This window comes from Chinchilla lanigera, unplaced genomic scaffold, assembly GCF_000276665.1.
Source record: "Chinchilla lanigera isolate Chin_1 unplaced genomic scaffold, ChiLan1.0 scaffold00016, whole genome shotgun sequence".
Lineage (NCBI taxonomy): Eukaryota > Metazoa > Chordata > Mammalia > Rodentia > Chinchillidae > Chinchilla > Chinchilla lanigera.
The window spans coordinates 3076672-3131375 of NW_004955417.1; the positions used below are offsets into that span (position 1 = coordinate 3076672).

The 54704-nt window shown below is 34.9% G+C and overlaps 2 protein-coding genes across 6 annotated transcripts in view; both read left to right on the forward strand.

The window, feature by feature from the left end:
* The first annotated feature begins 6149 nt into the window (after positions 1-6149).
* Lrrcc1 (leucine rich repeat and coiled-coil centrosomal protein 1) lies at positions 6150-38465 on the forward strand. 5 transcript variants are annotated; one of them, XM_005381737.2, is made up of 19 exons: positions 6150-6356; positions 8492-8697; positions 9277-9342; positions 14561-14728; positions 16348-16523; positions 16622-16831; positions 22481-22677; positions 24389-24527; positions 25514-25662; positions 27604-27808; positions 28337-28476; positions 29114-29315; positions 31475-31660; positions 32523-32697; positions 33638-33801; positions 34178-34386; positions 34476-34613; positions 35585-35720; positions 37710-37863. In XM_005381737.2, the coding sequence occupies exons 1-19, from the start codon at positions 6268-6270 to the stop codon at positions 37737-37739; spliced, it is 2985 nt and encodes a 994-aa protein (XP_005381794.1). In that variant the 5' UTR covers positions 6150-6267; the 3' UTR covers positions 37740-37863. The 5 variants fall into 5 exon arrangements, with proteins under 5 accessions (XP_005381794.1, XP_013368252.1, XP_005381792.1 ...); XM_005381735.2 differs by having other exon boundaries at positions 6151-6356; positions 37770-38465; XM_013512797.1 differs by having other exon boundaries at positions 6151-6356; positions 16622-16753; positions 37770-38465.
* A 16145-nt stretch (positions 38466-54610) lies between these two features.
* The window catches only part of E2f5 (E2F transcription factor 5, p130-binding), a gene marked incomplete in the record, with an annotated part of 24591 nt that continues 24497 nt past the window's right edge, over positions 54611-54704 (forward strand). The window contains 1 exon segment of the mRNA XM_005381740.2: positions 54611-54704.

Consider the following 54704-nt stretch of genomic DNA (forward strand, 5'->3'; position numbering starts at 1 on the left):
TATATATATATATCCCTCAGAGTATTTAAGGGAATTATGGTTTGTGGATGGATGTACCCTCAAAGCCTCATGCAGTCATGAGGGCAGGCTTTAGGCTTTTTGAAGACAGCTTGTTAAACCTGCACCTCCTGTTTGCATGGCCTCACCTCAAAAAACATAGTTGCAGTGCTTCCAGCTCAACTCAGCAGGAGACCAGGCTCCTCACTTTGTAAATATCCTTAGTCTGTGCAAGAGGAGAGCAAGGAGATGATGTGATGTGAATGCTGCAGCCACACTAGGGCAGGTAGCCTGTATATAATATAAGGGAGGAAAAGAGGCTTGTTATCCCACTTTTGCTCCTGTTGCTTTTGCCGTCTTCTGCCACCTTGAACTGTTGCCCCTCTGCCACACCACCCTGCCTTGGAGGCAGCTGATTATGGACTGAAACCTCCATAAACTGTGAGCTAAATAAACCTTTCCTCCTTTAACTTTGGGTGTTGGATATTTTGTCTCAGCAATGAAAGAAAAGTAACTAAGACAAAGGGCCATGTATATTCATCACTTCCTATTCACTGCCTACCTCCGTAAGGTAAATCTGAAATTTATCTTAATACAGTAGTACATGTGAATAAATTCATATTAATCAATAAATAAATTCCTTCCTATTCATTTGTGTAAATTCTTCACAGTAATACAAATTAATAGACTTTTATTTCAGTTCTCTGTGTTCAGTTTTATAAAGTATCAGTGGCTAAATAAGGGCTCTCAAATGTACGTTGAAATCCTATTTTCTGGAACCTGAAAATATTACCTTATATTTGAAAAGGGTCATTGTAGATGTGATTGGGGATTCATGAGATAGGTGAGAAAGATTCTCATAGACTGTCTGGATCACTACATGGCAGAGAAGCAGAAAAGGAAATTGTTGTGTATAAAAGGAAACAAGCAAGTGGGGCAGCTCCACTTTATAATAATTTGTTATTATTAGAACTAACCATACTCCAGAAATAACCACATTAATCCCTTCCAAGAATGTCAGCTCCTGTGATCTGATCAATTTCCTTTATGCCCTATTTCCCAATAGATTAACCACCTCTTAACAGTACTACACGAAAGAAAAATACTCTAGAACTTGAACCTTTGAAGACTACAACTAAAGCATATTGAGACCATGGTCCATGGTCCAACTACACCCGTGATGGTGAACCCTTTAGAGATGCCCAAACTGCAACTCAAAACCCACTTATTTATTGCAAAGTGCCAACACTGCAATTAAACATGAATACTGTGGTTTTAGTTTTAAAAATCAACTCATACATTAACATCTTTTGTTTAATTTTTTTAATTTTTTTTTGGGGGGGTGTTTTTCCGGTACCAGGAATCGAACTCACAACTGCAAGGCAGGCGCTGTGCCACTGAGCTAAAACCCCAGCCCTCAACATCTTTTGTTTTAAAAGAAAAAAAACACATGTGCCATAGGTTTGCCACCACTGAACCACATGTTCTCAAAATGGCTTCCTATACGGAAAAACACCAAATGGCTTCCTGTACGGAAAAACACTAAATGCAGTCTTTCAGCAGAAATGCCATATTCTACTGCTACTCCTTCTTGATATAATGTTTATATATCTAGACCTCTTATCTAATCTCCAAGATGGACTTAAAAACTACTCATTTCATGATATTAATGCTCCTAAGTAAGCCCCTCCCACATTAAATCAGCTTGATCATAAAAATAAAATAATCTTGAGTAACTTCCATAGGAGATTCATGATAAATACCATTGCCTCTTAGTTATTGTTTTCTTGAAATGCCTTCTCTGGTCAATGCCAAAAGCCTTGCATTAAGATCTAATATGCACTCCCTTGGAGGGGACAAAAATGTAGAAAATTCAGTGTTCTAGCAGGCTGAAAAGGCTACTGACAGAATTTGACCGTCTAGTCCCAGGCAAATCTTTAGATGACTATAGCCTTGCCAAGACCTGACTGCAATTTCATAAAAGATCCTAAGACAGAACTGTCTAACCAAGCTACCACTCTGCATTCCTGAGCCACAGAAAATTCAAGAGATGATAACAGTCATTGTCACTTTTTGCAAAAATTCATTAAGGCTGTAGAATTTTTTAAAATAGTGTTTCTTTATATTAAAAACGAACTGCCTGAAAAAAGAATGAAAAGCATCTCACTTGAGAAATACATTTAACCAAGAAAGTGACACATTGAAAACTATAAAATATTGATGGAAGAAATTTTTAAAAGATAGAAATAAATATCTCATTTTTCAAAGCCATCTACAAATTCAACACAATTTATCAAATTTTCAGTAATATTTTTCATAGAAACAGAAGATAGAAGACCTTACAAAAAGCCTTTACCAGAAGACCTCAAGTATTTGAGGCACTTCACTGTCACTACCAACATTCTATTATTTAAAGTTTATGACCTTGTGGGTCAAATTATTAGCTGTCCAGAGCCACCTGCCATTGGATACCCTTGCTTCAAACGTTGCACTTCCTTGTTCCTTGAAGTAGCATAGAATTGTAGTTATTTTCTTTCAGGTGATTAATGCACATATTGTACAAGATAATCCTGATAAACATAACATGTAAAACTTTTCATGAAATCGGGCTGGGGATATAACTCAGCAGCACAGGCGTGTCTGCCTGGCAAGTGCAAGGTCCTGAGTTTGATTCCCAGTACCAAAAAAAAAAAAAAAAAAAAAAAATTCATAAAATCATACAGTCACTCTAGAAAAGAGTATGACGTTTCCTCAAAAAGTTGAAAAGGCAACTATAACACGATCCACAAATCCCCCTGCTTAACATTTATACAAAAGACTTGAAATAAGGATCTCAAAGAGAAACCTGCACTCTTACGTTCTTTGCAGCATCATTCATAATAGTCAAGTGGCTGAAACAACCTAAATGTCTATTAATGTGGTCAGTGAATATGTCCCCTGTGAAACTGCATGGGCCAGCTTTCTGTCATTGTGACAAAACACTTGAGAATAACAAAGGAGAAAAATGTATTTTGGCTCATGGCTTCAAAGGCTTCAATCCACAGTCAGCTGGCTCCATTGTTATAGGCCTTTGTGAAGCAGGGCATCGTGGTGGTGGGGAGAACAAGCTGGAACAAAGTGGCTAATCTCAAGACAGAAAGGGAGGGCAGTAAAAGGGGAGAGACACAAAGCGAGAGAGATTGAGGCTGTGCTAATAGCCTGCCTCCTTCTGTTTTTGTTCTACCCAGGCTTCCACAATACTGGATGGTGCCACCCACATTCAGAGTGGGTCTCCCTACTCATATTGTTGTCCCATATGTCAAATGTATCTAGAAACACCTGCACAGACACAATCAGATGTGCACTTTACCAATTTTGTAGGCATTTCTCAATCCAGTTAAGTTGACCTTCAAGATTAACCATCACAAGAATTTTTTTTCAGTGCCGGTGATCAAACCTAGAGCCTGGCCCAGGCTAGGCAAGCATTACACCACTAAACCTACACTCCTAGATTGAAATAACCATTTTAAGATTTGTTGAGATTTCTTTGTAGTTATAATTTCTGTTCTTTGTAGTTCAGTATATGTTCAATTTTATTACAATAAATTTTACCATTCATGTCACATACATGTACATGCATGGGCATGAGTGAATGGAAACATAAAAATTATTAATAGTAATGGCTTTCTCTAAGTGGTAAGATTGCAAGTAATTTTCATTTTTAACACTTCATCCTGTACTTCTTTTCATTATTTCACCTCCTAGGGCTTTGGTCCAGACCTGCACTTTTGTTCCTTGGTTTACTGAAACAACCTTACAGTTTTATACACTCACTTTTAATCTCTTTGCTTCAATCCAGATTCCACTTCACTTCTGGAAATAATTTTATAAAGTACAAACCTAACAGATCACTTCCCAGTCTAAGTATAGAGCTGTCTTGTTTTCTGGTATCTCCTCCCAATCTCACTCTCACATCTGCCATCATCATCGCACCATCACCTCAACACCACCTTCCTTCAGACCAAATACCAACTTCTCAGCTGATCATAGCTGGTCCTCAGCCAAGATTTCTTTCAAGCCTTGCTTTCTCTTCTCATCTATTGCTTACACAAACGCACATACACACAGTCTTATTTCACATCAGTCTTTTAAAATAATTTACCATTTCCAGAAAAGACTATTCTCTCTCCCTCCCTCCCTAACATTGCATGCATCTCCATACCCAGACAAACTGTATATCTTAAGCTTGATTTCACACAAGTATGACTGATACCATATGAATTGTTGTTTCTGTACCCCACAAATCCTTCCTAGGCAATGAAGACCAGGCAATCTTGGGGTACTACAAAGATATCTTTAGGGCTTGACTTGGGCTTATTCATATGCAACACATTTATGGCCTAAAAAAAGTCACTAATATAAAAACCTAACTCTATTTTTTTTTTTGGAAGAAGCTGAACATGTTGTAAAGTATGTGGTTATAGCAAACAATGGATTGTGATTTAGAATATGGTAGAAATTGCAGAAAAATAGACACCAATGGCAATTAAGTCTTAAAATATCTTTCATGATAGATTTGAAAGACAAGAAACAAATTTTAAATAAAATAATCAAACTGAGACTAACATAGGTATGAATGAACTGCAAAGAAAATACACAGAAAGTAAAATAATTCTACTCTAAAATACCAACCATAAAAATCAGAGTGTCAAAGTAAGTTTTCTTTGGTATATTAGACTCTTCCATTATCTACCATATTCTAGATCTGTGTGGTAATATTCAAAAATGTAGACAAAAGGTACAAACAATAAAACAGGTGGCCTAGTGTAACATGCCATGCACATTAGAGATATTTAATAAACACTTTTTGTTTAAAATAATGTTTAAAAAGAAAAGATTAAAAAACTTTATTTGATTCCTAGTAAGAAACTACTGAAGATTTTAATTCAGGATAGTGACAGGATCAAATTTGAGATACACCTTCTCTACATTTTTAAATATTACCACACGTTGGGGAACAACCTAGCAGGAAGTATCTTATATAGGTTTCCTTTCCTACTTACAATGCCATTCATTTCCAAGAACTTTCCTTGCCCAAACAAGACTCCCCAATCATTTCCTTTTAGAACACTTACCCACTACCCACATCACTCTACAGTTGGTTTAAATGTCCCTGAGCTCTTCCCAGCACTCATCATGCTGTATAACTGTTTGCTCCATGGGATTATGAATGCTTCCAGGAATAAGAATGGGCTTCATCTTTTTCTTCCTTGCAAAGTGACTGACATACAGCAAGTATTTCCACAAATGTTTAATGAATCAACACAATATGCATGGCCAGTGAGGGAACAACTTATAGAAAGGATGATTGAAAAACACAGAGAATGTTTAAATAAATAAAAAAGCATTACAGTAAACAATATATTGCCAGTAATGGGGTAGGTGTTCTTGAAGCAAGAGAGTATTTTGTAGGTGATTAATGGCAATGTAGTTTGTACTACAATAATTTTTTAAACATTCACTGTATTTTGTGAGCACAACTCAATGATCAACTGTTTATGGCAATTTCCCTCATTAAGGTGTGTACTCATCCATCTTATTCGCCAAATCTGTTACTGTGCGACTTCTGCTTCTCCAAATTGAAAATGAACATGAAAAGTAAACATTTTGTATTGATTCAAGACTGAATCAAGGCAGCCATGTCAGTGCAACAGAAGACATTCATGAAAGACTCCAGAAATGGTTCAGAAAGTGGAAGGAACGAAGATAAATGTGTTCCAACTACAGAGAGTGCTGGGGACGGAGGGGGGCAATATGTACGTGCTTTACTGTAGTAAATTAAAATTGAAACATTCACTGTTACTGTAAAAATTTTTAACACGCACCTTATAGTCTGATCACGCCTCATACATGTGTAAGGGTACGTAAAGGCAACTAAAGCCAAAATACCACGAAAACGATTTCATTGTGAAGTCTGGGCACACAGCACAAACACATACACGGATATACTCTAGCCCTAACTCCTTCACGACAGGATAAGGATGCACTGTACGGCAAGCCCCAAGAGTCCCGTTGCAGATGCCGCAAAAGAGCAAGAAGCCCTTCGAGGAGCCGATGAGGCTTCCGGCTTTGCGACACCGGAAAGGGCGGGAAAGTACGCGAGCGTCGGTTGGAGGGAGCGCCCTCGCCCCGCCCCCTCAAGTAGACATCCGCGCTCTGGGCAGGCGTGTTCCAGGCTGTGCCACCCAGCGCTGGGCGCCGGTTAAGATCCCGCTCTCTGTAGTTAGTACTATGGAGGAAGCGGTGGAAGGACAAATCGAAAATGAGGACGGCGACAACAGCTGCGGAGATGTGTGTTTCATGGACAAAGGCCTGCAGAGGTAAAGGGCGCCCGGCGACCAGGAGCCGGACTCCCAGCGCCGGCGAGGAAGGCTCCTGCTTTCCTTTTCCCTGCAATTAATTCTCAGCCTTCACCTTGCTGCAGCACCTGGCTCTCCACCAGCGTGTAACTGCTGTCTTCCGCTGTGCCTGCTTTTCATGGGTATTACTTTGCTTGCGCTTTAGTTGGGATCTTCTCGTGCTTTCTCTTGCCTTTCTTTTTTTCCTGGAGAAAAAAAAATGGCAGTGTAGCATCTCTGGCAGCCTCAGAATGAGCGCCTGCTTCTTCTTAATGGGCTTTGCCTAAATGCTCTTCACCCTTGTTCTAACGAATTCTGTACAAAGCACCATAGTGCTTATATTTGTTTACTTTTCGAGAATACATATGTTATGTAGTTCACCTTTTACCTCTCATTTTGCCCGAATTTGCATTTGGCATACAAGGCTCTTGGTTCTGCATTACTGCCTGGTTCCTGCCAACCTTTGCAGGCTTGGCTCTTTTACCATTTCTTCCTTTACATTTACTGAGGTTACCCATACGGAGCTACGGACAGGTGCCTTGTCCTGGTACTTGCTGTTCTTCTGTGGAGCGCCCTTCTCTAAGTGAACCTTACCACTGATAAATGAACTGTATGTTCTCAATCCTGATGTAAAATTTGACACATGACCCTAGGAAGATGTTTTTCAAAGGAATATTTACATTTATGTTTAATAGTAACTGCCCTTTCCTGAGTGCCATCGATGTGTGCGTGTTATGTACATTATCATTAATCTTCACAGCAATTCTGTAAGGTGGTGACTTTTCTCATAAGTTTTGGAACTGAAACTTGGAGAATCTAAACAATTTTTCTGATTCCATGCAGCTCACAATTAAATTCAGATTCAAACGCTTTTCTTATTTCACTGCCTAGGTGTTATTTTTGCATTATCTAACAATATCCACATAGTATTAATTTCCAGGAGCAGCATTATATCAGAAAATAAATGACTGACATTGAGGGTGTATTAATAACATAAGATCTTGCACTAAATAGGCGTTCAGTAAGTGACAAAAACTAGGTAACTGGCAAAAGCTTCTAACAGACACCTTAAGGCATTGCTAGTATGACATTTACAATTGCTTTTTTACTGCCAGAGTTAGATTTCTTGGGATTTTATCATAGCTGCTACAGAACCTACCACAGATTCCCATGACCTTGCATGTCCTTCTCTTTCTGTCTTTATTTCCTATCCTGTGCCTCTAAACTGTGTAATGTAGTTTGTGTTGCTGGATCTGCTACCTACAGGAGAGGTTCCAGTTATGAATAGTAACTGAGTGAGTGAAGAGATGAGTTTTATTCAGGGAAGGTGTATTCCAATTTGGAATTGGGAAGACAAAGACTTTGTTACTACAAATAGCAATAATTTGTGGTTTCCTTGAAAATCAACTACATTCTGTATTAAATAGCCACTATAGACAGTAAAAAAAATTAAGACTATAAATCTTTGTCCCTGGTGTGGTGGGCACACTTGTGATCCCAGCACTGTGAGGCTGAGGCAGAACTGTCACAAATTCAAGGCCAGCCTGGGCTACGTTGTGAGTTCAAGGCCAGCCTGTAGTACGTAGTGGAATCCTATCTCAAAAGAAAATTTTAAAAGGAAAAAAGATTTGCAACTGTTAGAGCTCAGCAGGTTAATTTACTTAAGCCAGTATCCTTCTAATACCTGCTGCTTATAGTTGTGAGAATTAAATGAGATAAGGGAATTGAGGCTTAAAATGGTTGCCATTTGCTCAAGTAACATCCAAAAGGAGCTAATTACAGATTTGAACTGGGATGTTAGGATTCCAGAGCCTTTTCAGTCATTGACTGTTCAATACGACAATACTACCTTTATTCTGTGTTGATGGCTGCACAAAGAAGTTAGAATACCTAGGTTCCACCACCTTCCTTGAGTGGTTTGGTGTTTATTTAATCCAAAATACTGGTTTTTGTCGCCAGAACCATTGTGTCTTATGAGGCATTTCAAGGCAAAAACAGGAAGGGTTTCATTTTAGAAAGAACAGTATATACATGTTTGTCTACATGCTATTTCATTAATTTTAATTAATTGGCGTGCTTTTAAAATCTGTTTTTATAATGCATATTTTCTTTTTTAGCATATCAGAGCTGTCTTTACATTCAACCCTTCATGCCATCAACCTTCATTGCAATCACATTTCCAAGATTAATGCAATCGATCATGTTTGGAATTTACGGCATTTAGATCTGTCATCTAATGAAATAAGTCGAATTGAAGGGCTAAGCACACTGACAAAACTACGCACTTTAAATTTGTCCTGCAATTTGATTACAAGAATAGAAGGTTTGTGATTTTCATATAATACTTAGCATAAACAAGATGCTTTATGTCTATTTTTCCCCAAATAGAATAAATTTTATCATAAACTTTTGCAAACTGACTATAAGACTTGTTCTACAAAACGTTTTCCTTCAGAAAGATAGCACTTTTTTAAAAAACTAAGTTTTGGCCAGGGATATAGTTCAGTGGCACAAGTGCCTGTCTGGCAAGTACAAGATCCTGAGTTGGATTCCTGGTGCAAAAAAAAGACGTAAGCGTATTCAGGGCTGGGGATATAGCTCAGTGGCATAAGCACTTCCCTGGCAAGCCTGAGGTCATGAGTTCAATAAGTGTGCTCAGAGCTAGGGATATAGCTCAGTGGCATAAGCACTTGCCTGGCAAGCCTGAGTCATGAGTTCGATTTTCGGTACCAAAACAAAAAAACCTAAGTTTTTTTTTCTAAATAACAGTAAAATTTATTTTACTGTGATCGGACTGAATTTGCTAATTGAAATAGTCCGAAGTCATATTGAAATGCTATTTTTCTCTAATTCTTTAAATCCTATAACAGTTATATTTTATTTTACCTTATTTTATTTCTAGGACTTGAAGCACTAATTAATCTGACTAGATTGAATTTATCTTATAACCACATAAATGATCTTAGTGGTGAGTACATATGTTTATATATTTTTTAAATGCCAAATATATACATGTAGCAGTTTAGCGTAGCCTGGTGGAAACCTCCAAATAATCCAACATTTGATCAAGAATCTTATTTAGAGAATGTGCTTCAGTCATGATTCTTTTTTTGTTACTGCATAAACCTGAGTTAAAAATAGAACAAAGAGTAGAGTGGCCAGTAGCAAAATAAAAAAAAAAACCTTGGATAAGAAGATCCCACTTTAGTGGAATACTTTCTTAATTTTAGATCGTCAGTATACTATTGTAGGAAGAATGCCAATAGAGCATTCTACAGTCATGAAAATGTTTTATATTTATGCTGTCATATGGCAGCCAATAATCAAGTACTGTTTTGAGCACTTGAAGTGTGCCTAGTTTGACTTGGGGACTGATTTTTGTGTGGGGAAGGGGGCTATACTGGGAGTTGAGCCCAGGGCTTTCACACTGAGCTGCATACCCAGTTGCCAGTCCTTTTTTCATTTTTTATTTTAGACAGGGTCTTACTGAGTTCCTCAGTGTGGGCTCAAGCTAGTGATCCTCCTGCACTAGCCACCCAGAATTCTGGGATTGTAAACCTGCACCACCATGCAAGGCTTGAATCTTTAATTTTACTCGTTTGTTTTAATTTAACTATAAAAAGCCAAAGATATAACTAGTGGCTAATTTGTTTGACAGTGTAAATATCTAGCATTCTAAAGACTTAAAAATTGAGGCTCACATAAAATTTTTTCTCTTTAGTAAGTCTAAAAAGAGTTTAAAATTGTTAATTGATTAAAACAAGTGATAAACCAAAGTTCCATGATTTTTCTTAGAATTATCTTAAAACTAGCAAAATTCCACTAATTATCTTTATGATCTTTATCAGTATTTGAAACACTATTACTCTGTTGGTTTATTTTTCTTCCCCACTGGAAAAACATTGCCTGTGTATGTGTTTTGAGTAGGAAAAATAAAAAGGCCTAGTCTATCCCTTAAGCTGAAGTGGCAGTTTTATTTTTTAACTTTTTAAATATTTTTACCTGTACAAAGACATGAAAATATGAGACTCATTCTATCTCTATTGCTGCTGTGTGATGTTGAGCAATGTATTTTACTCTTTGGATGCAGTTTTCTTATCTGAAAGATGTGAATAGTGCCTGGATAGTTCATTCATTCAACAGATACTTGTTGTGGAACAAGTATCAAAAACACAGTTATACAGTGATAAAAAGATGCAACAATAATAAACAGATACGGTCTTAACTATAATAGAACTTACATTATAGTTGGAGAATAAAAACAAAATCATATCAACCCCCACATTCCCATAAGCCAAAGATTTAAATAATCACCTTGCCAAGAAAATACACAAAGGGTATATATGAACATTTAAAAAAAATGTTCAGCATCCTTACTGATTACAGAAATACAAATTAAAAACACAGTGAGATACCACTTTACATGTAGAATAGCTAAAATTTTAAAACTGATGAAGTGCTGGTAAGATTGTAGAACAACTAAAACTTACATTGCTAATAGAATTTAAAATTGGACAATCACTTTGGGGTTTTTTTGTGGTTTTTTTTTTGTTTTGTTTTTTTGTGTGGGTTTTTTTGTCTTTTTGAAGCAGGGTCTCACTATGTAGTTCAGGCTGGCCTTGAGCTCACTTTGTAGCCCAGGCTGGTCTCAAACTCACAATGATACTACTGCCTCAGCCTCCCGAGTGCTGGAGTGCTGGGATTACAGGCGTGCGCCATGTACAATCACTTTGAAAAAGAGTTTGGCAGTTTCTTTTATCCAAGAGAAGTCATGTCCACACAAACATCTCTATGTTATTATATGGCATTTTATATGCTCATGTTCACATGATTGTTCCTAATCTAAAAACTCAAATCAACTCATATATCCAGCAACTGGTGTTATGGTTTGGAACTTTAATGTCTGCCCCAAGCCTGTATGCTAAAGGATAGCCTTAGAGCACTTCTGGGAGCTAGTGAAACCTTTAGGAGGTGGGGCCTGCTTGGAGGAAGTTAGGTCAGTCGGGGAAGCAGGAAGGTACTCTTGAAAGGAATATTGGAACCCTGGCCCCTTTCCATCTTTGCTTCCCATTACCATAACAATAGACTTCCTCCACCATATATTCCAACTATGATATACTGTGCCACCACAGGCTCAAGAAAATGAGGCCAAGAGACCACAGACTGGAACCTCTGAAACTGATCTACAATAAATCAGTTGGTTATCTAAGGTATTTTTTTCATAGAAAGCTAAATTATGAAACTAGTTCCAAGTAGTATTCCTATAATGGAATACTACTTGGAACTAAAAAGGAATGAACAATGACACATGCAGAAACGTAATCCAAATAAAATTAGGCTAAATGAAAGGAGCCAGTCACAAAGGGCTGCTCTGTATGGTTTCATTTATATGACATTTTGACAAACACAAAGTTATCTAGGCAAAAATCAGATTATTGGTTGCCAGGGACTGGAAATAGGAAGAGAAGGCTGATTACTTAAGAACATAAGGGAACCTTTGTTTGAGAATGATAAAAATGTTCTATAGTGTTTCACTTGTAGTGGTAGTTGCTAGAGAACTGTATGTATTTGCCAGAACATACCAAATGCTACACCTAATAAGGGTGAGCTTTAATAACTAAATACCAGTGATGAGGTCTATAAAAAAAAGGTGCAACCCTGTAAGTTCTTATAGAGCATTCTTAGAATATTAAAATGTTTTATATTCATAAATACTTCAATAAGTAACTTCTGTGTTAATAGCATACAAAGACAGGCAAGATCAAGCTTTTCATGTAAGAAGGAAGGCTAGTAATGCTGTAGCAAATGGATAACATGCTAAGCAAAGGGAGAGAAGAGTAGGTTGAGGATAGGTGAATGTAGCTTTAGAAACAGGATAAGGAGTTATATTTTACTCTACTGACAATGGGAAATTATTAGCATTCCACAAGAATATGACATAATTTGTATTTGGTTTGTGTTTTATAATACTACCAAGTCCTTTGCAGTGAGCTAATTCTCCAGCCCTTTTATTATTTTCTGTTTTGAGACAGAGTCTTGCTAAGTTGTAGAGGCTGATCTCAAACTTATGATCCCCCTGCCCCAGCACTCCCACCCCCCGAATTGCTGGGATTACAGACACATCACTATGCCCAGCATAATTTATGTTTTTAAAAATCATGGCTGTTTGGGCTGGGGATTTAGCTCAGCAGCACAGCACCTGCCTGGCAAGGGCAAGGTCGTGAGTTTGATTCCCAGTACCGGAGAAAAACCAAAAAATAAATAAATAAATAAAAATCATGGCTGTTGAGTAAAAAGTAGACTTTAGGTGGCTAGGAGAGGAAATAAAGGGAAGCAAAATCAAGGATAGTTGTAAGTTTTTTAGATTTGCAGGTGGTAAATCTGTTGATTGACATGAGAAAGACGGAGAGGAGCAGGTTTAGAGAGAGGACGTAAAATACGGAGCCTTTCTTAAGTTTGGGAATACTGTTAAATATACATATGTATGTATATACAGTAGTCTACAATTTAGGGTAGGAGAGTTGGGAGGTCACTGTTAGAATTATAGCTTTGGCAGGTAAAAATCACAGAATGGTGTCCATAGCCATGAACCTAGGAGATTCTTGAAGAGTTTATAGAAAAGGGGACCTCAGAATGAGCTGTATGATATTATACAATTGAAACTTGAGCGAACCATAAAGCTGAAACAGAAGCAGAAGAAGTAGTAACATGAAGCAAGGATTTAAAAATAAGGTGGTTATGTGTTATGTACATACACTAACTCCACACAAGGAATGTAAACATGTACAAAAATAACAGGAAAGGGATCAAGAGATGGAATAAAGAAGAAAGGGGAAGGAGATGAAAAAAGGAAGTAAAATATATTGTGTACATGTACCAGTTTCCCACATAAATATAAACATGTATGTCACATGCACTAATGGAATAAAATTGTTAAAAACGAGATGGTTGGGCCAGGGATATAGCTCAGCAGCACAGCACTTTCCTGGCACGCACAAGGTCCTGAGTTCGATTCCTAGTATCAAAAAAAAAGTGAGATGGTTATGGAGAATTACTGAGTACTCTGTGAATGTGTGAAAATTAGACCTCACAGAAGTGGTCAAAGATTTTTTTGAGGATATGGCAGAAAGATGAGTAGAATTTAATTAAACAACATTAAAGAGAAAAAAATATCCCAGTCAAGTTGAAGAAACTGGGGGAGGGGGATAAAGAATGGAGAGTGATAAACTAAGCAAAGTTAGAAGATACCCTCTGTGGTACAATGCAGAATGCACCTCAGAATAGTCTTTCTGAAAGAAAGAGCCCTCAAGCCAGGTGTGGTCGTACATACCTATAATCCCAGGACTTGGGAGGCTGACACAGGAGGATTGCCATCTGTTCAAGACCAGCCTGGACTAACAGTTCAAGGCCAGTCTAAGCAATTAGTAAAATTGTATCTCAAACAAACAAACAAATAAAAAAGAGGAAGGGGCCTTCACAGTTAAAAGTACTCTTCAATAGAGGAGAGCGCCTGGAAGTATTACCTCTCTTCAAAGCTTAACAAGCTTCATTTTGTTTGTTTGTTTGGTACCAGTGATTGAACCCAGAAACTTGTGCTTGCCAGGCAGGTGCTTTTGCCACTGAGCTATATCCCCAGCCCTGAGCTTCTTCATTTTGAAGAAAGTTCTGAGGCAGGGAAAAAAGGAAACTGCAAGTGCTTTTGGGCCACACTGGCAGTGTACATAGCACTTATCCACAACAGCCATTGGTGTGCTACAAAATGTTGTAGATAGGCTCATGCAAGCATTGTTACCAGGGAGTTAAAAGGAGTGTTACTTGTATTTATTTTATATTCAAGTCAATAAAACTAAAGTGTATTGTGGTATGTACTTGTGTCTGTTAATTAAAAATGATATGCTGAGAGAGCCTAAACCTCTTGCTTTGTGCTTATGCTCATATAAGTGTATATATTGACCTAGGGAAGTCATGTTGTGTTGTGTTGTGCTGTGCTGTGCTGTGCTATGTTTTACTGCGACTCAGAGACCAAGCACCTCAGGGGCTAGGGACTTAAGGACATGCTAAGCCTGTGTTTCTTCAAAACAACATTTGACTTCACTGATTTCATTTTATTAAAATATACATTCACAGTAAGGTCCAATGAATACTTCTCCCTTTACCTCAAAAGAAATGTTTCTTTCCTGTTGCAGGGTTGATGCCCCTCCATGGACTTAAATATAAACTTAGACATATTGACCTACATAGTAATTGTATAGACAGTGTCCATCATTTACTTCAGTGTATGGTAGGATTGCATTTCTTGACCAATCTTATTTTGGAGAAGGATGGAGAAGGTAATCCTATATGTCATGCACCAGGTATGAACAATTAATATATTTTGTAGCAGTTCATGATGTGTTGTTTTTGTCTTCAGCCTTGCAGTGTTTTATTATATCTTTAAAAAAAGTGATTACAAAAATAGGTTGCTGTGAAAAGATGAACACAAGTTGAACAGATCAGTATTCGTCCTGTTTGGATAGTTTTATATTTGATAAGTGCATCAAAACTATATTTTATTATTGTGATGTACTCTAATAGTATAATGCTATATAATTATAAAAAAGAATATAGAAATCCCTTTATCTACTAATGGTCCATTTTCTCCAGATATAGCATACTAAAAGAGAGGAAAGCATGCTACCATTTTCATGAAAAAACTAACACTTTGTGTTTATCTTTATATATATTACATATATGTGTTTGGATAAAGTTCAACATTCAGAAAATACAGAAAAGATTAGTAGTATTGGCTAACTTCATAGAAGGGAACTCTGTAGGTGGAGATCAGCAAATGTTGGCACAACTCTATTACATAACTTCTGGGTTTTATACCATGTGAAGTTACTACATTATTAATAAATAATTTTTTTAAAATTGTAATACATATATATATCCATTTTATTTAATTCAAAAATCAATAAATTAGCAAAAAGATAAGACAGACCAGACTGCTGTTTCTAGAACTCAGTTATACTGCTTAACTAAACAAGAGAGAAACATATGGAACATAAGTAAACCTGAAGATCTGCTTGGGTATAAGTTGGCTACAGAGACTTCATTCTGTCTTTTATGTGCAACTATGAGAAGCTTTTTTGTAGCATTTCAATCTGTTGATTATTTATTTCACAAAATTTCTTTCTAGCAATCTTGTCTCAAGAACTTGAAGTTTCTATGGTTTCGGTTTTTTGGTTTTCAGGTTTTCTTGCTTTTTAAAATTAGGTACTTTCAGTTCAGTCCCTTCTCTCTAGAATTGAAGGAAAATTTATTGCTGAGGTTACTTCTCGCAAAATTTCTAGTGCTTATTTGATGTTTTCCTTTTGGATTTTTTCCAATATTTTTAAGTTTCAGTTGAGCAAAACTGAAGTTCTTCTATTAGGTTGGACACCAAATTAATGTTAATTTATCTGCTTTCTCATATTTAATTATTCTTAGGGAACATAAAATAAATTATTTCAGGTACTTGATAGACCACCTATCTTAATTAGTTAATATGTAGTTAGGGAAAGGGAGATGTTTTACTAATGCTCGTTTTATTAAATCCTCACTTGGAAATTCTATTACTTTGGACATACCTGTATCATCTTGATATATATTTATGTTTATGTTTGTATTAAAAATAGACAAAAGACATGTTTAGCTTTCATCCCAGGATATATTGCTGTTGGTTTCTTGCATTCATAGCTTTTAAGTAATTATTCAGAATAGAGACAATTTTAACTTTCAGACTTTCATCAGGATTACAGTATTTGGAAGGGTGAGGGAGTGTTCTCTTTTGTGTTTTTAGTGAAAATGTTGAATGAGTAGTGCTTCTGACAAGTAGATTAATTGCTTTCTTAGAATTTTATCATTCAGGTGATATATCCAATAACTTAGTTTACTTCACAAATAATTAGCCTTTCTTTCTTTAAATTTTCATTTTGAATGATTTGTTTCCAAGGATACAGAGAAATTATTCTCCAGACTTTGCCACAGCTTAGAATCCTAGATTGCAAGAACATATTTGGTGAACCAGTAAATTTGGAAGATGTAAATTCATCACGCCTTCAGTGTTTAGAAGGCCTTTTGGATAATTTAGCTTCTTCAGATTCTCCCCTAAATATAAGTGAAGATGAGGTACAGTACTGGACATTTTTCCAATATAAAAAAACCTTCAAATTTTAATTATAAATGAATGTAAATTTTTAAAGATTTTGAATTTTTTTGTGTCATAGATCATTGAAAATGTGCCAGTGGTGACACCACCCGTCGAAGAGTTACCCTCCTTGGAGCAATTTGCAAGTGCACCAGCAGATACTGTTTTAACATCATATTTATCTGTATGTCCATCTTCTGAGCCGGAAAAAGTTAGTCATGAAAGCGATTTTCAGAATGAGATGAAACTTCAGAAATTAGACGATCGAATTTTACAGCTTCTCAATGAAGTAACTTCATTCTGTTTTTCTAAAGCCCAATATGTGTTAATTAAGAAAAAGTAGTTAAGAAAACATAAAATAAAAATTTGTATAAGCAACCCAAGCAGAATCAATCTATTTTGGATGTATTTTCATTTCCTTTTGCAGAAATAGGATTCTAGGTAGCTATGTAGTAGTAAGAAAGGGGGGGAAACGTACTCATTTTCCCTGTTACTTCACATCTTTGTTAGTAAGGGCTTTGTTTTGTTCTACAGTACTTCATATTGCTTTTGTCTACTCACCTTTTATGTGAACCTTAATAAGCTCCAGAAAGGATGCCTGAGTGACTTTGCCTACTGTCTCTTCAGTTACTTGCTGGTCAAACCTGTTTCTAGAATTTACAGCAGGATGGCAGATTACATAGTTCCGTTTCAATTTGAAATTCCAGCATGTTATCACCTAATTAATCTCTGCTTTCCTGAGCTCTTAATCACTTTTTGCAACTGCTGCTTGTTTTCTGGTTTTTAAAGTCTGTGAACTACATAGAATTTACTTCTGTTCAGGTCTCTAGCCCTCGATGCAGCATTCTTGCATTGATCCATAGTGAATTTTTCCCCTCCTTGGATGCTGTACTTCCCTAGGTGCAGTGGGTTGTTTGTTTGCCTTCTGCCTATTTGTCAGATCTTGGCCAGAAAGACTTTTACCTCAGTATCAAGTTGAATTAGAATTTGTAACAAAATTTTAATACTCATTTTTTTTTTCTCAAAGTGCGGAGGTGGAAGGAGTAGAAAATACTACGCATTAGCTGTGGTTCAGTGGATTTTTAAGAATCCTAAACTATTATCATATATATAACACTAACAGTACTAGATAAAGAAAAAGACTGCCTTAGGCAATTCAGAATAAAAAAGATGTGGAGGATTCTGTGTATCAGAAATACCTAGAGGTTTTAGTCTGACCCACATAGGTCGGTAGTAATGGAACTGGGAGAAGAATGCTGGCTTAGAAGCATTTTAAGAAGAATGCATTGTTTGATAGCATTGATACTATATGAAAAATTTTAGACTCCTCCATTTCCTCAGATTTCATCTTTCATTTTGTCTAATAGTTAACTCTTCTACTAGTGTCAGAATTTGCATTTGAGCTTAATAACTTAAAAATGAAGTAAACTTTAACATCTCTTAAGATATTCTTATTTCACTGTCATGACAAGCCAGTGAAGTAAATAGTGATTAATATGCTGTTGTCTTTCCTATATAAAAAAGAAATCCAGGATTTTCAACAAGTTATTTACCTAGGAGTACTTTATTAGTAAGACAAACTTGAGTTCAAACCCAAATCTGATACCCTATTATATTTTTTGCACTCATACTTAATCAGTTTTTCTGATACTTTTCCTGTCTGTTAACTAAGAATACCAGGCTGGTTATCAGGGAAAAAGTGATTCACTGCTATGTGTATTAAAAATGTTTAAGAAAATGGCCTCTTGTTTACTGCCTTACTTAGTACAAAAAAGTAAATATGCTATTTAAAACAGATGATTTTATTTTAAAAGTAGTCATTATAAAGTTACTGTGCTGTACTATAATAAGGACTTTTTTTTCTTAATGATAGGACTTAAAATTATAACTGTACCACTGATTTCTGGACTCCTATGTCTGAAGAACTATTTTGCTTTTATTTCTTCCCCTGATACTTTATTTTAAACATTTTCAGCCATAGAGCCAATTTGAGTTTTTTAGTAAACACCAATATACTTACCAACTGGATTCTTCTTAACATTTTACTATACTTAATTTATCATATAGATCTAACATTTTACTACACTTATTTCATCATATAGATGTATCAGTCTACTGTATTTGTCTATCACTATCTTATGTTACAGTTCACAGTAAATTTAAACATCAGTATACTTCTCCTTAAATAAGCATTAACTGAAGTTAAGTATTTTTTGAGTTTTCTTTTGATTTAAAATACAGGTGTATTTCATGAATTGGCCATATGTATACCTATCACCCAAACTATGAAGATGAACATTATTATCCTAGAATGTTCTCTTTTATGTTCCCTCCCACAACAAGTCCTCCCCTGCCATTTCAGAGGAAAATCACTTTTCTGATTATTGTTCCTACCATAGATAATCATTATTTGTTGTAGAGCAGTAGTGACGAACCTGTGGCCCAGTGGGCTGTTGGTATCATTGAAAGCTGTAAAGCTTACCATCACTATTCTAGAGCCTAATAAAAACAGAATTATACAATATGTATTCTTTCTTACAAGGCTTTCATGCAGCATGATCTTTCTGATATTAACCCATATTTGTATCACTAGTTTTTTATTTGTGTTTAGTAATCCATGTATGAGGGCTGGGGATTTAGCTCAGCGGCAAAAGCGCCTGCCTGGCAAGCGCAAGGTCGTGAGTTTGGTTCCCGGTACCGGAGAAAAAACAAAAACAAAAAAAAAAAAAATCCATGTATGAATATATCATTATCTTATTGATGTAATAACTACTAGGTTATTTTAAGTTTGTGATTAAGCTGCATGAACATTACTTTACAGGTGTCTCTGTGAACATGTCTTCATTTCTCTTCAGCTAACAGCTAGAAATTAAATTTCTGGGTTCTAGGGTAGGTCTATGTTTAGTTTTATATAAAACTACCAAAGGTGTTTTTCCAAACTGATGTCCCATTTTACTTTCATTAATAATAAGACTTTGACCATGTCCTCACCAATATTTGGTATTTTACTTTAGCCATTCTACTAAGTGTATACCGCTGTTCATTTTAATTTTAATTTGCAATTTCAATAATGATTAATGTTGCTGAGGACCATTTTCATGCTCATTAAATATTCATATATCTTTTCTTAAGGGTTTTGAATTTTTTTGTCCATTTTTATTGAATTATTTATTACCGGATTGTAGAAATGTGTAAATATATTCTGGATGCCAGTATTTTATCAAATATATCTTGTGTGGATATTCCAGTCTGTAGGGCAGATATTTTATTTCCTTAATGGTATTTTGTTAGCAGCAGTTTTTAAATTTGATAGTCTTATTTCTCATGTTTTCTTTTATGCTTATTGTTTTGTGTGTTCATATATCATCTAACAGTTTTACAACTTTTTTTGTATTTACATCTGTATATATGGTAGGGGGTTGAAATTCACTCTTTTTTCCTGGGGATATTCAGTTATTGCAGCACCACTTGTTGAAAGGCTTTTCATTGGATTTCTTTGGTTTCTTTATTTGCAAATATCAAATAACGTTATAAATTGTAAGATCTAACTTTGGACTCTTTTTTTCCTATCAGCATTTGAAATTGTTTTTTGAATTAATATTTCCTTTTCATGAACATGTCAGCATGAGACTGTTAATACTTGCTTACTGTCTTTTAAACTTCCATAGGCAGTAATGAAATCTCCTTTGTTACTGATACTGGCAATCTGTGTTGTCTCCCTCCTCCTACCCCATCACCCCACCACCCCCATCACTTTACCTAGGGGTTTTGTTGATCATTTCAGAGAACTTTTTTCTTTGTCTCTTGTTTTCTATATTTTTGATTCCTGCTTTGTATTCTGTTTACTTTTAATTTATTTTACTCTTCATTTCCTAGTTTATTGATAAGCACTACGGTCATTTCATTTTAGGCCTATCTTCTAGTCATTTAAAGCAGTATATTTTCCTCTGAGTATTCCATTGCCTGCATTCTACAAATGTTGAGGTTTTGTTTTCATTATTATTTAGAAGTGTTTTCTAATTTTTCTTACAGTTTTTCTTGATCTAAGGATTATTCAGAATCTTTTATTAATTTTTACATAGTTCTGCTTTTATCAGTATGTTATTAGTATTTTGTATTTATTTTGTTCAGAGAACGTACCTGAATATCAGTCTTTTTTTAATGTATTGAAACTTATTTAATATCCCAGTATATGGTCTATGTGGATATTCTTTGTGGTCTTATAAATAATATATATTCCACAGTTGTTAAGTGAGGATATTTGGTAGTATTTTAAGGTAATCCATATCCTTATTAATTTTCTATCTGGTTGTGTCAGTTGCTGATTCTTAGAGTTTAGCTGTGGGGCTTTTATTTTGCTTTATTATTTGATTTAGTTCTATCAGTTGCTGCATGAGTGGTATTAAAATATCTAACTATGATTATGGATTTGTTGGTTTCTCTAATTTTTTCAGCGTTTGCTTCTTAGGCTTTGAAACTCTTATTAAACATATATATATATATATATATTTATGACTATTTTGTCTTTCTGATGAATTGACCCTTGAAGCACATTTTTCTTGGGTATAGAATTATAGATTGATAATCTTTTCTTTTTCATTACTTTCTCCTGGCCTTTATAATTTTGAATACAAAGCCAACATTATTTAAAATCCTTGATTTTTTTATGTAGTATCATTTTGGTTTAGCTGTTTTCAAGAATGTATCTTTGTTTTTGGTTCTTAGCAGTTTGTTTTTATCAGTTTGGCCTCATGTACCTTAAGGATAATTTTTTTCTTCATATTTATATTGCTTGGCATTTGAGCTTCTTGAATGTGTAAATAATTTACGTCTTCACCCAGTTTGAAGACTTTGGATATAGTTTCTTCAAATATGTTTTCTGCCTCGTTCTCTTTTTTATTTTTATTTTTTTAGATTCCTCTTAGACTTTTTGATATTGCCTCACCATTTCCCAAGGCTTTTTACATTTATCAGCTTTTGTCTGTATACTTCACAGTGAATAATTTCAGCTTCTCCAAGTTCTATTTTGCCTCATTCTGCTGGTAGTAATCCCAGCCAGTTTTTACTTCAGACATTTTATATTTTTAATTATACCATTTTCACTGCTTTTCTATTTCCGAGCTGTTTTATCATTTGTGACAGACATATTTTCTTATTATCTCATTGAAAATAGTTCTGATCACTATTTTAAAGCTGTTGTCTCCTAATTCAAACATTTGGGTCATCTCAGATTTAATCTGCAATGCTTGTCTTTCCTCTTCAGGATAGGTCAGTTTATTTTTATGGTAAGTAATTTTAGAGTACATGCCGGACATTGTGAATGTTATGTTGTAGTGACTCCAGATTTTGTTTAAACCTGTAAACACTGCAACAGTTTTGTTTTTAACAAGCATTTAACTTGATTTGCCTTAAACTATAGTCTTTTCTCTTAAACAGAAGTTCAAATTTCATTTTCCTGCTTGTGTCCTTCAGTGAGCTAGCTATTTGTAGTTGACCCCATGCTACTCTGGTTCTTCATGCCCAAAAGTCTGTATTTTCCTACTAGACAGTTAGACTCCCTGCATGGTACTGATTGTGTTGCAGTGTGACTGAGAGGGTAAAACACATAGGAACAGAAACATCCCATTCTAAGTGTCAGCTTCTATCTGGTAACCCTACTTTTGTTCACTTTCTAAGGCCTTCAGATGGCTTTTGTTCAGGTTTTTTTGTTTGTTTGTTTGTTCATTGTTTCATTTGTATTTTCCCAGAGTTTGTAATTATTGTCTGTAGGAGAATCAAAGTGGTAGAAGCTTGCTTGTCCATGCCAGAAGATAGTCTTTAATTTCAAACATAAGTATTTATTAACCTTGAATCTTATAAAAAGTCTTAATATTTATTAAAAATTTCAAGTTTTAATTATGCTGAATTGTACTTTTAATAAACTTTTTTTTTATTCTAGACTTCTACTACTTTAGTAGATAATGTTCCTGAGAAAGACCTCAGGCCAAAAAGAGACACAGATATAACTTCTGACAGTGACTATGGAAACAGAAAAGAATGCAACAGAAGAGTTCCTAGAAGGTCAAAAATCCCCTATTATGCCAGAACTATCCAAAGTATTAAGCACCACAATAAAAACAACAGCGCTTTTGGAAGGTACTTGTGTTGGTTTTAGAATTCAGTTCAGTCGCACACACCTATAATCCCAGCAGCTCTGGAGGCTAAACCAGGAGATCACAAGTTTGAGTCTAACCTGGGCAACTTTGTGAGACCCTGTCTGAGAATTGTAAAAAAGGCCTGGGGATAGTGTTCAGTGATGGCCTTGGGTTCAATCCATAGTACAGAAAAGAAAACAAGAGGGGAAGGGAGATGAGAGAAGGGGGTTCCAAGTAAAGGAGCACACAGAAGTTAATTTGGCATCTTCCTTAAACTGTCTCATTGTGATAAATTTATCACTTTACTGACATCAAAAATAATCGTTTTTGGCTCTGTCAACTCTGATTTGGTTCTGCATTCATGGTTTCAACCAGTTGCTAATCACAGATGTTTAAAGAGAAAGTTATATTGTTGCAGTAGTCCTGTAATGGTCGCTCTGTATGAACACGTGCAGACTCTTTTCTTTGTTGTCTTTATTGTCCAAACAATACCATGTAATAACTATTTGCATAGTATTTACATTGCATTGAGTATTATAAGTAATTTAGAGATTATTTAAAGTGTACTTAAGGATGTATGTAGGTTATATATGACAATTATACCATTTTGTGTAAGGGTCTTGGACATCGATGGATTTTGTATCTGGGGTATTGTGAAACCAGTTTCTCCAGAAGCTGAGGGATGAATGTACCCTTACAAAGGATCACTTTCTCTGTGTCACTACCAAAGATGAGAAATTCATATATAAATCCATAACTCCATTGCATTCTTTTATTATGGGAAATAAGACTGATACACTTGAGTTTATATGGCTAGACTTTTCTTTGTCTTTAGGCAGATTGAGGTGGGAAACCAAGCCCTTGTTAGCTCAGGATAAAAGGTGAAAAGATGATGGTTTTTAATGCTATCAGGGTAAAGGAGACTGATGTCTATACTTTCACAATTGGGATCATCATGATAGTTTTTCAGAAATTATTGTACTCTGGGGAGGGTACAGTTAACTTTTTGCCTGTGTGATTCTCCTTTTTAAAACTGTATTATTACTTTAACTTTTTCATAGCTATCTGATCATACTGTTATTTATACAGTCATTCAGTTTAATTATAGTCAGAACACACCCTGAAATTTCTTCAGTCCCTGGCTAGTGATATAATCTATTTTCCCTATTATGTGTCAATTTTAAACATGATTATTATATTTACCATTTTTTCCAAATCTTGTGTGTCATCTTACCATAGTCTAAAGCACTGATAATATTTTTTTTGAAATTCTGATATATCTAAGAAGTCTACCTCATCGGAATGTATTGAGTACTTACACTTGCAGATTCATTTTAAATTTTTTGAGGCTCTCATTACTAATCAACAAAGCATATCCATTATAAAATTTATGACTTTTGACTTTTATTTTGTTTTGTTTTGTTTTGAGACAGGGTCTCACTACATCATTGAAGTTGTCCTTGAATTCACTATGTAGCTCAGGCTGGCCTTGAACTCATGGTGATCCTCCTGCCTCAGCCTCCTAGGTGCTTGGGATTACAAGCATGAGCCACCATACCTGGCAAAAAATTCATATTTTTTCAAGTTACTATTCTATTTAATATCCTTTTTCTAAAAAGCTGCTTATATAATGACTAAAAATTGTAATACTAGAAAACAGTATAAATAATGTACTTTTCTTTGGTTGATTTCCTGTGTTTTATTCTTTGCAGTTGTAACCGTAAAATGAAACAACCTTATTTTAAGGATTTATACATAAGATCATCTTTAGCAAATTGTAATATATTACAGGAATCAGAAGACCAAAAAATTAAAGTAAACAAAAGCGGCTCAGAAGATAGCACTTACAGGGTATGATTTATGAGATATTAAAAAATTAAAGTGAACATGCTTTTGTGGGCAAAAAACATTGTAGTTTAAATGGATTGATAAAAATAAGTTATTTTTCTCTTCTTAATTTCCAGATTTTGTGTAATACTACTTTTTTGTAATTTTTAAAGGAATAGAAATGACACATTCAAATCATTTGCTACAAATTTATGGATGGAGGAATTGCTAGAATTTCCAATTTATGCTGGGTATGGTGGCACATGCCTGTAATTCCAGCACTCAAGAAGGTGAGGCAGGAAAATTGCCATGAGTTCAAGGCCAGCATGGGCTACTTAGCAAGCTCAAGCCCAGCTTGAACTGCATAGCAAGATCCTGTCTCAAAAAACAAAGAAGTTTCCAATTCTTATTTCTTAAAGTAATAGTTCCTAGCTTTTTTGGCTGTCAGGAAATGTACAATTTTCTCAAAGAATCTACTTTTACACATATGCAGAAGAACGTTATATGTAATTTCAAGGTGTTCATGGACTGACCTGAAACCCAATTTTGGATAAAAATTAAAAGGTCTTTAGAAATTAAAAATTACTCAATATTTGCCTGAACAGTTTCCGTGTTGTTGAGAATTTTTAGTATGCGTTAATTTGTTATTTTATATTTTTCATTAACTTGCTATTATTTTACTTGTTGGAGTACTGGTAGTTCTTTTGATTGTACTGTGTACTTTTCTTTCCAGTAACAGAGTTGCCTTGTAACTTCAGTGCTATTGGTCTTCTTACTGTTTTGCTCTCCTTATTCTCCATTATCAGGACTGAATATTGATAGTGATAATAGCAGTTAGCATTTATTGTATGGATATTAAGTGCCAGACACTGTTCTGCACGTTTTGCTTCCATTAACTTAATTCTCACCATAGCTCTTTGAAATAGATATTGTTATTTCCATATACAACTGAAAAAGTAGAGATAATAAGTTGGGTAACTTTTCTAAGTTCACATAATTTTTTTTTTCAGTCCCTAGTTGAACAGCTGGACCAAGAGAGAGAAATGAGGTGGAAAGCTGAACAAGCTGAAAAGAAACTTATAGATTACATTGATGAACTGCATAAACAAGCAAGTGAAAAGAAAGACGTTCATAGCCTGGCTATTCTTACCACAGATAGGTAGGTAAGGTGAAAGCATATACAATAACTTTAAAGCGGGGCTGGGGATTTAGCTCAGCGGCAAAGCACCTGCCTGGCAAGTGCAAGGTCGTGAGTTCGGTTCCCGGTACCAGAGAAAAAAAAAAAAAAAAAGTTAAAAAAAAAAAATAACTTTAAAGCATAAAGAATATTGAACTATAATACATTAGTTGAAATTAGCTGTAATGTGATAAAAATGTGATGTTTATTTGATTGGAAGATAATAGTGCTTTGTTAACTTGTTATAAAAGAAATGGGTACATTTATTTGATCCCTTAAGCTGAGAAGTATCAGTACGATAAGTAAAAAGCAAGAAGAATAAAGCAGAGGTTGGCAAACTTTTCTGTAAAGTCCAGGTTTTGGCAAATTTTTTCTTAGCCTTTCGGGATCCTTTTAATCTCTTGTCACATACTCATTTTCTGCAATGGGCTTTGGTACCACATTGCTCAGGTTTCTCAATTCTGTTCTTATTTTTTCTTCTTTGTCTCCTATTTTTTTTTTGTATTATGTTCTTTAATATGTCTGTTTTCTATCCTGTCAATTACGGTTATTTTTTCTGTTTTCTGTAATTGTAAAGTTATGCTTTTTCAAATTATTATAGGATTTTTCCATGGAGTTCTGTTGGTTTTTGTTTCTTACCCTTGAAGATACAGTAGGTTTCTAGATTTGGTACTTGGCACAGGTAAGGTTTGAAGGTTGTGGTTCCATTTCTGTACAGTGGATAATTGCCATCATAAAACCTCATTTGAATGGAAAGTTGATATATACAGCTCTCTGCCTAGTGCCATTTATTTTAAGCATTTACTGAAAAAGTTTGACGCAGATGTAGTATTTTCTATCCCTTTCTTTACCCATCTCTCTCATCTGGTAAACCTATTAGATAAGGAAAATTACAGTACCTAATATGTACCTTATGAGAACCTCTGTAATTGTGCCATTAAGTTGTGATCCATAATGCTATCACTAGTCCCACCACCATCACCTACCTTCCTGTCTGTATGAATTAGTAAGATTTCCTGTTGCTGGGACAGAATACCTTGCACCACAGTTTAAAAGAGAGGTTTATTTTGGTTCATGGTTTCAGAGGGGTTAGTTCATGATCAGCAGGCTCTAAGCAGAAATGGCATGGTAGAAGGGCCTAGCAGAGGAAAGCTGCTGAACCTGTGGCAACTAGGAAGCAGAGAAAGAAGGAAAAGCCATAGATATACTCTCCAGGGGGCTGGGGATTTAGCTCAGCGGCAAAAGCGCCTGCCTGGCAAGCGCAAGGTCGTGTGTTCGGTTCCTGGTACCGGAGAAAAACCAAAAAAAAAAAAAAAAAAAAACAAAATCCAAAACTCTCCAGTGATCCACGTGGTCCAACCAGGCCCCACCTTCTAATAACAAAGTTATAAAGGATTAATCCACTGATGCTATGTCTGAGGCTGCTCAACACATTTCATTTTATTTGAAAGCATTCTGTCATAATTTCTTTTCCTTATGAATATCTGTCTGCTCTACTCATGTTTCCTTGAAAATACTCATTGTTCTCTTGAAAAATCAGCCTCAGTCTTTTCTGATTCTATTTTTATTTAAACTCATGATTATCTGTTTGTGATGATATCTTCACCAATCTTGATATTCCTATATGTGGCTTGGTACGGACTCTATATCATTTTTACCTTTTGTTTGTTTAGTAGTTTTGCTGTGATATAGTAAAGTATACATAAAATAAACCCTGTTAATTTTTGTAGACATTTTCTTTAAGGCACAATGTTAGTTTCATGGATGGGGGAAAGGTATATATTGCTTTTAGACTATTTTTTACTGTCATGTGTGTTTGAAATATACTTCAAAGCCTCCTCTCTGCTGTAAACATTAACACAGTAGTTTTTTATCCTTTTATATGTGTAATGTACTTAATCCCATATATAATTTCTGCTTTAGACTAAAGGAGGTTATTTTTAAGGAGAGAAATTCTAAGGCACAGCTTGAAGTTATGGTTCACAAACTTCAAAGTGAAATTAAAAAACTAACTGTTGAATTAATGAAAGCAAGAGATCAACAGGAAGATCATCTTAGACACTTAAGAACCCTGGAAAAAGCTTTAGAAAAAATGCAGACACAAAAAAGACAGCAGCAAGCAGCACAGGTATTTTTCTCCTTAACGTATCAGCGGTGTGGGTTAGCACATTTATTGCATCTGTCCTGAAACAGATTAATACTGTATAGTGAGGCTGAAGAGTATTTTAACTATTTACAAAAATTAAATTATGTAACAGTTTTTGTAGCCCATTGAATTATGTCTAAATTAAGGCTACCAGTGCTTACACAAAGCAGTTGTTAAGTGCTGGTGGAAAAATTGCAGGTAATTAAACACATATTTTCAGAGCTAGTTTTTGAAAGTACCTGGAATGCTTGAAAGAATTTCCTTTTCATGCTATGTGAGTAGAAATTCCCAACATAATCTGTGATGCAGTTCAGCAGTAACTAATGCCAATATATGTGGTACTTCAATGGCTATACTTTTTGTAACTGAAGCATTGCTTATTTAATTTTGAAAATCAACTTAATCGCTAGGTCTGGTCATTTATAAGGCACTATTTTTATAATAACTGACATTAAAATAGAAACAGGGAGTTTATTATCTAGGTATTATAATTATGTACACTTTACGCAGATAAGACTTATCCAAGAGGTGGAACTCAAAGCTGCAGCTGCTGATAGAGAAATAAACTTACTTCGAACTTCTCTTCACCAAGAAAAGGAGCAAGTGCAGCAACTTCACGAACTGCTGGCATTGAAAGAGCAGGAGCACAAGTAAATGAAAGATATATTAGAAAAATATTCCTATTTAGTAATACAGAAAGCTTCTGGGTTTTCCCTTGTAGAGAAAGTAATAGAAAGAGATAGCTTCTGGGTTTTCCCCTAACATTAAAGGACAGTAATTATCAGTGAAGCCTGACAAAATTAGCTCATGGAAAATGCCATGGTTATGTGTGTATTAGAATCAGTCCTGTAATAAGAACTACTAGCTAAAAAGCAAATAGATGTTTATTATTGTCTATTTATTATAGATGTTGATGGTTTACTATTGCCATTTGAGGTATAGCTTATAATGCACTTCTTTGCATTTCTCCAAATCCACTCAAAAGTTAATATTTGTATATAGAGACAACTGTTTTGATTGACCTCTAGGTATCTACTTGTTAATCAGTGTTATTCTTCTGAAACAGGAATCAATAAGCTTTTTCTGTACAGGACCATAAAGAAAATACACACAAATAAAAGTTTGTATTTTCTTCTGTACCTACCTATGCCAGATTTCTGTGTTTGAAAGTGAGGAACTGATTTGGAATTAACATTAGGGGAAATAAAATACTAAGAACTATTTAAGGACCTTTAAAGTTTTCCCCTTGGTGAACATCTTTTGACTTGTATTTGTTTTTCATTCTAGGAATGAACTTGAAACAAGGGAGTATTTTAGTGAGGCTGAGTTCCAGGATGCCTTAGCTAAGGAGATAGCCAAAGAAGAGAAAAAGCATGAGCAAGAAAGAAAAGAATACCAAGAGAAAATTGATGTGTTAAACCAGCAGTATTTGGATTTAGAACATGAATTCCGTATTGCTTTAACTGTTGAAGCCAGAAGATTTAAAGATGTAAGTCCTTAAACCCTGCTTCCTCATATAAATAATAGCTACTTTTCTTGCTATTAGGAACAACTAAGATTATAAGTGGTAAAGTAAAGAGAGTACTGGAATAGACCTAAGGAATCTGAATTCTCCCATTACTATGGAGCAGTGTTTGGCAAAACTAAAGATCACAGGCCTGCCTTTTTTTTTTTTTTTAACTAAGTGTTACTGGAAAGGAGCCCTGCCCATTTGTTTACATATTATCTGTGACTGCTTTTATATTGGAAAACCAAAGTTGAATATTTCCAGTAAAGATTGTATGGCCTGGCCTGGAAAACCCCAGGTTACAGTTTGGCAGTCCCTGTTGTAGAACAGTCTTGCTTCTAAGGCCACTCTCACCAGGTATACTCTAGATCCCATTTTCTCTTCCCTCCTTAAGGATATGGCTTCAGCAAGTCTTCCCTTTCACTCTGTTATATCAGCAGTTTTTCCCTCTGTATCAAACCATTCCCTTCAGCATGTAGATGATACTGTCATTTCTCTCTTAAGAAAACTCTTTTGACCCCATTTGGCTACCTCCTTGTTTCTCTTGTCATTTACAACAGAACTTCTCAAACACGTATGTCTGCCATTACTGATTTCTTCTCTACCCTCTAATCTGCTCTAATCAGGCTTTTATTTATACTACTCTACGATCGCTGCTATAGTGAAAGCTGCCAGTAATATCCACACTGGACATCATGAATTTAGTCCTCATCTGATTTGACCTCAGAGTAGTTTTTGATCTCTCTGTTGATCTCAATCCCCCATCATTCCTCTTTCGGTTACCAGCAAACTTTACTTCTTGGTTTCCTTGGCGTTCTGTTATTTCACTTACTTTCCATTTCTCTTATTGTTGTCTTGTTTTCACCAAAGTTTTATTTATGAAGCCCTTTTTCTGTATACAATCTATTGATAAATTCTTTTACCATCATTTTTTATCTCCGGCTTAGACCTTTTTTCTGAATTCTAAACTTACATGTTTAAGCACCTATTTAACATCTCTACCTCCTAACCACTGTCTTTTCCCCCAAACTTACTACTCTGTCTTCCCATCTCAGTTAATGATACCTCCTATCTTCCACACGCTTAGACTCCATTAGAATTACTGTGGACTCCCATTTTTCTGACACTTCATACCTGGGGCCTCAAGAGATTGTGTCCTCACTATTGAAAAAATATTTATGGTCATTTCTTAACCATCTCTTTTACTGCCACTGTGGTATAATTCACATTATCTTTCACCTGTATTATTTTAAGAACTTTTTAATAGATCTTCATACTTCTATCATGTCCCCCATTTCTGTTTATTCTGACTACAGCATCTGAAATGTTCTATTAAAGTACAAATAAGATCATACAGTGGCCCTCCTCAAAGACCTCTACTGTCCCTTCATTTTAATCAGTTTACCCTCAAAGTTATTCAGAATTAAAACCCTCTATAATCTATCCCTAAAGGTGACTCCCAGGAAGTTAACTTTTAAACTGTTGGTATAAATACTTCTTTCATATCCTACCGTTCTTCCCTTTATCCATGCAACCCCAGTGGCACTAGCCTTTGTGCTTTTCATCCAACGTACCGTGCACATTCCAGTCTAGAACACTTGCCCAGCATGTTTGTGTAGCTTCCTTTCTTACTTCCTTCAAGTCATTGCTCTAGTGTTGTTTTCTTAGCGATTGTACTATTTGAAATTGAACTTTCCTCTCTTCGTAGTTCATATCCCTCTAACCTTTTTTTCTCTGGCACATAATACCTAACAATAAGTATAATAAGCTATATATTATTATACCCAAGTAGAATATAATCTTTACAAAGGCAGAGATTTTAATGTATGTTATTCATTAATATATTCCATTACATGGAAAATGGCTGACATACAATAGGCCCTTAGTAAATACTTGTCAAATCAATGAATTCTAGCTTTGTGTCCACTAATTCCCTGGATAACGGGGCAAATGGATAATATCCCCAGGTCCGTGTTTCTTCGTCTAGAAATTAGTAGGTTGAAACAAATTATCTGCGATTTTTTTGTTGTTGTTTATTGCTAAAACTCTGATTCTAGAAATGAAAGATGTAAACTATTCCAGAAGAAAATGTTTCTAATTATTTGGAGAACTACCATTTAGAATATAATTTTGAAATACAGGTTAAAGAAGGTTTTGAAAATGTTGCAACTGAGTTAGCGAAGAGCAAACATGCTCTTGTTTGGGCTCAAAGAAAAGAAAATGAGTCTTCTTCCTTAATTAAAGATCTAACCTGCATGGTAAAGGAACAAAAATCAAAACTAGCAGAAGTTTCCAAACTGAAACGGGAAACAGCAGCAAATTTACAGGTAAGACTTTCTAACGTTAGATTTTCTTTTTATCTTTTTTTTGTTTGTTATGATTTTAGGGAGTATACAAAATGAACTTTTGAATGGTACTAATTATATATTGTGTATGAGAAAATTACAATTGAGAGAAAACTTATGATTTTACAGATTTACATTAAAATAGTTCTTAAGTAGGCCAGATGTGGTAGTGCATACCTATAAGTCCAGCACTCAGGAGGTTGGGGCAGGAGGATTGCTATGAGTTTTAGGCCAGCCTGGGCTACAAAGTGATTTCAGAGCCAACTCTGAACTGCACAGGGAAACCCTGTCTCCAAAAAAGAAAAAAAAGTTTTTAAGTAAAATACGTGAATTTTAAGAAACATGTTAAATAGGGGCTGCTTGTATACAGATACAACAAAAACTGAAAAGGTGATACTCAAAAGACTTGAAATTTGGGAAACATTTGGATTGCTGATACTGTTTGTAGGGGTAATGGTGGTGGTTTTTAGACATACTTAGATATGTCTTTATTGTTGTCTCAGTTTTAGACATTTTTGCTATTTTCTACAAGGTAATTCCCAGGAAGTTAACTTTTAAACTATTGGTATAAATACTTCTTGAGAAATTTGTAGTATTACAGATATAGTTCATCTTTTACCATTTTAGAGTAAAATTAATAGTGTTCAAAGGAGGGGCACCTATTGACTTTTTTTATTTCATGACCCTGTATGTATCATTAGTTAATTAAAATTTTGATATAAAACATTTACTTTGTGTTTGCTTAAATAACATTTTCTTGTAAAATGCAAAAATGAAAAATAGAGAAGCACTTAATATAATAATTATTTTGCTTTTTTTTTCTAATTTTGGGGGGGCTATACAGAACCAGATCAACACTCTTGAGATTTTGATTGAAGATGACAAGGAGAAGAGTATTCAAATAGAACTTCTCAAGCATGAAAAAGACCAGCTTATTTCTGAGCTAGCAGCCAAGGACTCACTAATTTATGGTTTAAGGACAGAAAGAACAGTATGGGGACATGAGCTGGCACAACAGGGTAAAACTCTCAAATTTTCAATGGAAATAGCCATTCTTAGAAAGAAATAAATCTGGGTATTGGAGTGAAAAAGACAAAACTACCTAGAAATACCAAGAAAAAAAATGACTCTGTCTAGAAGAATAAATAGACATTTGCCAGCCAAACAGGAAAGAATGCCTCTTAGGAAAAGGGATAGAGTTTACTACACCAATTAAGAAGTTATACCTTTAAGGGCTGAGAATGTAGTTCACTGAGAGAGGCCTTGTTTAGCATGCACAAACCTGAATTCAGTCTTCCATATTGCCAAAAAAAAGGTTATAGCTTAGATATTTTTAATATAAATTTTTATAAAGATATTTACTCAAATATTTATCATTTCTTTGTGTAAACATTCAAAATGCTTTAGCTGATATATGTTACTGTTTTGTTGCCAATATAATTGGACCACTTGTTCATATTATTAATACTATTGTGCATGCAGAAATGTAAAATAGTACATAAGTGAAAATTACTTTAAGTTTAGGTAAACCATTGGTCTCATTCTTTTTCCAATCACTATAAAATAATAAATAACACACTTCATGACATTGTAGATACCTTAAAAATTATGAATATCTAGATGTTGATTTTAACAAGCCATTTCTCATTTATCTATTTTCTGGAGGAATTTTTTTTTTTTTTTAATCTTGTGTTAGAATTCTTGAAAGATTTTGTTTGATTGCCATGACATGAATTAAATATTACATGTCTAAAGTACATGTTCTTGATAGTATTTGTGATTTTAGGTATTTAGAAAGCTTTCTTCTTTCTTTTTCTTTTCCTTTTTCTTTTGGTCTCCCATCTCTTCTTCATAGAAGTGCATTATATGCCTTGGTTTCTTTTTTTAACCATGCACCATAAATTAGATTTTCATACAATACAAAACTTAAGTTTCTAACTGATCGTGTTTGTTTCTTAGGACCATGTCTGGCTCAAAATCATGGAAAATTAGAGGCCCAAATTGAAAGTTTATGTAGAGAGAATGATTCTCTGAGAAGAGCAAATGAAAGTGAGAGTGATGCATTAAGAATAAAGAGCAAAATTATAGAAGACCAAACTGAAAGTATTAGAAAATTAAAAGATGTAAGTTTGAAATTTTTTTTCTGGAAAAGAGTAAATGGCATGTTTGAAAATCTAGGGAGGTCAAAGTATTGAAAAAGTAGTGTCTCAGTGATCCCCAACTGCTGTAGAATTTAATATAGAAAGTCATGTATTTCCTTTTATAATATTTATCCCTGTACTCTCAAAATGTTATTAGAGATTTATTAACTTAAATTTTATTTAAAAATTTTATGTAAGATTTTATAGCTTTTGAAATAACTAGAACCATTCAGGGTCAATAAGCAAAATTCACGCTCTTGTTTAAAATATCCTTTTAAATGTTAATTTATTAAACCATATCTAATTAATCAAAATGAAATGTTTAAGGTTAACAGAAATGAATATTTTTTTCTAAAAGCTTCTACAAGAAAAAGATGAACAAATCAAAATATTACAAGAAAAGATCACTGAAGTAGAAAAATGTACTCAACAACAACTCGAAGAAAAATCTTTACAGCTGGATAATATAATAGAAAAACTGGAAAAGCACAATGAAAGAAAGGAAAAATTGAAACACCATTTGAAATCAAAGGAATTAGAACTTGAAGAAATAAGAAAAGCTTACAGGTATTTTACAATACTTTCCACAAAGAAGAAAAATGTGACTTAATAATTTCATATAACTAATTTACTTTTAAAATTACTTTTTATATTAGTACACTTAATCAGAAATGGCATGATAAAGGAGAACTTTTAAGTCATCTTGAAACACAAGTAAAAGAAGTGAAAGAAAAATTTGAAAACAAGGAAAGGAAACTTAAAGCAGAAAGGGACAAAAGTATTGAACTACAAAAGTAAGTATGAAGTCCTAAAGGATATGAGATCTTTAAACATAAATGTTGAATTGCGATGGGTGAAATACATAAATAAGTACCACAAGTATATGGGACAAGCCAGGAGTGGTGGTGCATACCTATAATCCCAATGCTCAGGAGGCAGAGGCAGGAGGATCACCATGATCCTCCTTCAAGGCCTTCCTGAACTACATAGCGAGATCCTATCTCCAAAATACAAAAAAAAATGTGAGTGTGGGACATATTGCCAAGAACTTTATTTCCTGTTTCCATTCCATCTATAAAATTAAAATAGTAATAGTTCTCACCTTTGTTAGATAAAAAATTCACATTTATATGCATAGTGTATATTTATAAATCTATATGTTATATGAATTAAATAATTTGTAGAATAGTGCTTCACACATAGTAATTGCCTTTTGCTTTTCTTATATGATTGTTTTAAAACTGTTTGAGTGAAAGTAGCTAATGATATATTTGGTGAGCTCCTTAAGAGGCAGGAGCAAATTCACGTAGCGGTCAGCCTATACAAGTTAAAGATGAGAGCTGAGTTTTAAAGACAAACTGCCATTCTTGTGTGCATTCTATAAGTACTCAAGAAAATATAAACTTTTACTTTGTTGTATGTATAGTCCTGTTAAAATACTTTATAAAATTATAAAAAATTGCTTGAAAATAAGTAAGATAGTTTAATGATCAGTTCTCATGTTAAGGCACAGAGTGGTAAGCCAGGTGTGGTGGCACATACCCATCATCCTGCCACTCAGAAGGCTGAAACAGGACCATCAACACAAATTTGAAGCCAGCCTAGACTACCTAGAGAGACACTGTCTCAAAAAATAACAACAAAAAGATATAGTAGTATCAGTCACATGACCTATGGATATATTCCCTCTTCTACCCCCCATAAAACCCCTCATACACACATCTTCCACACATGTGGGTTTTTGGTTTTGTTTCGTTTTTTAAAGGGATGCCGTTGAAAAGCTTCATAGTATGGATGATGCCTTTAAAAAACAAGTAGATGCAATTATTGAAGCTCATCAAGCTGAAATAGTACAACTGGCAAGTGAAAAGCAGAAATGCATTGATTCTGCAAATTTAAAGGTATTGTAAATAAAATTCACTAATAATAATTATTAATTGGTTATACTTAAGTACATTAGATCTTTGGAAATTACAAAGAAGAGGGAAGGCCAGTGTGATTTTATGACCTAATAGATGTGAGAGATGTTGCAAAACTATCCTGAAACCAGGCTTGTTGATACTTAGATTAGTGTGGAACATAATTCTAATAAAGCCAGAATTGTAAGTTTGATCCTAGTGTGCACATTCTCTATGATCTCTGGGTAAATATTTTAATTATCTCTAACAGATCTCAAATGTAAATGCCTTTGTTTAGACATAAGTGAAGTATGAATTTGAATCTATTAAATAAAATCCATAAAAATGTTCTCATCATAAAGTTCTCAAAGAGTTCTTTATTACTAAGTTACGAGACTAATGTTGACAAATGAGTGAGTTTCAGGTAATGCGAGATCAAAGGCAATATCTGAATCACCTATGAAGCCTTTTTTATAATATACATGCATGAGCTGGGGATTTAGCTCAGCGGCGCAGCGCCTGCGTGGCAAGCACAAGGTCATGAGTTCGATTCCTGGTACGGGGGGGGGGGGGGGGGGGAACAACTGATATAATATACATGCATGAGTTACCCCCTAAAGATTTGCATACCTGGATCAAATACAAGTATTTTTAAAATTCCACAGTTGATTCTGGTATGACCCCTCTTGAAATCCAGTAGATTTAGGCATAGTTGTGAATCTGTTTTTCCTTGATTTTGAAGTGGCAGTAAGAAACTAAGGTGTCTAAGACAGATATTCTTAATGTGCAACTGGAAAAAATTAGCAACAAAAAGGGAAAGTAGTGCTACATGTAAAATGTGAAGTGCTGGGTTGAAGTAAAATTACCTTCAGAACTCTGTGTAGAAAGAATGAAGAACACTTTAGAAGTAATCACAATGAATAAAGAAGTATTAACTTCCCCCAGAATTACTTGAATTTCAAGTCAATAGATATTTCATGTATTTATTTAATATCTACCAAGTGTTTAACAGGAGTGCATCAGGTTATACAAAACAAAGTTGTAAGATGAGGCCCATAACAAAAAGGAAAATACTGAGTTCAGGGTTAGCCCTCCTGCCAACATGGAATAATTTTGAAGGGAAGACTTCGTTAAAGAGTTAGAGAATGGAACCAGAATTTAAATGTGATAATCCGGTATTTAAGGGCACAGAGGGGCATCACACAGAGGTGACAGTTTAAAGTAGAAATCATAGTTTTCTAAGCAAAAAAGAGCTTCAGAAACTTGTATTAGGGATTAGAAAGAATAAAGTAAGTAGAAAAGGATAGTCATATTGGTGATGTTGAGGAGTTTGTAGGCAAGAGATTTTTAAGCCAACGTTAAAAGTGCAAATGCAGGGATCCTAAGGGAACATAAATCATACAGGGATCTCTCAAAAATATGATAATGTGTAACCACAACAGCACCATTAGAAATGCACAAGAGCTGGGCATGGTGGTGTATACTGTAATCCCATCTTCTCTAGAGGCTGAGGCAGGAAGATGGCAAGTTGGAGGCCAGCCTGGGCAATTTAGCAAGACTTTCTCAAAAGATGTGGCTTAGCACTCCTGGGGTTCAATTCTCAGTGCAAGAAAGGAGAGGAGGGATGCAGTAAGGAGTACATCAGAGAGAAAGTAAATATTTTAAAGTTTTGAAAATCTGTAAAGATATTGATGTGAAAGATAAAACTGTTTCTATACAGCAAAGGAGAGTAGAAAGATTGTCAGAAAAATGAGTTTCTTTCTTCAGTATGGTACCTAAAAGTTGCACAACCTTAAGCAGATTTTCTAAGCTTTAAAACAGAGTTAAAGTATACTGTCCTTTTGGTTAATATACATGAAAATACCTTGTACTCTGTATAAATGCTGCTTTCTCTATTAGCATTTGCTCGTTATATTTCACTGATCTTACTGCATTAAATGAATCATAAATCACAAAATGCCTAAGAATAAACTGTTGATTTTTTTCTTTCAGAATTCATTAAAAAATACATTGTACTGGTAAACTGAAATTGATATTTACATATTGATTCAGGTTCATCGAGTTGAAGAAGAAATGCGTGAACTTCTGGAAGAAACATGCAAGAACAAAAAAGCAATGGAAGAAAAAATAAAACAACTTGCTTGTGCTCTAAATGAGATTCAGCAAGAAATGTAATCATTCTAAGAACAAATTTAATTGAAATGCACCAGCAGACCTCTTGTAAAAATGATTAAATACTGTAACAGTAGTAACTGATGTGACTTTGAAATGTCTTTTTCTATACATTTCATATTGAGTATATTTTAAAAGACTTTTGATCAAGTATTGTATATGCAGGTTTTATAATAAATTGATAATTATGTATATTAGAAAAAAACGTATCATAATACCTAGACTTAGAACACTTTTTTGTTTTTGTGTTATACATTGTTTGGTAATTACACATTTGCTTACTGATTTGTAAACAAAGATTAGTGTTTTGCCTATGAGGGCAAGTATTTTAATCGTTGTTAACCTTATTGTGTTTTGAAGAACTAATTATATTTATTGGTTGTCCTTTAGCTGATGTAGCTCTCCATTCTTTTAAAGCGCTTATAAGATGTAGAGAAAAAAATATTTGAAGTCTGTATGATAAAAGATGTGGCATTTTTAAGAAAGCACATGTAGACATTCCACATCACTCATAATTATCCCTTTTTTATAATACCTATGACATTTCATTAAAGATTACATTTAAGGTCTTATAAATAATTGTCTGTTCCAGAAAAAAAGCACTACTGTTTTGGTTTTTTCTTTTTTAACTATCCTCCTGCCTCAGCCTCCTGAATGCTGGGATTACAGATATGTGCCACCCCGCCCGGCTCAAGAAACACTACTGTTTCCTTCTCCCTTTTCATTATAGTATATGAAGAAAATTCTTATTTCACAATGGAAACACTCATTTCATATTAGATCATCTTTTGCCATTTTACTTTTGTCACCTCTTAATGCTGTGTATGTAAAATGGGAATCTGGGTACTGTCCACCCCCTGCTATTTCTGAGAGGAAAAAAATGTGATACCTCCTCCCACCCCCACCCAGGGCCTCATTCACACTCGGCAAGCACTCCTCCACTGAGCTACACACATCCCAGCCTTTTTTAACTTGTAACAATAATAAGCTAAGTTTTAAAAGTAAGTGAAATAAAAATTTAAATGCTTCTTAAAACAGTCCTTTCATTGTAGGCAGGGTGTGGTGGCACATCCCTGTAATCTCAGCAGCTAGAAGGCTCAGACGGGAGGGTCACTGTGAGTTCAAGGCCAGCCTGGACTACACAGTGAGACCCTGTCTCAAAAAATTATAATTTCATTGTAAGTACGCTTCATACTAAAATCTGTGAAACATCAAGATAAACAAAAAGAATCGTGTCTAGACATGTTATAGCTGTTGGGAAACTTGACAAAATCTTGAAGAGATTAAGAAAATACTCATTTTACAGAAGAACAACAGTACAACAGCTGACTCCTCCTCAGAAACGGTACAAGCCTGAAGTCAGTGGATGATGTACTATACTTGCAAAGGAATTGCTGACCAAAAATTCTCCATCTGACAAAACTCTTTTTTGTTTTTTAGACAGGGTCTTGCTGTGTAGTTTAGACTGGCCTGGATTCACTATGTAGCCTCTCAAGTACGGGATTACAGGCTTGCACCACCATGTCTGGCCAAACTATTCTTTAAATTCAAACTAAAGACACTCCTAGAAAATATATTGCTAGCCAGTGTGCTTTAAGAAAATTGTTAAGGAAAATCCTAAAGACTGAAATTATACCAGATCCACTGGAAGAAAACTTTTTTTTTCATGGTGAAACCTGGACACAAAGGGAGGTCGGTGGCACCTAATATGTTTGTATTCACTTGGTGTTAGGCACTACGCAAGCTTTATTTGGATGGTATCATTTCATCACCCTCTGTGAGGTAGGTATCAGAAAAGTGAAGTGTGGAAAGCCAAGGGTCTCACCAAGGTCTGCCTAGTCTTCCCACCTCCTGTAGGGAAGGGATAGAGATGAAATCTAGAGACTGGAAATCGCTTTTTGACTTGCTGGTCCAGGAAGAAATTAAGCATTAGAAAATGGCAACTGTGGGTAAATGTATATATAAAAGACTAATTTTGATTGGAAGACAGCAGTAACTATAATTAATTTATACAATATATATGACATGTAAATTTGGAGGAAGGAAATGCAGCTATATTGCAGCATAATTTACGTAGATTTTTTTCATATTAGTATTAAGTGAATGACGTACGTTGAATTAAATGTATGTTATAGTCATCAGCATAGCCTCTAAGGAAATAACAAAAAGTGTGTTTAAAAAAATCAACAGTGGAGATACTGTTTATAGAATGGCCACACAGGTTTGCAGACCTGCTTGCTAACAGAACAAGCATAACTGGTAAAACAACTAATTTAGAAATTGCCTAGTGGCATATAGCAAATGAAGAAACAATTATTCAACAAAAACTTAAATCTCATGAGAAAAGGCCTGTGATGGTGAACCAAGAACCTCTCCCTTCCTGACCTTCATCTCAGCCTGATGGAAGCTGCACACTATATGGTTATGGCCAAAAAGCTATGGTTACCTATCCTTCTGCTCCCAGTCAAGAGATACAGCATCTCACCAGGATGGGCAATTTGTCAAGGTCCTCATCCCTTTCAAATCAGGCTAAGTTCCTGGTGATGGCAACCAGAAATTTCTTTTATCCTTTTCTCAGATATAAGGCAGAAGTTCCATCTACCCTGGGAAGAACAGGCCCAAAATACTGGCATCCCAGTTACCAATGCCCTGGTTCACTTACTAGGAAGAAGTTTTTTACTGGGAGAGGCAAACCTTGCAGATTGAGACAGTCTACCATGCTACCTAGCACCTAGAGCAGTGGCTGAAGAAATTGGGACTGCAGTAACCAGCAGCAAAGCTGTCTACAAAAGGAACTGAGTATTTGAAGCAAATGGGGAAGCTCAAGCTATGCATACACTGAAAAATGAGCTGGTTTTTTTTGTAAGTAGAAAGCTTAGCAAACAACCAGCCAGCTTACCAGACAAAACCTGAAAGACAAAAAGGACAGCCTTTTTCTGAGAACAAAAATCTCAAAGAATGAGCAGATATGACCAAATTCTTACTTGAATTTAATTCAAACTTCAGCAATTGGTACCCCAGAATTATGTCAAAAACACTAGAGCAAATAACTAGTAGTGAATGGAGCCGAACCACTACAGATGAGATTAGAGAGAGAGACATCTTCAGAACCGCCCTCAGGCTGGCCTGTAGGCCAGTGGTAGGGTGCTTGGCAACCATGCGTTAGGGCCTGGATTTTTGATCCTAGCACTACAAAAATGAAAAACTCATCCAAGGTAACTGCGTTCTTGATTGTGTACCAGTTAAGTGTAAGCATTAAAATTTTACTGATAACCAAAAGAGAGTAGATTTGGCTGAAATACTTTACCCAAATTACTAACAAATAGATAAAAACAAGTCTCACAGATGAGGAAATTAATATTCAGAGTTGGTACAATATATTCCTTCAAATTTCCAGCTTGCAAAGAGAAAACTAAGACACCCAAAGGAACAAAAGTCGCGGGGGGGGGGGGGTGTGAAATAAAACTCAAGATAGCCATTGTAAATATCTTCAAGGAACTAAAGGAAATCGTGCTTTAAAAGACATGATACTGGTCATCAATAATATGAAATAGGGGGTTTTGTGTGTATGATTTGGTTTATATTTGTTGGCAGTGCTGGGGATCAAACTCAGGGCCTTACATATACATAATATGTATATGTACATAGAAGGTAAGGGCTCTACCACCGAGCTACCTCCCCAGCCTTGAAATAATTATATTTTTAAAAATGAAAATTTGAAAAATATACAATAATGGAAATTTTTAAATGATGCTGGAGCACTATAGTATATTTGAACTACTAAAAGAATCAGTGATTTTGGAGACAGGTTGGTAGAAAGTATGCAATCTGAAGAAGGGAAAGGTTGAAGAAAAATGAACAAAACTTTAAAGTGGACCATATTAAGCACATGGGCATACTTAGAATTACAAAGAACAAGAGAGCTTGGGAGTGGTGTGACTCTAAATGTCACAAGTGAGGGAAAAAGCTATTGTACATCTAAGAAACAACTAATTTCAAATAGCAAAAGCACAAAGACAAAATTATTCAAAGATAAAATTCTGTAGCAAGAATAAAACAATTTCATCGGAGGAAAATACAACAAAAGCACTAACATTTCTGATCAGAAACATAGGAGGTTGGAGTGGGATGAAATATATTTAAGATGCTCAATGAAAAAAAAATTCAACACATATGCAGCAATACTATCTTTCAAAAATAAAAACATTCTTAGATGACATTTGAGAAAATGTGTTACTACCAGACAAACCTTACAAGGAATACTGAAGGAAATTAGGGCTTCAAGACAATTCAAAAGCAAACAACCCAAGATAGTAATTTGGACTCATGTTTTTTTAAAAGTAATGGTAATTATGTTATTGTACCAGTATAATTGCATATTTATTTTCCTTCTTTTAACTGATTAAAATTACAAATATATAAAATGACATGTATATAATTGTATTACTGAGAACATAACATAAAAATATAATGATTTACACCAGTACAAAAGAAGTGGTGGAAGCTAGGGTTTACTGAAGTAAAGAAATAACAAATGCAACTTGAAACTACAGAAACAAATGGGAAGAGTAAAAATGGTAAAACAGAAAGTTAATATAAGAAACTCTACACTTGCTTGTCAGCTTAGTACACAGAAGTAAAAATAAATGAGTAGCTATAAAAATGTATAGTTGGGTTTGACTGTGTATAACTAACAGCACAAAAAGAGGGACTAGAGCTATTGAAGAACATTTCTGTCACATTAACATTAGTATTAATCTGTTGCATATTCTGATAATATGTATATGGTAAACCTCGATCAATCATTAAGAAATCAAAGGAATTAAAATGTCACACTAGAAAATGTCTATGTAATGTAAAAGGAAAAAATAGAACATTATTTTTAAAACATGGCAGATACAAGATACATAAAATGGCCAAATTAAGTATATACAAGTAATGACATTGTAGCTGGGTATGGTGGTACATGCCAGTATTCCCTGCACTTGGGGGCACTGAGGCAAGAGTTTGAGGCCAGTTTGGGCTACATAGTAAGTTCAAGGCTAGCCTGAACTACATAGCAAGGCCTTATCTCGAAAATAATAATAATAGTTACATTATGAATGGAATAATTAATTCAATCAATGGGCAAAATAGAAATAAAAGCAGTATCCAGCTATATTGCCTACAGAAGACACATTCAGTTTTAATATGCAAAAATATTGAAAATATGGAAAGAGATATATCATGCAAATAAAGCCAGGAGCAATTTACCAAGAAGAGAAAACAATTTAAATATATATGCATCACTACTTTGAAAACAATAATGTGCAAAATATTAACCATTGTTCATCTATTAGCTTTTTAAAAATTCTGTATCATTGTATATATGACATCAGTTCAGTTTTATTAAGCAAAAACTATTTGACATAAAAGGGCTAAATATAAATACAATCATAATGGAGGACTACAATGCCCCACTCTCACAGATCAGCCAGACTAAAATCAAAGAAATATTAAAAAACCACAGCATAGAGCAAATGGATTTAAGAGATATTTATAGAATGTTTCATCCAACAACAGCAGAATATATATTCTCATCTGTCCATGGAAATTTCTCCAAACTAGACCCAATTTTATGCCATAATACATGTCTCAAAAAAAAGAAATAATTTAAATAATCTCTTGTATCTTCCCAGATCATAAGGTCTGAAAATGGAAATCAACAGAAAAAAAGAAACCCAGAAATTATACAAACATGTAAGTTTAATAATACACTTTTAAATAATCAATGGACCATAGAAGAAATCAGGGAAGAAAATTTAAAATTCATAGAATCAAATGACAATCAAAATATCAGAATTTGAGAGACAATGAAAGCAGGCCGATTAAAGAGGTCCATAACTGTGACTGCCTAAATTAGAAAAACATAATGGTCACAAATAAATAAGCTAGTGATGTATCTCACAAAACAATCCAAACCCAAAACTAGTAGACAGCAAGAAAATACAGAAGGCATACCAGAAATCAATGAAATTCATACTAAAAAATAAAAGAAGCAATGACTCAAAGAGTTGATTCTTTGAAAGGATAAGATTGATAAGCCCTTAGTTAAACTTATCAAAAGAAAGAGAAAAAAGAACCATATCAACGTAACCAGAAATGAAAAAAAGACAAATTTCAACAGACATCAAAATCCAGATAAGTTTAAGAAACTATTTTGAAGATATTCCAATATATTTGAAAAATTTGAAAGAAATGAATAAATTTCTAGATATATCTGACTTACCAAAATTGAACCTAGAAGATATAAAAACCCTGAACCTAACAGTAACAGATATTTCAATAAATGAAATAATAAGAATTATACCAACCAAGCCCAAGACCCACTGTGTTTACCACTTAATTTTGCCAAAACTTCAGAGAACTAACAATACTGCTCAAACTCTACTGAATTTGAAAGGAAAGGAATACTGCCAAACTCATTCCATAAAGTTAGCATTATCTTGTTATCAAAATGACAGTGGGGATCAACAAATAAAAGTGCAGATCAATTTCTTTCATGAACACAGTTGCAAAAATCAATAAGATACTTGCAAACAGAATTTAACAAATCATTAAAAAGATCACACATCATGAACAACTCAGCTTCTTTCCAAAGATGAAAGAGTGGAACAACATACATGAATCAATAATTGTCATACACCATGAAAATAGAATCAAAACCACATGATATAATAATCTCAATATATACAGAAAGACCTCTTAACAAAAATTAACATTCTTTCATGATGCAAACCCTGATGAATATAGGCATACAAGAACTTTACCTCAAATTGATAAAGGCCATATGTGACAAGCAACTGCCAAGATCATACTAAATGGGAGAAAGCATCCCTCTAACTTCAGCAATGAAACAGGGGGTCCACTCTCAGCTCTCCTATTTAATACAGTACAACACTGCTCATTTAATGGCTGAATTATACTCCTGTGACGAGGTTATCATACGAACTGGTTGCTAAATGAGGAATTGTATATAGTATGTACATTACAATATTTAAAACAAAGAAATGTTCAAAAATGGTCATAGAAAACTCCAACTTGATGACTTTTTTACTTGCACAACTCTTATATAGTGTGGTAATGTATAACAGAACATAAAACTATAGTACTCTACTATACAGTACAATCAGCAAAAATTATGGTACTATATATATAAGGTATACTGTAAAAAAAGGCATTGGGCTTTATAAACAAAATGCACAAAATTATACAAAAAAGGACAGCTCATAAGTCTGAGTAGTGGGTCATAAGTCCAAACAGTTGTTCTGGTGGATTGACAACTGGTGGTCAACTTATAACACCAAGCTAAACTGAGCAAGTGTGGTGCTGGGTGTGGGAGGCTCAACTGCAGACTGTTTCCAGCAGCATAAGAGGCAGAACTGGAGAAGAAGAAAAAAGGCAGTTGGGAACTTAGGCTGTTGGGAGCTGGTAGAAGCTGTAAGGAGTTGTTGGTTCTTTTGGAGGAGTTTGTCATGCTGGCTTTCCTGATGAACTAGGCTATTTTCATCCTGTGAGGAGCTCTGGACCTTCTTGGCACTGAGAATGGCTTTGGTTCATTTTGGAGAAGCTCTGGTCCTCACTTTAAGCATTGCTTCCCAGCTCCAGAGAATATGCTGCACTGCTCAGTCTCCTTGAGAAGCTTGTGGCATTGGATTTTTGATGAGAACTTGGCTATTCTGATCATCAGAGGAGTTTGGGACCTCACTGTTCCTGAGGATGGCTGTGGTACTTTCCAAGGGAGCTTGGTTCTTACTTTACGGGTTGCTTCCTGGCTCCAGTGCAGATCCCTCAGCCTACTAGCACAGATCCTTCATCCTGCTGGCACTTTCCAGATTCCACCACTGACTTTTGGGCCTTCCCAGCACAGATCCATGAAACAGGGCTGCATGAGACATTGTCATAGGCCTCCCATTGGATTCAGGGGAGGCATTGTTATGAGCTCTAGGTCTTCAGCTGGATTCATGCAGAACATTATTGTGGGATCCAGGCCCTCAGCTAGATTCTCTGATCTTTATTGTATGGACAAATTTCCTGCACTCTCTTATATATGATTTTTTTGGTGACTATTATAAATAATCTTATAAAATATGTGTCTTGTATATTATATTATTCACCTTGCAATAAGCCCCTAAGCATGACAGTTGTTAAACAGATAGGTCCTTAAACGAGGAATATCTGTACTTGAAATGTTAGCCAATATAGAAAAACAGAATGTTATGGCTTGTGCCTAGATGTTCCCTCAAGGTCCTAGGTGGGGCTTTTTCAGAGGTGGTTCAATCTAGAGTGTACGACACTGGGATTGATTCATGGTGCAATGCTAGGATCAAGGGTGTTGGAATTAAGGCTGTGAGTGCCACCTGCCCTAAGAAGCCTGGATAAGATATAAGGAATAGAAAGAGCTGTGGTCATCCTTTGTTGCTTTGCTACCTTCTGCCTGCCACAAACCATTTCTCCTCTGTGATATCACCCTGCCTTCGAGCCAGCCAATTATGGACTGAAATCTCTACAAACTGTGAGCTAAATAAGCCTTTCCTCCCTTAACTTTGGGTGTTGGATATTTTGTCTCAGCAACAAGGGGAAAACAACTAAAACACAGAACAAGGCCATGTAAATAATCTAATTATTCACTTCAAGGATCTAGAAAAGCAAGGACAATCCCAATGCAGAGTTTGCACAAAAAAGGAGGTTATAAAGATGAGAGCAGAAATCAAGGAAATGAGACTGAAAAACAATACAAAGAATCAAAGAGCTAGTTCTTTGAAAGAATAAACAAAAATACACAAATTCATAGCCAATCCTCCCAAAAAGGAAAGAAGAACATAAATTTGCAATTAGAGATGAAAAAGGTGAAATTACAATAGATACTATCAAAATCCAAAAAAAGTCATGAGCAACTCACAATCCTATATGTCAAAAAATTGAGAACTTAGAAGAAATGGAAAAATTCCCAGATACATATGTATTACCAAACCTGAACCAAGAACACTTAAATATTTTGAATAATACAATAATAGGCAATCAAATTGAAGCAGTAATTTTAAAAATCTACTTAAAAAGAAGCCCAGAACCATGGATTTACAGTCAAATTCTATATGAACCTCAGGGAAAATCTAACACCAATGTTCCACAAACCCTTTAATTAAACTGATAAGGAGTATTCTTAAAATCATTCTAGTCTGATGACAAAACCAGATTAAAAATCCAACCAAAAAAAAGAGAACTATAGGCCTGTCTCTCTAATGAACATAGATATGAAAATCCTTAAAAAGATACTGCCAAACAGAATGCAACAAAAAGTCAAAAAGATCATGCATCATGACCAAGTAGGCTACATCTCAGGGAGGCAAAGATGATTCAACATATGCAAATCAATAAATGTAATTCACCACATACACAGAAGCAAAGACAAAAATTACATGCTTATTTTAACAAATGCAGAAAAAGACTTTGACAAGGCCCAATATTCCTTCATGATAAACAAAATCTTTAACAAAATAGGTGTAGTAGGAACTTATCTCAATCTGCTAACACCCATTTATTACCCATTGCCAAAATCATATTAAATGGGGAAACACTGAAAGTTTTCACTCTAAATTCATCATCATCCTGTTCAATATAGTGCTAAAAGCATTAGCCAGAGCAATCAGACAAAGGAAAGAAATTAAAGAGATATGTATAGGAAATGATGAGTCAAGAGAACACTTGTAGATGACATGGTCCTTTACTTACAAGACCCAAAAATTTCACCAAAGAGACTGCTACAGTTAATAAATAAATTTATCACTGTAGCAGGATACAAAGTGAACACAAAAATCAAAAATGTTCCTATACTCTAATAATGAACTATAATAATGAATGAGAAAGATGTTAGAAAAATAATTCCACTCACAATCACATAAAGAAAAATTAAATACTTATGAATTAAACTAAGGAAGTGAAAGACCTCTACAATGACAATTACACTATTCTGAAAAGATCTAGGAGAACATAAGACAATGGGAAGATATCCATAGTTCCTGGGTAGGCAGAACCGATATAAATAAAATGGCCAAAATTGATGTATATGTTTAATGCCAACAGCAAAATTCATATAGATCCAAGAAATTCAGCAAAAGAACAGAATATTAAAAGCTTTTAGAGAAAAAAAAAACAGAACACCTATGAAGGAAAACCCATCAGAATCACAGCAAACTTCTCAACATAAATCATCTAGTCAAGAAAAGCTTGCAGTGAAGTATTTCAGGTCCTAAAAGAAAACAACTTCCAACCCAAATTGTTGTACCCTGCAAAACTATCTTTCAAAATTGGTGGAAAATAAGATATTTCTATGATAAACATCAACTGAAGAAATTCATAACCACCAAACGAACCCTAAAAAGAGCAATGAAAGATATTGTGCAAAGAGATAAAAATGACCACAATTTCAAGATCAACAATAGAAAAGAACCACCAAGCAAGGTAAGCAAATAAATACAGCAGGAAAGTACAGAACTAAGAGTGTGAAAATAACATGAGAAAGATAAGTCAACACATATCAATAATAACCATTAATGTAAATGGCCTTAATTCACGAATCAGAAGAAGTAGATTGGCAGTGTGGAACAAGACACAAAATCCAACTAGATGCTGTATACAAGAAACACATTTAACTCAAAAGGAAATTCATAGACTGAAAGTCAAAGGATGGAAAAGAATACTTCATGTGACAGGAACCAAGAAAAGGCGGGAGTAGCTATTCTGTTTGCAAGCAATGTGAACTTCAAACCAATAATGATCAAAAGAGATAAAGAAGGTCACTACATTCTTGTTAGGGGGAAACTGCAAGAGGAAGAGATAACAATCATAAATATATATGCACCAAATGTAGGAGCACCCAACTATATAAGACAAATTTTAACAGACATAAAAATCAAATAAGTAATAACACAATTGTAAAGGGGATTTTAAGATTCCATTGTCACAAAGAGATAGATCAACTAGATAAAAAAAATTAGCAAAGAAATAACAGAACTCAACCAAATATGTGAACAAATGGACTTAGTAGACCTTTACAGGGTATTCCACCCAACAACATTAGAATACACATTCTTCTCAGCTGCACATGGGACATTCTCTAAAATAGACCATACACTAGCACATAGACCATGCTTAAGTAAATGCAAAGGAATTGAGATTATCCCAAGCATGTTATCAGACCATAGTGCAATGAAATTAGAACTTAACAACAAATGAAATCGCAAAAACTCCATACACCATGGAAATTAAATAACATCCTCCTAAACAACCCATGGGTCATGGAAGAAATTAAAGAGGAAATTAAACAATATTTGCAAACAAACAAAAAAGCAGATACAAACTATCACAACCTGTTGGATGCAATGAAAGCAGTCTTCAGAGGGAAATTTATAGCAGTGAATTCCCACATCAGCAAAACAGAATGAGCACAAATAAACAATCTTAAGCTGCACTTCAGGCTTCTAAAAAGAAGAGTAAGTCAAGCCTAAGCCCAAAGAAGGCAGAAAATTATAAAGATCAGAGCAAAAATTAATGCAATTGAGACTAAAAAATAATGCAAAGAATTAATGAATCAGAGTTGGTTCTTTGAAAAAATAAATAAAATTGATCAACCTTATCAAAAAAGGAAAGAAAAGCCTTAAATCCATGCAATAAGGAATGAAAAGAGTTAAATCACTAGAGATCCTGTAGAAATTCAGATCATCAATACTGACTTTGAAAATCTTTACTCTCAATAGGATGAAAAACACAGAATAAATGGATAGATTCCTAGATATGTATGAATTACCAAGGCTAAATCAAGAAGATATAAAAATCCTAAATAACCCAATATCACACAATGAAATAAAAAAATAAAATAAAAAATAAAAAGCCTACCAATAAAGAAAAGCCCTGATGAATTCACTGCTGAATTCTACAAGAAATTTAGAGTAGATCTAACACCAATTCTTCTCAAATTGTTTAATAAAATAAAAAAGGAAGCAATTCTCCCCAACTCATTCCTGGAGGCAAGTATTACCCTGACACCAAAACTAGGGAAATGCCCAGTCAAGAAAGAGAACTACAGGCCAATCTTCTTAATAAACATAGATGTGAAAATTCTCAATAAAATACTAGCTAATAGAATGCAACAAATCATCAAGACAATAATACTCCATGACCAAGTGGGATTCATCCCAGGAATGCAGGGATAGTTTGATATATGTAAATCAATAAATGTAATACATCATATCAACAGAATCAAAGATAAGAATCACATGATTATCTCAATGGGTGCAGAAAAATCTTTAAAGTCCAACACTTACTCATGATAAAAACCCTACAGAAAATTGGAACAGATGGACTTTATCTCACTCTGATAAAAGCCATCTGTGACAAACCAACAGCCAACATCATACTAAATGGACAAAACTAAAAGCTTTCACTTTAAAATCAGGAACAAGAGAAGGATTTCCACTGTCACCACTCCTATTCAGCATAGTTCTGGAAACATTAGCCAGAGCAACTAGACAAGAGAGAAAAATAAAAGGAATAAGCACAGGAAAGGAAGAAGTGAAATTACCATTATTCACAGATGACATGATACTCTACATGGAAGACCCCCAAAACTCCATCAAAAGACTCCTAGAGTTAATAACCAAATTCAGTAGTGTAGCTGGATATAAAGTCAACACAAAAAATCAATAGCATTCCTATGCACAAACAACAAACACAATGAGAGACAAATTAGGAAAACCATATCTTTCACAATGGCACCCAAAAAGCTGAAATACTTAGGAATCAATCTAACAAGAGAAGAAAAAGATATATAGAGTGAAAATTACAATACTCTGAAAAAAGTGATGGAAGAGGATTTCAAAAAATGAAAAGATATTGCTTGCTCATGGATAGGAAGAATCAACATTGTGGAAATGGCCATACTCCTGACATTCTAATACAGATTCAGTGCAATCCCAATCAATATACCATTAGTATACCTCACAGATCTCAAGAAAACATTCCTAAAATTCATCTGGAACACAAAATAGCAAAAGAGACCCAAAATAGCAGAAGTAATCCTGGGCAACAAACGCAAGGAAGAAGGTATCACAATCCCTGACTTGAAATTATACTACAAAGTTACAGTGATAAAATCAAGCATGGTATTGCCAAAAGAAAACAGACCTGAAGATCAGTGGAACAGAATAGAAGATGCAGCCACAACCACAAACACACTCAGGTACCTTATCTTTAACAAAGGAAATATTCCAAAAGTTAAAGATAATATATCTGTCTTCCTTTTTTTCATTTTAAATAGATTTTCCTCCTTTGGAGAGTCTAAAAGCATGTATCGCTTCATTTGGTAATGAATATGGCTAATATGGCTAAGTTGGTATACATTCTTGGTGAGTCTGAAATTTTGCTAAATAAATAACATTTTATAACATTATGTAAACATAGTCCTACAAATAAAAGTTTATCTTGCTCTACAATAAAGATAAGGTGATACTCATCAAGGTTAGCTAATTCTCAGATATCTTCTACCATTATCTTGAATTTTTTTATTTTTTATTGTAGAGACATAGATTTACTGCATTAGCGACAAATTATCTTTGGATTACAAAGCTTTTGTCTCAAAATTACACTCTTTTGATGCTAAATCTCAAATTTTTCAACTTTGAGTTAACATAGAGCCTTACTTGGCAAAAGATTTGCCCCTGAAGTACAATGTATAAGTCTGGGAAATGCATAGTGGATAAGAGGTCTTTATGTAAGGATCATTGTCTGGACAAACTTTCATCTTATGCTTTGATGAAATTTTGGTAATAAGCATTTTTAGCTCACTAAAATTTCAAAGAAATATTGGCATCAGCACTTTGTAGAGAAGAGTGGCCCAGCAACTTTGGTTTTCACAGAGATCTTAATAGCTTGCAGCTTCAGTAAATGTTTGACTATAATTTGTCTTCCTGTTTTATCTACAAGAGTAGACAGAGGGATGTTGGATGATAAGTAAATAAAAGCTTTCATTCTATGCTAGTTCAGTTTTTTTTTATTATAATGAACTTGGATTTCTTGTTCTTCTATTTGAGTATGTAAGGTTTCCACATCTACTAACATTCAAACCCTATACTTCCTATCAAAAGAATTAATTTTAAACAGATAAAAATTAAAATTTTACATTCTGATTTTCTAAAAATTATGGTAACTTTGTTAACAGAAATTTCAAAAAGATTCAGCAATATTAAAAATAATTTTGAAAAAAAAACCTTTTGAATTGAGGCATGGTGTCACATGCCTGTTATCCCAACACTTGGGAGGCTGAGGCACGAGGATTGCTGTGAGTTTGAGGCAAGCCCGGGCTACATAATGAGTTCAAGGCCAACCTGTACTATGTAGCAAGATCCTGTCTCAAAAAACAACACACACACACACACACACACACACACACACACAATTTTGAATTATTAGTCTCTGATTTTTAACAGTTTATAGGGAAAAGATATTATTCATTATTCTATTCAGCATTTCCCAAAGAATAACTGTTCATGAGTATTACCTGAAACTGAAAAAAGTAGAATCCCAGACCATATTTTCCTATCAAGTGCTGATTTGCTCTCTAGGGTCTGAGTTTAAGAATCTGAATTTATGAGTATAACACTAACACTGTAGATGATTTTTCACCCTGAGCTTGGGAACCACTGATATAAGTGATTTTTAGCACTTCAGACAGGTTAAAAAAAAAAAACAAAAACAAACTTACAGGCTAATTGAAATGGCTGCTAACTTGTGAATATTTTCTCTCTGAACCTAAGGTAATTTGAACAAATAAAAAATTTATTTTGAAAAGCACAAATACCAGCACAGAATGATTTTTCAAATGACCTGTTAGCATCACCAGTAGTAAGATAACGGCTTTATAAACAAATCTTTTTAAAAATGACATTAAAATATATATTCAAAATTACTGAGATAGTTACTGTCAAGTAAAACTATATGGTTTGAATTGAGCTTCCCCAAAATTCATGCTGAAACTCTGAGCCTGAAGTGATAGTATTTGGAGGCAGGAGCTTTTGAGAGGTAATTAGGCTTAGCTAAGGCATGAGGAATAGGCCCTTACAAGGAGAACACACTGAAAGCCGCTTCTGTCTCAGCCACGTGAGGACGCAGTGTCAAAAGGCACTGTCTGCAAGCCAGGAAGAGGCCCTTGCCACAACCCAACCATGTTGGTCCCCTAATTTGGGATTGGAGCATCCACAACTACAAACAAATTTCTGTTATTAAAGCCACTCAGTTTAGGATACTTAATTATAGCAGCCGAGCAAACTACAACACCAGATGTTGTTTTTAAAATAAAAATGTCATTTTAATCGATTCCTGTCCTTTCATATTACAGCAGATTGTTCCTTCTTCAGGTTAATTGAAACTTCTTAAGAAACGCTGTTGGACAAGAATTACAAAAATTAATTAGCAAAATTATTGATTTGGCTGCCACATCATGCAGGTATAACTTAGCTAAAGGCTCAAAAGTGGCTATATTAGATGAATTTTTCATATTTTACTTCAGATTCTTACTCCCAAATTTTGTTAATATTGCTTTTTGTTTAAAATAAAAGCTGCCTGGTCATTAACAAGTTTCTCTGCCTGTGACTAGGAACCATTAACATTTTTGCTAATAATGTGATGAAGCTGTCAGTTTCTGCCAATTCAGTGAAACTGTTTTGCTCGTTTGCTATTTAAAATTAAGCAAAATCGTCTAAGAAACTTTGTTCATTAATTAATTGCTGCCATAATTTTTATTTGCTTAATATTTGTTGAGTGCCAACTATATTCTAAGCGCCCTGTGACATCAAGCCATTTAAAATTTTGCCCTAATTGCCAAGATTTTGCAAACAAAATAAGAAAAAAAAAAAAACATCTTTTACTCAGGTCTGTGTAATTTCATTTACTATCGCTAGTTTTGTATATTACTGAAGCACAAGGAACTTGTCAGTGCCTAAGGTTCCAATGAACACAATATAGTTGGCTAAACATAATTTCTAAAAAACCAACTGATTAAATGCCAAAGATCCGGATCAAAAGGTGAGAATTTGCAGAATTCACAGCCTTTCCCTGCACATGTCAGTTAATCTATGAATGAAGGAAAGGCTTTGGAGGTGACTGCTGAGTACAAAAACAACCTTGTAACTCCGTGATTTCGTTTTTCTCGTCTCGGAATCCAAAGATACACTATGAAGTAAAAATCTGGACTTGGATCAAGTCACTGAAAAGCCTGCGAAGGATGCTAAAGCTCAGAAGGAGCAAAGACAGCTGAAACCGCCCAATGACAAAAAGGGACCCACAGCTAATCTTTGCAGGAAAGCCCCCCAACTTCACAACTCAGGCATTTTTGGCCGCTGGGCACAGAGACCTCGTGCCCAGATAGAAGTCTTGTTCTCTCTTCTTCTCTTTTTGTTCTCGCCCCTCTCTGCAGCGACGTGAGCTCCCTCCCTCTCGACGGCACTGCTCGGCCCAACTCGCGGCCAGGCCGAAGCCTCTCTCGCGCGGCGCCGCCCTCCGCGCGCCTCCTTCCCACAGAAAAAAGGCGTTTCCAGGCAACAGCGGGCCGCGGCGTCACTTCCGGCCATTTAAACTCCGCTCGCACCGCTGGCGGCCCCGCTCCTCGTTTCCACTCCCCCTCCCCTCGGCCGAGGGCTTCCTTCCCGCGTCCCCGGGCTTGGGGAGGGGGCGGAGGCCCGGCGCGCAGAGCGGCCGCGAGTCCCGGGCGCCGCGCACCTGTTG

Excerpts from the sequence above, each read along its gene's own strand:
- Lrrcc1 (XM_005381735.2), top strand. The coding sequence starts at position 6,268 with ATGGAGGAAGCGGTGGAAGGACAAATCGAAAATGAGGACGGCGACAAC. Across the intron at positions 28,477-29,113 it reads TTGAAAGAGCAGGAGCACAA|GAATGAACTTGAAACAAGGG; the intron begins GTAAATGAAAGA and ends TTTTCATTCTAG. Across the intron at positions 34,614-35,584 it reads AAAAGTATTGAACTACAAAA|GGATGCCGTTGAAAAGCTTC; the intron begins GTAAGTATGAAG and ends CGTTTTTTAAAG.